The sequence below is a fragment of the Ornithorhynchus anatinus genome, chromosome 10 (assembly GCF_004115215.2).
Source record: "Ornithorhynchus anatinus isolate Pmale09 chromosome 10, mOrnAna1.pri.v4, whole genome shotgun sequence".
NCBI lineage: Eukaryota > Metazoa > Chordata > Mammalia > Monotremata > Ornithorhynchidae > Ornithorhynchus > Ornithorhynchus anatinus.
The window spans coordinates 58,140,228-58,194,005 of NC_041737.1; the positions used below are offsets into that span (position 1 = coordinate 58,140,228).

General features: G+C 52.8%; 1 protein-coding gene and 1 long non-coding RNA gene across 3 annotated transcripts; one reads left to right on the forward strand and one right to left on the reverse strand.

Moving 5' to 3' along the window:
- Positions 1-1,380: 1,380 nt before the first annotated feature.
- Positions 1,381-36,709, forward strand: PDE1B (phosphodiesterase 1B). 2 transcript variants are annotated; one of them, XM_029074002.2, is made up of 16 exons: positions 1,381-1,594; positions 1,763-1,917; positions 20,352-20,465; positions 22,725-22,907; positions 23,079-23,145; positions 23,334-23,450; positions 24,121-24,261; positions 24,968-25,068; positions 25,539-25,664; positions 26,441-26,542; positions 27,785-27,905; positions 28,270-28,351; positions 28,470-28,578; positions 28,890-29,029; positions 29,518-29,652; positions 36,370-36,709. In XM_029074002.2, exons 2-15 carry the CDS (start codon positions 1,769-1,771, stop codon positions 29,613-29,615), a joined length of 1,650 nt encoding a protein of 549 aa, XP_028929835.1. In that variant the 5' UTR covers positions 1,381-1,594; positions 1,763-1,768; the 3' UTR covers positions 29,616-29,652; positions 36,370-36,709. The 2 variants fall into 2 exon arrangements, with proteins under 2 accessions (XP_028929835.1, XP_028929834.1); XM_029074001.2 differs by lacking the exon at positions 36,370-36,709 and adding an exon at positions 30,077-31,753 and having other exon boundaries at positions 1,382-1,594.
- On the reverse strand, positions 32,907-34,529 carry LOC114814736. Its single transcript, XR_003762493.1, has 5 exons — positions 34,428-34,529; positions 34,242-34,280; positions 33,923-33,967; positions 33,593-33,622; positions 32,907-33,035 (listed from the first exon to the last, which is right to left on the reverse strand). It is a non-coding gene; the product is annotated as an uncharacterized LOC114814736 (long non-coding RNA).
- Positions 36,710-53,778: the final 17,069 nt, after the last annotated feature.

Below are 53,778 nucleotides of genomic sequence, written 5' to 3' on the forward strand. Positions count from 1 at the left end.
TTCAGACACACTCATACATATACTCATACACACAAACTCATTCATACTCACACTCACTCTTATGCACACTCACACATTAATTCACACTCAATCAATCATATTTTTTGAGCCCATAATGTTATGAGCAGAACACTGTTCTAAGCACTTGGGAGAGTACAAGAGAATAAGCAGACACGTTTCTTTCACTTAGTGAGTTTACACATACATCCATTCACACTCATTCATACGCACACACTCAGATACCCAGTCACACACATTCATGCACACTCATTCCTACTCCCCCACTCACACATCCATTTGCACTTATACATCCAGTCCCACTCATGCACACACACTCACAAACACACTCATTTGCCTATTCATGCTCGCAGTTATTCTCACTTTTTCAAACACACAAACACACTCACAAACACTCTTATTTGCCCATTCACACACACACACATGCACACACATTCACACTCATACACATACTTATTTGCCCATTCATGACCCCAGGCATGCTCACTCATACACACATACACACTCACAGACACACGCATTTACCCATTCATGTCCCCAGTCACGCTTGCTCATACATACACAGACACACGCAAACACACACACTCACAGACACATGCATTTACCCATTCATGCCCTCAGTCACGCTTGCTCAATCACACACAAACACACAGACACAGAAGCCCGCATTTGCCCATTCATGACCCCAGGCACGCTCACTAATCCACACAAACACACACATACAGCTATCCTCCCCTCCCCGACCCCATCCCCTCCAACACACACACATACACGCGCACACACACCCCTCAGGACCCCTACCAGCACCACGGCAGGGCCCGTCCCTCCTCTCCCCTACCCTCCTCTCCCCTACCCTCCTCTCCCCTTCCCTCTCCTCTTCCCTCTCCCCTTCCCTCTCCTCTTCCTTCTCCCCTTCCCTCTCCTCTTCCCCCCCCACCCCTCCCCTTCTCTTTCCCCTTCCCTCTCCTCTTCCTTCCCCCCACCCTCTCCCCTTCCCTCTCCCCTTCCCTCTTCCCTTCCCTCTCCTCTTCCCTCTCCCCTTCCCTCTCCCTTCCCCCCACCCTCTCCCCTGCTCTCTCCCCTTCCCTCTCCTCCACTCCCCCCCCCCGCCCCCGCACCCACCAACCGCATCTCCCGCCCTCCCACCCGGAGGGCATAGGGCGGACCCACAGACCGCAGCAGCGTGCGGTAGAGGGTGCGGGGGTGCGTGTGTGTGTGTGTGTGCTGCTCTCCCTCCAGCTCCTGGTGGGCCCCCTTCCCGGAGGGGGGAGGAGGAGGAGGAAAAGGGGAGGGGGCTGAGGGAGGGAGGGGATCGAGGCCGGGCAGTGGGGGGAAGAGGCGGCGGCGGCGTTGAAGCAGAGAGACAGCCGCCGGGGAGAGAGACAGAGACGACAGAGACAGAGAGAGACAGAGGGCGCAGGGAGCCGGAGAGCGGGAGAGAGTGCGGGAGACGCCACAGCCGCCGCCTGGAGCTGGGAGCTCGGGGGGGAGGCTCCCCCAGCTCGGAGACAGCACCCCACACCCACCCACCCATCCCCGGGGACCCCGCCGCCCCTCACCCCGCCCGGGGCTGCAGGTGGGAGCATGTAGAGGGGAAGCGCGGGGTGTGTGTGTGTTTGTGTGTGCGCATGGGGGGAAGGGGGGTCACCTGTTGGGGTTCACCTGCAGGGGTCGGCTGAGCCCGGGGTCTCTACCCTCTGCATCCCCCCCGCCCCCTTTCCCGGCTCCTTTCCTCCTCCCGCAGGCGCCGATGGAGCTGACGGCCCAGCCCCCCGCGGAGCCCGAGATGCTGGAGCCCGAGATGCTGGAGCCCGAGATGCTGGAGCCCGGGGGCTGCCCGTCTCCCCTGGAGCTGAAATCCGCCCCCAGCAAGAAGATGTGGATTAAACTGAGGACTCTGTGAGTACCCCGAGGGGTCGCCGGGGGGCGCTCTGGGTTGGGGGGCCACTAGGGGTATTTGGGGGGCACTGAGTATCGGGTGGAGGGGATCCTGTGAGTTCCGGAAGGCACGGTGAGTATCGGGGGGGACTGTGAGTACTGGGAATCACTTGAGTGATGGGGGGAGCTGTGAATGCTGGGGCCACTGAGAGTATCGGGGTACTGTGGATATTGGGGTACCGTGAGGGGTGGGGTACGGTGAGGGCTGAGAGACACTGTGGGTATCAGGGAGCACTGTGAGTATCGGGGGTCTCTGTGAGTGCTGGGATACTGTGAGTGTTGGGAGTCACTGTGGGTGTTGGGGTGCACTGTGAGTATCGGGGGACACTGTGACTACTGGGGTGCTGAGAATGCTGGGAGTCACTGCGAGTATCGGGGGGGTACTGTGAGTACTGGGGTATAGGGAGTGCTGGGAGTCACTGTGAATATCGGGGGGAACTGTGACAATCGGGGTACTGTGAGTGCTGGGAGTCACTGTGGGTATTGGGGGCACTGTGGGTATCATGGGGCACTGTGAGTATTGGGGCACTGTTTGTGCTAGGAGTCATTGTGGGTATCGGGGGGCACTGTGGTTATCTGGGGGCACTGTGAATATGGGGGTACTGTGAGTGGTGGGAGTCACTGTGGGTATTGGGGGGCACTGTGAGTTTGGGGGGCATTGTGAGTATTGGGGTACTGTGAGTGCTGGGAGCCACTGAGTATTGGGAACACTGAGTACTGGGGGCACTGTGAGTATTGGTGTGCTCTGTGAATGCTGGGTCATTATGAGTATCAGGGTGCACTGTGAGTGCTGCGGGATACTGTGAGCCTTGGGTACCATGGGTCACTATGAGTGCTGGGGGCACAGTGAGTTTTGGGAGGGCACTGTGAACTGGAGGGGCACTGTGAGTGCTGGGGTGCACTGTAAATATCTGGGGGCCACTATGTATTGGAGGGACACTGTGAGTGCTGGCTGCACTGTGAATACTGGGGGGCATTGTGTACTGGAGTGGCGCTCAGAGTTCTGAGGACAACTGTGTACTGTGGGCACTAGGTTCTAGGGGGTCACTGTGAGCATCATGGGGGCATTAAGTTCAAGGATGGCAGTATCGGGCACTATGTGCTAGAGGGGTAGTGGGTACAGGGAGGACTGAGTACTAGGCAGGAGTATATACTAGGGTGGCAGTGGGCATTGGGGGTCAATGTTTAATGGGGTTCACTGGGCAACAGGGGGCAGTGGGTATGAGGGTGGTTCTGTGTGCCAGGGAGCTCTGTGAACCAAGGGGCAGTAAGTTCTGGGGGGGGCGACTGTGTACCAATGGCCATTGCATCAGGGAGACGCTGTGAATATCGGGGGGCACTAAGAACGAAGGGGGAGGAGTAATGGGGGACCAGGGATTGAGGGGCTGCAAGAGGGCCAGGGGAGGGGGCAGAGAGAGGGTCCAGGAAGAGAGCCTGGGGGAGAGAGCTCAGGTTCATCTTTTCAGGGCATGAAAAGTCCCCAGTGGAACAGGGGACTTCGAGGTTTTGGGGGGGATCTCAGGTACGGGGTACTCTGGGTAGAGGGTGTTGGGGTGTGTGTGGGGAGACTGGACAGAGCATTCAGTCCTGCCTCTCAGACTCTGGTGCAATGGGAAGTTGGGGAGGGATACCCAGACTGAGCCAGTGATGAGATTGGCCAGCTTGCCCTCTGCCACCCAGCCCGTCTTGGAGTCCCAGGGGGCATAAGGGTTTGTTCCTCTCAGGACCCCCAGGGCTCCTGCCCAGAGGTGGACAGGAGTGAAGGCAACTTCCCACTCTCTGCTGGCCAAGCATGGAGTAGTGGCTAGCGCGTGGGCCTGGGAGTCAGAAGGTCATGGTTCTAAGTCCACCTCTGCCACTTAACTAATGTTTGGCCTTGGGCAAGTCACTTCACTTCTCTGGGCCTCAGTTACCTCATCTGTAAAAAGGGGATTAAGACTGTGAGCTCCATGCAGGACAGGGACTGTGTCCAACCGGATCTGCCCGTGCCCTCCCCAGGGCTTAGTACAGTGCCTGGCATGTAGTTAAGCGCTTAACAAATACCAAAAGTATTACTACCTTTGCCTTTTGCTCAGTGGTGTGGGAACTATGGGGTTACAGCCACCACCTAAGAGCCAGAGGGATCCTGATTTGCACCACTTGGGCTAGGAGGTGACTGTGGCTGGTGAGGGGTGAGGGGGACGTGGGTTAGGGGTGCTAGGAGGGGGCAGTCCCTATGTCTCAGAGAGGGAAACTGAGATAATGATTTGAAAGCAGGTCCAGTCAGTCATACTTATTGAGCACTTACTGTGTACACAGCACTGTACTACGCTTGGGAGAGTACAATATAACAATATAACAGACAGGTACCCGGCATACAGTGAGTTTACTGTCTAGAGGAGGAGACCGACATTAATATAATATGTACATAAATGTTGTGGGGCTGGGAGTGAGGGTGAATAAAGGGAAATATATGGAATGCTCTGGGCGCCCAGCCCACCCTCCGAGGTCTCCCAGGGCCACTACAGCTTGACAACAAAATGGACTGGAAACCCTGGGGCCCCCACAGGCCCCTTTGGCCCTCCGGAGCAAGGTCGGGGAGGAAAAAGGGAAATGGGATGCATTTGAATTTTTTGGGATCATGCCCGACCATCCTTAATGGAAAATTCAAATCAGCCAAGGATAAGGCGAAAGCTAGGGGGATCATGGGCCAGAGAATTCTGGGATGTACAGGCTCTCTGGAGGCCCTGCCAGCCATCCCCCTGCCTCCATTTCAGCTAGCCCCTTCCCCAACCCAGGCGCGGGATAGCAAGAGGGTAGTCTCTCCTGGCTGACAGATGACGGAGAGATCCTATCTCTTCCCTTTTCCCCCTGAACCTATGGTACTCAATACCTGGAGCTGGGACCTTCCACCTGAAGTCTAACCACCATCCCTCCTGCTACAGCTTCAGTCCCTTCTCCCTCTTGTTCTACCCTAAGTTGAGGAGGATCTGCTTGTGGCCATACTCTTTAGAATAACATAGAAGGTCCAGGGAGGGGAGAAAAGGAGGCAGTAGCCAGGAGATGACTAGACGCTAGGGCTAGAGCCTGGGCAATCGTGTTGCAAAGTAATTGGCCAATGAGATTTTACATTTCTGAGACTACAGCTTGGGCATTTCTCCAATGTGTATGTGTGTGTGTTGGCATGGGGGTGGCGGGGGAAGAGAAGAAGAGAAGAGAAACACAGAGAGACAGACACAGAGAAAAGAAAGAAAGAGAGAGAAAATGCACCCCCCTTGAGCTTCTTTTTCAGTTTTTGGATGTACGGTGGAAGGAGGAAACAAATCTCTGGGTCAGAGTGGACTCCAAGTCTAGCTTTGCTCAGTTCCATTGCCCTGTGGTTCAGGGAGCAGCTCGGTTGAGTAGAGCAAAGAGGAAACAGGAGTGGGAGGTCCTTCTTTCTACTGTAACCCAACCCTAGACCCATGGTCTAGGGAGAAGCAACATGGCCTGGGAGTCTGAGGACATGGGTTCTAATTCAGGCTCCTCCACTTGTCTGCTGTGTGACTTGGGCAGATCATTTTAAATTCTCTGTGCCTCAGTTTCCTCATCTGTAAAATGAGGATAAGAAACTGTGAGACTCAGGGACTGGATCTGACCTGATTATCTTGTTCTTTCCACCGGTGCTCAGTACAGTGCTTGGCACACTGGAAGCATTTCACCAATACCTCGCTGGTCTCAAGTCCCACAACTCAGGTGCTGGTTTCTAGTCCATAGCGCTGGCACTAGTTTTTAGTGCACAGTACCATTAAAAAAAATCACAGGTGCTGGTTTCAAATCCCCCAACTCAATCGCTTCTTTCAAACCTGTGGCTTAGGTTCGGCCCTTGAGTCCAGAAGGTACATCTCCTCCAGGAGGCCTTCTCTGACTAAGCCCCCGTTTTCCTCTTCCACCCCTTTTGCATCACTGACTTGTTCCCTTTGTTCTTTCCCGCTCCCAGCCCCACAACACTTTTGTTCAGATCTCTAATTTTTTTATATTAATGCCTGTCTCCAACCCCTCTAGATTGTAAGCTCATTGAGGGAAGGGGTTGTATCTACTTATTGTTGTATTGTACTCTCCCAAGTGCTTAGTACAGTGCTCTGCACACAGTAAGGGCTCAATAAATACGATTGAATGAATGAGTCCACAGCTCAGGTCCTGTTCACCTCAAGGCAGCCATCTGGCCTGAGGGGTCACTCTTGGCCCCTCCCCTGTGGACCCTCTCCCACCCCAGAATTCTCCAGAGAGACCAAGGCAGTTTTCTCAGCAGGGTCTTCCCCAGCCAACCATGCCCCTGCCCCCTGCAAGACCTCCCCTCTGCCCATCAGGACCTTCCCAGTGGTGGCATAGATTTCTCTGGACTGTTCCTGGTGCCTTTCCCCTACCTTACTCCCAAGGACAAAGCCCAGGGAATAGGTAGAGAAGCAAAATCCCACCTCAGTGTCATTATGGCTGAGGTAGAGCAGGGGTGGACACGAGAACAATGGGCCAATGTCCTGCTCCTCCTGTTTGTTGAGTACTTACTCTGTGCCAGGCACTGTACTAAGCACTGGGGTGATTACAAACAAATCCAGTTGGGCACAGACCCTGTCCCACATGGGGCTTACAGTCTCAATCCCCATCTTCCCGATGAGGTCACTGAGGCATGGTGAAGTGAAGTGACTTGCCCAAGGTCACACAGCAGAAAAAGGGTGGAGCTGGGATTAGAACCCATGACTTTCTGACTCCCAGGCCCGTGCTCTATCCACTATGCCATGATGCTTCTTAGGAAAGACCTCTTTGGGCATTCACTGAGGATTGGAAAGAAGGCAGGGGCTTGGGGTTCTGGGGGGCTAGGACCCTCAGGACAACGGGTCCAGGGAGGGTACCCCAAGGCCTAACCCTGGGCCTGCTGATAAGGGTAGGAGCCACAGACTCGGTGGAGGCCTAGTGGAAAGAGCCTGAGCCTGGGTCAGAAGACCTGGGTCCTATTTCTGATGGTGGACACTTGCCTGCTCTGTGACCTTGAGCAAGTCACTTAACTTCTCTGGGCCTTAGTTTCCCCACCTGCAAAATGGTGATCCCATACCTGCTCTCCCTCTCTCTGAGCTCCGTGTAAGATAGAGAATGTGTCCAATCTGATTATTGTATATCTACCACAATGCTTGGCAAGTATTAACTACTTAACAAGTATGACATTTATTATTAGGTGGGTAGATCGGGGGGCAATGAGGGTAGGATGGGCCTGGAATTGTTGAAAATCATTGGAAAGGGAAGGGAATAGAGCTGGTGGTGTGTGTGTGGAAGGGAGATTAAGTTCTTTCTTTGATCTGGAGAGGGCTGGGCAACTGGGGAGCTATGAATCTGCTTGTGTGTTTCTGGATATGTTTGTGTCTGGTAGTAACTGAGACTGTGTGCATGTGTATGTGAAAGCATAAAGGTGAGACCCTGAGTGTACGTTTCTGTGTGCATATTTAGGGAAGATATGATCCATGTGCATCTGTATGGGTAAATGGGTGCATATGTGCAAAACCATCATGTGAGGGTGCCTATGCAGTTGTGTACATGTATTTGCAAGTGTGAAATAGTGTGTATGGTCTTCAAGTTTATGTGTTTCCCAGAGGGAGTATATGTGACTTCCCTTGTGTGACTGTCTATTTGTGAGTCTGTGTATATGTGTGTTTATCTGCAGGGCCTGTCTCTGTGAATATGTGTGTACCTGTTTATCCTTCTGCTTGTGTGACGGCAGGAGGGTGTTCTTGAAAGCATGTGTGTGTATGTCTCTGGGCAGGTGTGTGACCACATGATTGCCTTTATGTTTGTGATTATGTGAGTCCTCTTGTATGGGAATCTGGGTGTGATTGATGTGGGTTTTTGTGTGTGATTGTGTGATGGTGTGCACATTTATATCTGTGTATATGTGTGATTGCGTGTTTGTCTTCTGTATGTGACTGTGTGCATCCCTATAGTTGTGCACGAGTCCTTGTGAGACATTGGCTGTCGGTGTGAGTCTATGTGCTTGCATGTGCATACATATGTATACGTTTAAGTGTGCCTGTGTTAGTGTGAATCTCTGTGTGTGATGGTACCTATTTGAGTGTGCCCGTGTGTGAGTGGGTGTGCCGACTGGCAACTCTCGAGACAAGGACAGAGCAGATGTTTTCAAGACAGTGTCTTCCACCTGCTAATTAATACACACAAAGGCTCTGAGGGTGGGATTAGGGGTGGGGCACTAGGGGCTGAGGATGGGGTTTTAGGGGTTGGGGTAGGGGCTGAGAGCTGCAAATTGGAAGCTCCTCCCCTTGGGGGGGGGTGTCCCTTGGTCTCTTCCTTTCCCTCCTCTCCTCTCCTTTCCCCTCTGCTGCTTTGTTCGAGTGACCATGCAGGATAAACTTACTGCTTCCTGGCCCCCTTCCCTGGACAAGGGGAGCGTCGGTTGTTCACTCATTCGATCATATTTATTGAGCGCTTACTGTGGGCAGAGCACTTTATTAAGCAGCTTGGCTTAGTGGTAAGAGCACAGACTTGGAAGTCAGAGGTCGTGAGTTCTAATTCCGGCTCTGCCACTTATCTGCTGTGTGTGACCTTGGGCCAATCACTTCACTTCTCTGGGCCTCAGTTCCCTCATCTGTAAAATGGGGATTGAGACTGTGAGCCCTATGTAGCACAACCTGATGACCTTGTATCTACCCCAGTGCTTAGAGCAGTGCTGAGCACATAGTAAGCGTTTAACAAGCACCATAATAATAATAATAATTAAGTGTTTGGGAGAGGGTCTATTTGGGAGGGGTGCAATGCGGGGGGGTAATAGTGCTCCTGACGTCAGACACGGCACTCCCTGGAGGACAGGGAAGGGCAGCCAGAGGGAGGCAGGTCTGGGCCATTGAGAAAGGCAAGTTGGGTGGAGAGTACCTCAATTGTCCCAAAGGGACAATACAGTGCCCCACACCTCCACTTATTGATGTCTGTCTCCCCCACTCTAGACTGTAAACTCGTAGTGGGCAGGGAATTTGATCGTTTATTGTTGTATTGTACTCTTCCAAGCGCTTAGTAGAGTGCTCTGCACACAGTAAGCACTTAATAAATACAACTGAATGAATGAAAGGCTCCCGCAGCAGGCAGACTTGGAATTCACCTGGGGCTCCCTCCTGTCCCCTCTTTCCTCCTCTCCCCTCTCCCCTCCTCTCACCCTCACACTTTTCTCCCCTCCTTCCTCCCTCCTTCTGCTCAGCATGTGGAGCTGGGCAGGGCAGGAGGAGGACATATCTGGAGGGAGCCGAACCTCCCGCAAACTGCGACCCTAGGAGTAGAATGGACGCAGCATGGCCTAGTGGAAAGAGCATCAGAAGACGTGGTTTCTGATCCCGGTTCTGCCACTTGCCTGCTTTGTGACTGGGGGGAAGATGCTTGGTATGTCTGCACCTTACTTTCCTCATCTATAAAATGGGAACTAAAAAACTATGTTCCTTCCCCCTCACAGTGGAAATCCCATTTTTTAAATGGCATTTGTTAAAAGCTTACTATGTAGCAGGCACTGTACTAAGTTCTGGGGTAGATACAAGCTAATTGGGTTGGACACAGTCCATGCCCCAAGTGGGGCTCAAAGTCTTAACCCCTTTTTTACAGATGAGATAACTGAGGCACAGAGAAATTAAGTGACTTAACCGAGGTCATATAGCAGACAGGTGGCAGAGCTGGGATTGGAACCCAGCTCCTTCTAACTCCCAGGTCCAAGATCTATCCACTAAAGCATGCTGCCTCTGGGTCCGTGTCTGACCTGACTGTACTGTATTTACTCCAAAGCTTAGCCAGGTGCTTGGCACATAGTGCCAGGCTGGCCAGCCAAGCGAATCTATGCCACCTCTTCAGAGAAGGGGAGCGAGAGAGAAAGGGAGAGGCAGGGTGATGAAGAAAATGACCTCTTCAAGTCCCTCCCACAGGACCCTGAGAGCTCGGTTTCCAGCCCCTCTTCTCGGTGCTGTGTGATCGTGAGCGTGTTGCTTGACCTCTCTGTGCCTCTTTATCTCGCCCCATCCCACCCCGCATAAACCATTGTGAACTTCCCCTGCCGTGGGGCGGACCCCAGAGGCCCTCACCCTCCTCTCTCCGACAAACGGCAATGTCCCTCCTCGCACGGTCCAGGGCCCCGGCCGCCTTCGTCCCCGGAGGGATGCTAGGCGTTGTCATGGTTTCCCGGAGTTAATATGTAGCTATTGTCTCTCTCTCTCTCTCTCTCTGGAGCCTCTCCCTTTATCCTTTCCCCTCTCCTATTTCCCTTCCCCCCCCTCCAACTCCCTCCCCCTTTCCCTACCTTTCTGTTCTGCTCCACTTCTCCCCCCTTCTCTTCCCTGCCTCCCACATTTCTCCTCCCACAATTTCTCCTCCTCCCATTGCCTCCCTCCTGTTTTACCTCTTCTCTTCCTCTTTGACTCTTCCTCCCTGTCTTTGTCTCTGTCTCGCTAGCTCTCTTTTTCTCTCTCTGCTCCCTCTCCCTAGTTCTCCCTCTCTCCCTGTCTCTGCTCCTGTCTCTCCCTCTCGATCTCCCCATCTCTGCTCTCTTTTTCTCTCTCTGCTCCTGTCTCTCCCTCGCTCTCCCTCTCTCCCTGTCTCTGCTCCTGTCTCTCCCTCTCGATCTCCCCATCTCTGCTCTCTTTTTCTCTCTCTGCTCCCTCTCCCTCGCTCTCCCTCTCTCTCCTCCTTTCTCTCTCTCTCTCCCCCCTCCCCCTCCTCGCTATCTCCGCCACAAAAAAGAGCTTATGCCGAACAACCTCCCCTCTGCTTAACCCTGTAGCTGGAGCTGGGTAGCCTTGGGTTCCATAATTTTGGGGGACGTGGAACATGATGCCAGAAGGGAAGAGGAAAAGAAGGAAGGAGAATGGTCTCCCTCCTAGAATTCCCATGGGAAACCTCTCCTGCCCCCTCCAGGCCTCCCACCCACCCATCTCTCCTGCCCTACGACCCCAATTTCTTCCAGCTCTGAGCCCACCTCCCACCGTGAGGCACCACCTTTCCTATGGATCTGGGCTCTCCGTGCCTCGCTGTGGGCCTCAGTTTCCTTTTGAGCTCTGGGTTTCGATGGGGCGATGGCCCAACGCCGGGGTCTCGGGCCACCTCCTGGAGCCATGCCAAGAGACGCCCCTCCCTCTCGCCCTGCGCTGCCCGGCGACACCGGTTGCCCCCTGGCATCGACCAGTCTTGGCGACCCTTGCCGGCCTCTGAGGCTGGGCAGCTGGGACGGACAACATCTGGGAAAGGTGGAGAGGGAGAGTACTTATCACAACACCGCCCCTTCGCCATCAAAGCCAATCAGCTCTGGCACTGGTAGACCCTGACCCTTCCCACCCCCCCCTTCAGTCTTGCTGCCCCCTGAAATCGGCGGAGACCCGGGGTGGAGGGAGGAAGGAAAGGGTGAGGGCCTGGGGGTGCCTTGGGAGGAGCCCGTGATAACAATAATAGTAATATAATAATAATAGTGGTATTTGTTAAGCGCCTACTATGTGCCAACACTCTTCTAAGTAAATACAAGGTTATCAGGTTGTTCCATGTGGGGCTCACAGCCTTAATCCCCGTTTTACAGATAAGGGAACTGAGGCGCAGAGAAGTTAAGTGACTTCCCCAAAGTCACACAGCTGACAAGTGGTGGAGTCTGGATTAGAAACCACGACCTCTGAGTCCCAAGCCCGTCCTCTTTCCACTAAACCACGCCGTTTTTCTAAGTGCTTTGTTAAGCGCTTACTACGTGCCAGGCACTGTATTAAGCGCTGGGGTAGATACAAGATAACCAGGTGGGACACAGTCCGTGTCCCCCAGCTCCAGTGTGACCGTGGCCTCGGGCGCTAAGGCCTGGGGGCCGGGGAGTTGCGGGGCGGGGGACGCGGTGTTTCCGGGGGGCCCGTAGCCTGGCATGTTGGCTCCCCTAGGGCTGCCACCAGTTGGTGAAATATTTTTAACTCTCCCCGCCTCCTCCCGCCCCCGCCGCTCTGCCCCGCCAGCTGCCGGCGGCTCGAATGGGCCGGGGCCGGAGCCAAAGGCTGGGAGGGGGTGTGGGAGGGGCCAGGGTCGCAGCCTGGGAGGGCGGTGGGAGGGGCCGGGGTAAAGGGAGTCAAATTCTGATGATCATAAGAATAATAATGGTATTTGTTAAACACTTACTATGTGCCAAGCACTGCATCAAGCGCTCGAGTGGTTACAAGCAAATCGGGTTGGGGACAGTCCCTGTCCCATGTGGGACTCACAGTCTCAACCGCTCAGATGAGGTAATTGAAGCACGGAGAAGTGATTTACCCAAGGTCACACAGCAGACAAGTGGCAGAGTCGGAATAGGTTCCCTCTCTCCCTACCCATTTCCTTTTGCCCTCCCCACCTTTTATTTCCTCTTCTCTTTTTTACCTTTTCCTCCCCTACCCCCCTTTTTAAAATGGTATTTGTTAAGCACTTACTATGTGTCAAATACTGTTCTAAGAGCTGGAGGAGATACAAATTAATTAGATTGGACACAGCCCCTGTATCGCATGGTGCTCACTAACTAAATATCCCTCCTGCCCCAACCCCAGCCATGGCTTTGAACAGGGAACGGGTCAGGTTGTAGCTAACCCCACGAGGTCCCTGATCCTGCTACCCTGCTAGCCTGCCAAGGGAAGCAGCCTGGCCTAGTGGATAGAGTATGAGCCTGGGAGTCAGAAGGTCATGCATTCTAATCCCATTCTGCCACTAGTCTGTTGTGTGGCCCTGGGCAAGTCACTTCACTTATTTGGGCCTCAGAGGCTTTAGAAGAAGACAGGAAGGTTCAGAGTAATAATTAATAATTATGATATTTGTTAAGTGCTTACTATGTGCCACACACTGTACTAAGTACTGGGGTGGATACAAGTCACACAGCAGTCAAGTGGCAGAGCCGGGCTTGGTACCCATACCTTCTGACTCCCAGGCCCATGCGCTATCCACTATGTCAAGACTGTACTAAACGCCTGAGAAAGTACAATATGGCCATAAAGAGTGACAATTCCTGCCCACAGTGAGCATACAGTCCAGGGGGTGGGGTGGGAGGGAAGATAGACAACAATACAAATAAACACATATCAATATAAATAAATAAAATGACAGATATATACATAAGTGCTGTGGGATGGGGAGAGGGAGAAGAGGAAAGGGAGCAAGTCAGGGCTACAGGAAACAGCCAGCCTGCCCCAGCCTGCCCCTACCCTGCTTTCCTCCCTGTCCCCACTTACCCCCCTCTCCTGTCCACCCCAGCATGCCCCCCTTCTTCCCTCCCTATCCCCCACCTGCCTTACTCCCTCCCCTGTCTACCCCAACCTGCCCCATCTGCCTCCCTCCCTCTCCCCGCACCTACTCTCCTTCCTCCACTGTCTGTTCTAGCCTATCCCCAACTGCTCTTAATAATAATAATATTAATAATTACTATTATGGTATATGCTGAGGTCTTACTATGTACCAAGCACTTTTCTAAATGCTGGGGTAGAAACAGGGTAATCAGGTTGTCCCACATGGGGCTCACAGTCTTAATCCTCACTTTACAGATGAGGTTACTGAGGCACAGAGAAGTTAAGTATTGTTGGTATATTAAATACCAACATTATTATTAAGTGACTTGCCCAAGGTCACACAGCTGAGAAGTGGAGGAGCTGGGATTAGAACTCATGTCCTCTGATTCCCAAGCCTGTGCTCTTTCCACTAAACCACGCTGCTTTTAAGTGCTTACTATGTGCCAGGCCCTGGGGTAGATACAAGCCAATCAGGTTGGACAGAGTCCATGTCCCACATGGGACTCACAACATAGTATGCCCTTAACAAATATTATTATTTTTATTATTTCCGCTGCACAGAGAACTGGAGGGAGGAGAGTTAGGGATGGGGAAGTTTTTTCGGGGGGGGGGGGAATCACCATGGGAGAGGGGCGGAGTAGGGGGCATTAAGGGGGGGACGTCACTTTTAAGGAGAGGTTAGGATTTGGGGGCACTTTGGAGAGGAAAGGAAGGGGCAGGGTGGAGGGCAAAGGAGGTAGGGGCGGGGTCGCCCCGGGGAGAAGGGCAGGCTCCGGAAGCGACTGAGCAGCTATTTTTGTCGCGCAGAGGGACGGTTCTTCGAACTGACTCTTTCCTTCGGGCTTGTAAAAACAAGAAACTTTCCCCCGGGTCCTCAATTCTTCAGCGGCGGCGGGTGGCGTCTCCCACCGCCCGCGCCCCTCATCCGCCCGGCCCCAGAGCCTCAGCCCCGGCTCTCCCGGTCCTGGCCTGCGTGGGCAGAGGGCAGGGGCCAGAGGACAGGGGTCCGGTCTCGTCCTGCGGGGCGGGGGACCGGCTGGCCAGCGAATCGGGACCCCATGGCCGGGCTGGTGAAAATTCAACAGCGCCACCTGCAGAACCCTGTCCTCAGGTAGGGCCTTCGTCCAGAGGGGTTGGGGAGATCGGACCCCTCGCCCCTAAGGGATTAGGGAGACCAGACCCCCCCTCCCCTGGGGTTGGGGAGACTGGACCCCCTCGGGGGACTGGGGAGACTTGAGTTGCAGAGGGAGGGTGGACTTCAAGACACATAACCCTCTGCCTCTGTACACCTGGGAATTAAATCCTTCCCACTGCTCCCCACTTTCCATCCAATCTCCTTCCCCACTTCTCCCACTCCTCTTCCCCACATTTCTCCTTCCCTTAGCCTTGCCCCATCCCTCCCAGCTCCCCATCCTCTCTCCCCTAGGTTTTTGGTGGCCCTGCTGGACCTTGGGGAAGGCCCCAGGATTCTCTGGGGGACCCAAGAGTCCCCCATCTTTCTACTCTGGGCCCCACTGGCCCCAGTTGCTCCCTAAAGGGGAGTGGAATCTCTCCTAGAATTCTCTGGACTCCCTTGGTCTTCCTGCTTCTCCCCTCTTTCCCCAGTGTGGGGTCAGGGTATCTGAGTAAGGAACCCCCATTCTGAAGCCCAGATGGGCCATGAGCCTAGAGGACCTGCAGCAAGGTGTGGTGGGGGGAATGGGGGAAAAAGGTTGGGAACCAGGGGGCATTGGGGGTAGAACCTTGAGATGCTGACTCCTGCGGATGCCGGACCAGGGAGGGGGAGGTGATGTTCCTGTGGGACCATGGCAGCAGGGTGCTGCTCATCCTCTCCTCTCCAGAGCTGGTCACGACATCGTCAGTGTGGAGAATATTCATTCCAGGAGCAGAAAGGAAGGAGGGGTGGAGAGAAGCAGCATGGCCTAGTGGAAAGAGTATGGGGCCTGGGAGACAAGGACCTGGATTCTAACTTTGGCTCCACCACTTATCTGTTCTGTGACTTTGGACAAGTCACCTCACTTCTCTGTGCCTCTGTTACCTCTTCTATAAAATGTGGATTGAGACTGTGACCCCAAAATGGGACATGAACGGTGTCCAACCTGATTATCTTGTATTTACCCCAGAACTTAGTACAGTGCCTGGAACATAGTAAGTGCTTAACAAATAACATTAAAAAAGGGGGACCCTAGAGATAAATGGCTGGGAACTTGGGGATGAACTCATGGCCCCTGGCCTGGGAGCAAGGGTGCAGCAGGGAACGTGAGGAGGGTGGAGGTTGCTCAAAGAGCCGGGGTGGGGGTGCCCAGAGGCCTGCTGGCCCGGCTCAGAGACTTTTTTTCGTCCCAGAGTGCCAGGCGTCGGAGGAGAATTCTGTGGAAAACAGGGCGGTGAGAAGCATCCAAAGACTCCGGAGCCTCCTCCCTCCTCCTCCTCCCTTCCTCTTGTCCACCCCGCCCCTCCCCCCATCCTCCCCTGCGGACAGTCTGTCCAGGAAGTGAGTTCTCAACTGGGGGATTGGTCAGTCCCTAGACTGTATTGAGCTCTGCACTAGAAACAGGGGGAAGGGCAGGAGAGGGGAGTCACAGACTTTGCCTTGTGGGGCTTCCAGTCTGGTGGGGGAGGATAGGACTGACCCACATGTGCACATGCACGCATGTGCATGCACCCACACACACACACACACTCTGTGATGGTCACTGGGGGTTAGAGGGAGGAGACATGATCCCAGCCCTTGAGGGACTTCATAGAAAGACCCCCGTGCTTGGTGGGAGAGGGAGGGTGGAGGGACCAGGCCGCACTGCACCAGAGCTGGGTGTGGAGGGGGTAGCCAATGTGGGGAGCCTTTCTGGAGGAGGTGGGTTTTTGGTTGAGTTTGAAAGGAGGAGGGAGGGTTGTGGCAGTGGGAATAGTGAAGGAGAATGGACCGCAGGCAGAAGTGTCAGGGACCCTGGGTGGGTTGCCTAGTTGGGACTGAGGCTGGGGCAGGAGCCCAGGCCGGGGAAAGGGAGGGAGGGCATTGGAGGAGGCTGGGGTGGAGGATTCAGAAGACTGAGAGAGGGAGGGGCTGGCTGGGTCCTGCCTACAGAGTCCGGCTATAAGTTCCACCGCCATGCATGTTGGGTGGGTCAGAGCAGGCAGTGGCTGGACTGGGCAGAGAACCCAGTTAATATTGACCTTGCTGCTGGCCTCAGGAGGCCCCAGCGCCCAGACCCCCCTCCCCTTCTTTCTTTTTTTTCTTTTTTTGTGGTATTTGTTAAGCACTTCCTAGGTTCCAGGCACTGTTTGAAGTGCTAGGGTAGATAAAAATTAGTCAGGTTGGACACAATCCCTGTCCCACATGGAGCTCACACTCTTAATCCCCATTTTACATGTGAGGCAACTGAGGCACAGAGAAGTGAAATGACTTGCCCAAGGTCACATAGCAGGCAAGTGGTAGAGCCAGGATTACAATCCAGGTCCTTCTGACTTCTAGGCCTGTGCTCTATCCACTAGACCATGCTGCTTCTCCCCTCTCTCCCTTTGAGACCTACTGAGCTACTCAACTCCTCCTGAGTCTCTCCAGCCTCACACCCTGTTTTCCTCCCTGGGGGCCTGGAAACCAGCATATCCTGGAGGATGGCAGGAGGCAGCAAGATGATGCACAGACTGCACTGGGTTCTTGTGATGCTTGTTTAATCCATCAGTGATATTAATTGAGTGCTGGCTGATTGTGAAGTGCTGTCCGACAGACAATTACTCTCCCCACCTACAAAACCTTACTGAAGGCACATCTCCTCCAAGAGGCCTTCCTAGACTAAACCCTATTTTCCCTCATCTCCCACTCCCTTCCCATCACCCTGACTTGCTCCCTTTGTTCTCCCATCTACCCGCTCCATAGCACTTTATACATCTGTAATTTTATTTATTTGTATTGATGTCTGTCTCCTCCCTCTAGACTCTGAGCTCACTGTGGGCAGGGATTGTCACTGTTTATTGTGGTATTGTACTTTCCCAAGTACTTAGTACAGTGCTCTGCACACAGAAAGTGCTTACTAAATACAACTGAATGAATGAATGAATACTAAGAGCCTGGAAGGGAACACAGGGAGTAAAACATTCAAGGAGCAATCTAACAGTCATTCCCTCCCCCAACTCCATCCATCCAGGGGAGGGGATGGATGAGGATGGTGGGATGGTGAGGGGGCAGGGTGGTCCCTTTCCCTGCAGAACATTCCCAGTGTAGGGCTGGGCTGGTGAGAGGCAGGGGGTTGGGTAAAGTGGGGTACTGACTCTATACTTTCTCCCTAGCTGCTCTGATCCATCCATCCTGTGGGGTGTTTCACCCTCCATCAGTAAGAGAGGAGTCACAGGCTCTTGGGTTAATTCTGTCTCTCATTCTGGCACCCCAGTCCTCAAGATCCCCCAACCTCCAGGACCCGGATGCCAGTCCCGCCCATGTGGCCTATCGAAAAGAGCTTGGGCCTGGGAGTCAGAGGCTCTGGGTTCTAATCCTGCCTCCACCACTGATCTACTCTAGACCTTGGGCACTTAACTTCTCTGTGCCTCAGTGTCCTCAATTTAGACTGTGAGCCCTCTGTGGGACAGGGACTGTTCCAATCTGATTATCTTGTATCCACCAGCGCTTAGAATGGTGCTCCGCTCCTCACCGGAGCTGGGTGTAGAGGAGGTGGTCAATGTGGGGAGACTTCCTGGAGGAGATGGGGTTTTGGTTAAGTTTGTAAGGAGGAGGAAGAGTTGTGGCAGTGGGAATGGGGTCGGGGGATGGACCATAGGCAGAAGTGTGGGTGACACTGGTTGGAGTAGGGCACATAGTAAGCACTTAAGTGTTATAATTAGTATTATTATTTCCACTCTCTCCCCTTGAAGCTTCCTGCTGCAGCCATTCCGCCCTCCCAAGGGTGATCTGAGGGACCTTTCTGGGGGAAATCCTCTGCTCCAGCCCCTGCCCCTGGCTAGCCTCTGCACCCCCCACTCTACTGGCTTCCCCTTCGGTTGTTCCCTCCCACTTCATCCCCTCCCACCCCCGGCCATGTAAAATTGGGGCCATAGAAGGAGATCGTTGGCAGCCCAGCGGGACTCTGGGCAGGGGGGTGATTCATCTTCTCCTTGTTAATCCTGGCGGTAATCAGCCTTATTAAAACTGGTGTTAATATTTATACTAATCACCAGACAGCTCTCCACCCGTCTGGCCGTTCCCCTCCCGCCCTCCAACTCCTCTTGGAGGCTTCAAGAGATAAGAAGAAATTAATTCCCCTCCCAGGATGGAAGCCCAGGGAGAGGGAGGAGGGTGCCTGGAGGAGGAGACAGGAGGTGCTAGAAGAAGGGGCTGGAATGATGCGAGGGGGCACAGAAAGGGTGGGAGCAGCTGCAGAAGAGAAGAGGTGCCCTAAAACTCTTCCATTCCCTGGTCCTGTGTCTCCTAAAGGTATGTCCCATCTGATGTCTAACCGCCACCTAACCAGCTGCTTGGTTAGATTCATTCATTCATTCAATTGTATTTATTGAGCGCTTACAGTGTGCAGAGCACTGTAGCAGTTAGATGCCTGGAGACCAAGAGGATTGTCTGAGCTGGGTAGGGGGGAGCCCACCGGATCCTAGGAGCACTGTTCCCATGTCCAGCAGCTCTCCCATTCCCGGGCAGACACAGCTGGTGCTCGTTCCAGCAGGATTTTAGAATAGACATCAGGAAGGACTTACTGGCATTCAGGGCTGAAGGGGAGCTGGAGAGTCGTGGTTGATGCTGGCGTTGTTTTCCCTGGAGACTTAGGGGAACTAGATCAGAAGAACCTCCCATACAGGGGCAAGGAACAGAGCAGAATGACCTTTGGTTGGACGCCAGACCCTGCCCTTCCCAGTCAGAGGGGGAACCCAGCTGAAATCCTGGCACTCCAGCCTCCCTGGAGCCTCTGGGAAAGTGGCATGGCTAATTTGGTCTCCAAAGTGGGGTCCTGAGTCATCCCTCTCCCCTGAGCTACCTCTGAATCACAGGGTCATCTTGAGCATCTCTCTGGGCCTGGATTCCACCTATGGGTCCTCCTGCCCCCCAGCCCCCTGTCTCTTGCTTCAGAGACCCTGCCCCTGCCCTACTGTCTTGAGCATCCTTGGCCCTCACTTCAATCACCCATGACCCTTTGCCCCTCTCCTGCCCCCCGCCATCATCAGTACCCCATCAGTCCCTGTTACTCCCTCCAGGGCCCCTGGTCTCTACCCTTGCCCTCTGATTCCTTTCCCCTTCCCTCTCTCCCCTGTCTTTGCTCTACCCCTCTCCTCACTGACAGATATCAGAATCCAAACCCCATTAACCTTCAGGAGAGGGTGAAAATTGAGTTTGAGTTCCACTACCCGCTCTCTACTCTTTTTGGAGATTTTCCGCCCTCCCTGCTTTTTCTAGGTTCCTGGAAAGCTGGGGGGAAGGGACTGGGAAAGAGCTCTACCTCACCCCCTCTCTGTTATCTCCAGGGGACATCTCTTGGGATCATCCCCTTGGGAAGGATGTCAGGGGTTGTGGCTCTTTGGTCCATGGCCTCCCCAGTGGCTGGGGAAAGAAGAGTATGGGGCCTGCAGTCAGGAAACCTGGTTCTAGTCCCAGTTGGGCCCTTGGCCTGATTTGTGGCCTTGAGCAAGTCAGTTAACCTCTCTGGACTTCAGTGTCCACCTCTGTAAAATGAGGACTTAGATTGCAAGCCCTGTGTGAGACAGGGGCTGGATCACATCTGATTTTCTGGTATCTACACCAGTGATCAGCATAGTGTTTAGAGAAGTCCTTAATAATCACTGTAACTATTAATGCTACTATTATGTACATATCTTTAATTCACATAATAGCACTGTCATATCTACAGTTTTATTTATGTATTTATATTAATGTCTATCTCCCCCTCTAGACTGTTAGATCACTGTGGGTAGGGGACATGTCTACCAACTCTATTACACTGTGCTCTCCTAAACGCGTAGTACAATGCTCTGCACACAGTAATAGCTTGATAAATATAATTGATTGATTATTAATGCAAAGCCCCAGGGAGTGCTTTCCTGGGAGTTACGGTATTCATATCATCCCCATCAGAGCTGGAGGGGTTAGGGGAGCAGGTGATGTCTCTGTGTTGTCCCTGATTCCTGACCTATGACCCCCAGGCTGCGATACATGGTGAAGCAGCTAGACAACGGTGAGGTGAACATCGAGGATCTGAAGAAGAACCTCGAGTACACAGCATCCCTGCTGGAGGCCGTCTACATCGACGAGACCAGGTAGGCCGGGCCCTGCAGGGCTGCTTTGTTGACTGGGGCAGAGCAGGAGAAGGGGACAGGGACAGGGGGTTGGTGGGGATGGTCTGGAGAGGGAGAACACGAATAGAGAAGAGACTGAATCCTAAAGAGAGACGGGGCAGAGAGATATAGAGATGCAGACTCAGAGATAGGGATGGAAAGGAGGGAGAGATGGGGATGGAGAATCAGAGATAAAGAGGAGGGAGAGATGGAGAGATTCATTCATTCAATAGTATTTATTGAGCGCTTACTATGTGCAGAGCATTGTACTAAGCGCTTGGAATGTACAAATCGGCAACAGATAGAGACAGTCCCTGCCCATTGACAGGCTTACAAGGGAGAGATGAAGAGGGAGAGATGAGGAGGGAGAGATGAAGGAGAAGAGATGGGGAGGGAGAGATAATAATAAGAAGCATAATAATGAGAAGCAGTGTGGTGTAGTGGATAGAGCATGGTCCTGCGAGTCAGAAGGTCAAGGGTTCTAATGCCAGCTCCGCCACTTATCTGCTGTGTGACTTTGGGCAAGTCACTTAACTTCTCTGGGCCTCAGTTACCTCAAATGGAAATTGGGGATTAAGACTGTAAGCCCCATGTGGGACAACCTGATTACCTTGTATCTACCCCAGCACTTAGAACGGTGCTTGACACATAGTAAGCACTTAACTAATACCACAATTATTATTATTCATAATAATAATAATAATTATGGCATTTGTTAAGTGCTTATTATGTGCCAAGCACTGTTCTGGAAAAGAGAGATGGAGGGGAAGAGATGGGGAGGGAGAGGTAGGGAGGGAGGACCACAGTTCGGATGTTCCGCCCACATCTCAAAGTTAATATATCCAAGACAGAACTCCTCATCTTTCTACTCAAAACCTGTCCTCTCCCTTTCTCATCACTCATCACAACACGTTATCCTCCCTGTCATGCCAACCAAGTAACCTTGGCATTATTTTTAACTCATCTCTCTCATTCAGCACACATATTCAATCTGTCACCGAATCCTGTCGATTCTACCTTCATAACATTGCTAAAATCTGCCCTTCCCTCTCCACCCAAACTGCTACTATTCTGCTCCAAGCACTTTTCCTATTCCACTTTGATTACTTCATCAGCCTCCTTGCTGACCGCCCTGCCTCCTGGCTCTCCCCACTCCAGGTCATATTTCACTCTGTTACCCAGATTATTTTTCTAAAAAAAGTTCAGTCCACGTCTCCCCACTCCTCAAGACTCTGCTTCCAGTGATTGCCCCACACTTCTGCATCAAACATAAACTGCTTACCATCGGTTTTAAAGCACTCAATCAGCTTTCCCCGTCCCACCTTACCTCACTGCAGCTACAATCCAACCCACACATTTGGCTCCTCTAACAACAATCTATTCACTGTACCTCAGTCTTGTCTATCTCACCACTGACCCCTTGCCCACATACTCCCTCTGGCCTGGAACTCCCTCCCACCTCATATACAACTCTGCCAAGTACTTAATACAGTGATCTGCACACAGCAAGCATTCAATAAATACCATAGATTGATATCTGAAAGTCCACCACTCTCCCCACCTTCAAAGCCTTATTAAAATCACATCTCCTCCAAGAGACATTCCCCAACTAAGACGTCATCACCCCTATGCCCTCTCCCTTTTTCACTGTCCTTGCACTTGGATGTGTACCCATTAATTATTTGATATTCACCCCATCCCCAACCACAGAGCATTTAATGTCTGTCTCCCCCTCTAGACCGTAAGCTCCTTGTGGTCAGGGAATGTGTCTCTCAACTCTGTTGTACTGTCCTCTCCCAAGGGCATAGTACAGTGCTCTGCACAAAGTAATTGCCAATAAATATGGATGATGCACATAGTAAGCACTCAATAAATAATGATTGATTGAGGGAAGGGAAGAGACAGAGGGAGGATAGAGACAGGAGAGGGAGGGGCAGAGACAGAAGAAGGAAAGAGGGGCAGAGGGAGAGGAGGGAGGAACAGAGACTGAAGAGGGAGGGATAGAGACATAGAATATAGGGCAGAGACAGAGAAAGGAGGGAAGAACTGAGGCAGAGAAGGAAGGGGTGGACAGAAACAGAGGAGAAAGGGACAGAGACAGAGGACGGAGGTCAGAGATAAAGGAAGGGGGAAGGAGCACAGATATGAGAAGCCCCAGTACCACGTCGCCTCTGGGGCAGGTTGGGAACTGTGGGGCGGGGATTAGAGGTCAACAGTCTGCGGCGGCTCCCTTGGTCCCAGGCAAATCTTGGACACAGAGGACGAGCTTCAGGAGATCCGCTCAGACGCGGTGCCCTCGGAGGTTCGGGACTGGCTGGCCTCCACCTTCACCCAGCAGACCCGGGCCAAGGGCCGCCGCTCGGAGGAGAAGCCCAAATTCCGCAGCATCGTCCACGCGGTGCAAGCCGGCATCTTTGTGGAGCGGTGAGGCCACCCCCTGTACTCGGGCCCCCATGTGCCTGAGCCCCTTCCTCGGCCCCTTGAGCTCCCCGAGCCCCCTTCTAGCCCCCTCCATTCCTCAGAGCCCTCAGAGTCCTCCCACAGGCCCCGAGGAGTGTTCTGTGTCCAATCTGCTCACGCCCCACTGGTCCCCAGCATGTTTCGAAGAACCTACACTGCCGTGGGTCCCAGCTACTCCTCAGCCGTCATCAACTGCTTGAAGGTAAGGAGAGGGGCCAGGGCCAGGCTGGACTCAGGATGGGGGTGGGGCCGGGGCAGGGCCAATTTGGATCAGGGCCAGGGCCAGGACTGAGCTCCAGGAGGGACTGGGGCCAGACTGGGGCCGGGTCCAGGCTAGACAGGGGAAGGGGTGGGCCAGGCAGTGTTAGCAGCCCATCGGGACACTTGCAGACCCTGGATCTGTGGTGCTTTGACGTCTTCGCCCTGAACCGTGTGTCCGAAGAGCACGCCCTGCGGACCGTTGTCTTTGAGCTGTTCACCCGCCACAACCTCAACAGCCGCTTCAAGGTCAGACACCGTCCCCTCCTCCGGGGTCATCTCATCCCTCTCACTGCCTCACTCTCGCCAAACCATCCAATTTGGCAAGGTTGCGGGGAAGGCTCCACATCCTCTCTAACCACCTCAGCCATCCCACCCCTGTGTCCAGGTCGACCAGCCCCTCCACAAATGCCAGGCCAAGACCGCTCCTCCCTTCCTCACTCATAAAGCTCACACTCCTGGCTGCTTCTTCCTACAGCCTAGCCTCCATCCCTCCTGCTGCAGATTCAGGTCCAGTCCTCTGGCCCTGCCCTTGGCACAGCCGGCCCCTTCCTGGCTATACCCAGGTACCCAGCTGCAGGTGCTATGACAACACCAAAATAGGCAAATGGCTGCCATGGGAACAGTTCCTTTACATTCCCCGTATTTGGGGCACTGGAGAGCCGGGCTGTGAGGGTGGGGGCGGGGACAGGCAGGGAAGGCCTCCTGGCCCACTTACCTCTGGCAAGCTGCAGGGTGGATGGGCCAGTGCTTCCCAGGGCTTTCTCCCCGAGTTTGCCACCCATATTGGGCTTGGCTTGTCCCCAGCAGGCAATGACCCAGCCCAGAAGGGACTGCTGAAAGCTATTTCCCTGCCTCTCCCCTACTCTGGCTGTACTACCTGCAGTCTGACTTCCATCCCTCCTACTGCAATTCTCAGATCCCCACTGTGTTCCTCATGACTTTTCTGGATGCCCTGGAGGCTGGCTATGGAAAGTACAAAAATCCTTACCACAATCAGATCCACGCAGCTGATGTCACACAGACCGTCCACTGCTTCCTGCTCCGGACTGGCATGGTGGTATGGCCTAGGGATCTGAAGGCACCTGAAAGACCTTGCCTATCTATGGGGCACACCTGGGGCTGGAGGAGAGGAGACTAAGGGGCCACACTTCAGGACCAGGGGAAAGGGAAGAGTGACACACCTGGGATTTGAGTGGACCCAGCCCAGAATTTAGGGGAAGGATGATGTCCTCCCACCAAAGACCCTCCACCAAATAAGAAGAAGAAGAAGAATGGTATTTGTTAAGCGCTTACTATTGCCAGGAACTTTACTAAGCACTAGGGTGGATACAAGCAAATTGGGTTGGGCACAGTCCCTGTCCCACTTGGGGCTCACAGTTTTGCTCCCCATTTTACAGCTGAGGTAACTGAGGGGCAGAGGAGTTAAGTGACTTTCCCGAAGTCACTCAGTAGATAAGTAGCAGAGCTACTTCTGACCAAAAGCCCCTAAGCATAAAAATAAAGGCACATTTGCATCTAATTTGCATGTGGACCCAGCCTTTGGATCTTCCCATCGGGTCATAGAGTGCCTGGCTGGGGAGCTGGGGCACTGGGAGGGGGCTTTAAAGGCAGAGTCTCAGCCCCACGTGGGAGGGGAAGGGAAAGTGGCTGGGCCAGCTCATCCTCACTAGGCCGGAGATGAACTAGCCTCATGGGTGGCAGCCCTGCCTGAGGTCTCTGAGATTCCCCACCCCGAACTCTGTGCCTTTCCCTCTTGGGCCCAGCACTGCCTGACAGAGATAGAGGTCCTGGCCATCCTCTTCGCGGCCGCCATCCATGACTACGAGCACACCGGCACCACCAACAGCTTCCACATCCAGACCAAGTGAGATAGGGGCAGGGGGCCTGGGGTGGAAGGTATGCAGGGTCTTGGGATCAGGGGTCAGAGGTCGGGGCCAGGGGCAGAGAGCATCTGGGGATCGGGGCCGGGGGTGGAGGGTGTCCAGGGGCAGGGTGTTGGCACCAGGGGATGTCTGGGGTCTAGGGGAGGGGGGACGTTTGGGGGTTGGGGCGGGAGCCAGGGTGGGAGTCTAAAGGCAGGGTCAGGGATGACATCAGAGAGAGGACTGGGATCCAGGAGTGAGGGGTGAGGAATCAGGGTCTGGGGACAAGGGACTGGGGGTGGAGGTGGGTGATTGGGAGTTCTGGGCCTGAGGCTGGGGGCGAGGATGGGGCTAGGGGAGTGGGCTGGTGGTGAGAGGCCAGGGCGGAGCAGGGGGGACAGGGGTCAGGAAGCCTGGGTGGGGAGCTATGAGCCCACCAGGCAGACCCCTCTGAGCCCAGACCCTGGTCCAGGTCCGAATGTGCCATCCTGTACAATGACCGCTCAGTGCTGGAGAACCATCACATCAGCTCCGTCTTCCGCCTGATGCAGGATGAGGAGATGAACATTTTTACCAACTTGGCCAAGGATGAATTCGCGTGAGCAGGCTCCATCCCACCCCTCCTACCCTTCCTATGCCAAGCCCGAGAACCACTCTCCCTCCTCTGTCCAGTCTGACACCCTTCCCACCCCACCCCCCATCTAGTTCAAGACCCCCAGCCCACTTCCTCCAACCCGAGAACCCCTGCTCCCCTCTGTCTAGCTCAAGATCCTTCTTCTCCCTGCAAGATTAGCCCTTGGTCAACTGGAACCTGGTTCTCACAACCTCTGATCTCTGACCTCTGACCTTTTGGCTTCCTATCTTCCTTGATGGGAGAGGAGGTCCCTACTAGAGGATAGGATGGAGGATCAGAGGCTTGGTCAGAGGGCTTGGCCCCCCAGGAAAGGGTAGTAGAGGGTAATCCCAGTACCCAGGAATCGATCAATCAATCATATTTATTGAGCACTTACTTTGTGCAGAGCACTGTACTATGCGCTTGGATGAGAACAGTATAACAGTGTTGGTAGGCACGTTGGTAGGCAGCCCACAATTCGCTTAGTCTACAGGGGGAGAGAGACACTAATATAAATAAATAAATAAATTATGGATATGGACATGAGTGCTCTGGGGCTGAGGGAGGAGGTGAATAAAGGGTGTAAATCCAAGTGCAAGAAAGCAGCAAGTGTATCCTGTATTGGTGCCCGTGATGAATCCTGTATTGAACCAGTTATTTGGGAGGTTGTTGCAGGGGTGGGGGAGCCGAGGGGCAGGCAGCACTCAGAGCCTGGGAGGAGACTGCAGGGCTGAGCTGGGGTCTTTCTCTGGCGGAGACAGAGAGCTGCGCTCGCTGGTCATAGAGATGGTGCTGTCCACAGACATGTCCTGCCACTTCCAGCAAGTCAAATCCATGAAGACGTCCCTGCAGCAGCTGGAGAGGTGAGGCAGGGCCAGGGAGGCAGGCCCCGGGGGCTGGGGCAGGGAGACACGCTGCCCAGGGTGAGGAGTGGGGAGTGGAGACCGGGGAAGAGAGAAAGGGGCTGAGGATGGGGGAAGCAGGGGGATGGAGAGGAGGAGAAGAGGGCTGAGGGGAGGGAGCCAGTAGCTGGGGGAAGGAGCAGGAAGATGGAAGAAGGAGGAGTCAGGGATGGGGAAGCAGGAGGCTGGGAGAGGGACAAAGGACTGGGTGGAGGGAATAGCATGGCCTAGTGCATAGAGAATGGGCCTAGGAGTCAGAAAGACCTGGGTTCTAATCCCAGATCTGCCACTTGTCCTCTGTGAGACCTTGGGCAAGTCACTTAACTTCTCTGTGCCTTAGTTACCTCATCTGTAAAATAGGGATTAGTACCGCAACCCCTTGTGTCCAACCTGATTAGCTTGTATCTACACCAGTGCTTAGTACTGTGTCTGGCACATAATAAGTGCTTAGCAAATGGCATAAAAATATACAACCACCAAAACTTGGAGCGGCTAGTAGGGGGTTAGAGTTAAGTACTCTGTAAGAGAAGCTGCTTGTGTGTCTATGGCTGTAGGTGTGACTGTCTGAGAGGTGTTTCCTGTGTCTGTGCATCTATATATATGGCTTTCTATATGTCCATGTCTGTGTGTCTATGTGTCTTTGAGAGGGCTGTCTGTGTGTCTGTGTCTCTGCCTGTCTGAATGTGTCTATGAGTTTCCGTGCGTCTGTGTCTGTGTGTCTGTGAGAGGGACTGTGTCTGTTGCTGTCAATGTGTTTGTCTATGGCTGTCTTTGTGTCTGTATCTGTGAAAGGGGATGTCTGTGTCATTGTTTCTCTGTCTCTGGCTGTTTGTGTATCTCTTTCTCTGGCTACCTGTATATCGTTGTCACTGTGTCTCTATCTCTGGCTGTGTGCCTGCCTGTCACTGTGACTGTCTGGCTGCTTGTGTATCTCTCTCTGACTGTCATTGTGTCTGTCTGGCTGCTTGTGTATCTCTGGCTGTCTGTGTGTCTATCTGTTTGTGTAGCTCTGACTCTGGCTGTCTTTGTGTCTGTCACTGTGTCTGTCTCTGTCTGCCTGCGTGTCTCCATCTGTGCCCGTGTCTGCATCCACTGAGAGTGGTATGGGGCTCCGGAGGCGGTAGGCTCCTCTCTCACCCCAGTCTGTCCCCTCCCTCGGCCACCTCCCCTTCGCCCTCCTGCCTTCTTGCCCACCGGCCACAGGATCGACAAGTCCAAGGCTCTGTCCCTGCTGCTCCACGCTGCTGACATAAGTCACCCCACCAAGCAGTGGAGTGTCCACAGCCGCTGGACCAAGGCCCTAATGGAGGAGTTCTTCCGCCAGGTAACCCCCCTGAGGGGTGTGTGGGGGTTCATCCGCACTGGCCCCCAGCCTCGACCACACCCCACCTACCTCTTCCCTCTCCTCAGAGACCCCTAGAAAGGAGCGGCACTGCCTAACTTCCCTTGCTCCCCAGCCTTGTCCTCCTGTTGCCAACGTTTGGGAACTGCTCCCTGCTGTCTAACCTGCGCCCCTCCTGCTGTAGCATCAGGATTGGTTCCAGAGTGTTGACTGGACACATGCCCTCTCCCCCTGTGCCTGGGCCTCTGCCCTTTCCCTCGAGTGCCCAGTTCCTCCCCTCCCTTACCTCCTTCCCGGCCCCCAGTCCCTGCCTAATTCTAACCCCTCATTTCTCCGTCTCTGTCAGGGAGATAAGGAGGCAGAGTTGGGTCTTCCGTTCTCGCCACTGTGTGACCGAACGTCCACCCTCGTGGCCCAGTCCCAGATCGGTGAGGGTCCGGAAGGGCGAAAGGGGGAGTGGACAGGGCCGGGGGCGAGGCGGGAAGGGGCGGGAGGTGGACAAGGACATACCCACACGCCTCGCTCCCGACATAACCCACCCCCCAGGCTTCATTGACTTCATTGTGGAGCCCACTTTCTCCGTGCTGACCGACGTGGCCGACAAGAGCGTCCAGCCGCTTGTGGATGAAAGCACCAAGCCTAAGACGCAGACCAGGTCCGAGGAGTCACTCCACACCACCTAGATTTCCCCGACCACCTCCGACCCGTCTCTAGTCTACGCAGGCAGACCCTCCCCCCATCCCCGACCCCTTCCTCACCCCGGCTATCCTAACCTGTCCATCTGCTCACCGTCCCTCTCCAGTCTCACTCGCATCTAGTTTCCTGACCTGGCTCCGTCCCCAGGTCTTGGTCCAGTGGAAACTTCCTCTGGCCAAGGAGAAGCCCGGCCCAGCGTGCAGTGGAGGGGATAGGAGGGGAGGGGGTCCACCGTCCGGGGGTCCCACCGTCCGGGGGTCCCGCCCGCAGCCCCCAGTGGCGCCAGCCGTCCCTAGACGAACGTGGAGAGGGCGAGACGGACGTGAACGCGGACATCGTCAGCTTCCGCAGCACCTGGAGCCGTTACGTCCAAGAGAATAAGCAGAAGTGGAAGGAACGGGCGGCCAGTGGTGAGGCTCCGGTCCTGTCTTCGAATCTTCGCGTCCCCTCGGTCCCCTCCGGCCCCGTGGGTGGGGGGGGAGCTCAGCACCTCAATTTGTTTGGAGCTCCGGGGGCGCTACTCTGAGCCAACCTTTGGGCCCCGGTTAGAGGACAAAACTGACAATAGACCCGGACCCTGAAGGGGGGAGCCCCGGCCTGAGGTGCGGGGAGAGGAGGGGGTCAGAAGGATGCCCACGTGGCTTGAAGAGTCTGTCCATTCGGCGGATATATTTCTGCCTTACGGGAGACGGGGGCTGCACAGGTGGTGGAGGTGAGGAGTGGACCATTCCTGACCGACAGGTGGACAGGAGGGGAGGGGGCGGTGAGGATAGCCAGGAGTAAACTGGCCTGGGAGTCACGCTCAGAGGTGAGAGGGCCCAATCAGGGAGGGCGGGGCGGTGAACCCCCGAAGAAACGACTGCCCCCTTGACCCCTGCCGCCTCCCCATCCCTAACAGGCATCACCAACCAGGCCTCCATCGATGAACTGTCTCTCTGCGATGATGAGGCCGCAGCCCCCGACGATGGGCATAACCAGAATGGCAACCTGAACTAGCCCCGAGCCCCCCCGGGCCCCGGAGGACCGACCCCAGGTGAGAGGGGAGGGGGAGGCGAGGAAGGGAGAGGGGAGAAGGTGGGAGGAGAGGAGATTCGGACTGGTCTCCGAGGCTGCGGACTTGGTGGAATGGAGAAAGAGGACTACAGCAGGAGGGATGGAGGTTAGACAGCAGAAAAGACTACAGTAGATCGGGTTTGGGGAAAGAGAGAAGCCACTTCTGGAGGAGAATCAAACCCTCCTGCCATATTTCCCCCTACCCAAAAAAACAGTGGTGACCAGGGAAAGACAGGAGCATCCGAAAAAGATTTCTGGGTCAGAGTGGACCCCAAGAAAAGGCAAGACAAATGGAGAGCAGAGAAAGTGGGAGATGATTCCCTCGTTGGAAAATTGGGGTGGGTATGTGAGGGAATGAATCCCGGAAGCCTCTACCTTTCTCACTCCTTGGTCGCTCCTCCCAGGTCCCCAGTTTTGTCGGAAATATTTGACATCATCGAACTCAGAACCACTCACATGGATCGGACCCCCATGGGTCGGAAGGAGGGAACCCCGAAGTCACAGAGCTGCTCCCCCCAACCCAAAACCAAATGTCAGAGATCAGGGGTGGGGGACAGGGAGGGCGTTGGCCCGCAGAATTTAATCGAAGGTTCCCAGGATGAACCCCTCCCTAATTCAGGGCTGACTCAATTCTCTAGGAGTCTGAGACATTTACGATTTTGGGTCTCCTAAAGTCATTGTGACCAGACCCCTGCCTCTCACTTCCCGCCCCTCCTATCTCCCCAAATCCGTCCAGGGCCGGGAGTGGGAGGGGGCGTCCGGCGGGGAATCGGCGGGATGGGGTGAGAATTAGGCCCTTCCTTCTGCGATCAGCCCCTTTCCCGCCCACCGTCCTCTGCACCTGCTGTTTCTAAGCAATACGTAACGGGGGGTCGCCCCACCCCCCAACCCGGATCCCAGCTGGCTGGTTCAAGTCCAGGGTCCTGGTCTCTCCCGGCCTCGAGGCGGCTGGAAGGGGACTGGAGTAGGGGAAGCGGGTGGTCGAGGAGATGGGGGGGGGGGGTTAGGGGGCGGGATAAGCAGAGCGCCTGGGACCACAAGCAGAAGACGGGGGTCGGAGGAGGGGGAGGTTCCCTGTTGTGGGGGTGGAGAAGGAGGGGAAGCGTCGCTCTGCCCAAGGAGAACCTGGACCCGGATCTCTGATCGCCCACCCACCAACGCCCCCCTTCCTCAGACGCCCCGGGCCCGGCCTGCTCTTGGGAGCCTAAAGGAAAGAACAACTGAAGTGGTAAAAGTTTTTGTAGTCATGACCTTCCTGACAGTCGGATGGTCGGGCAGATAAGGAGAAGTCACCTTAGGGGGTTCGTCAGCCAAGAAGGATCCCCTTCCCCAAACATCGCCCTCTCCTCCCCTCTGCCCGCTCCGCCCCCCCCCCCATCTCCCAGAGAGGTGGACCCGCCCCCATCCGACTAATGTCTGTAATGTGCTTTGAGACCCTCCAAGCAAAGCGCGCAAGTAGGACTCTTGAGGAGCACAACTCTCGCCTCCTGGGCTCCCCGGGGGCCAGGGGGGCGGACCTGGAGGGGACCCCACACGCTTTCACTCCTAGAGATGTCGCCCCCTCGCCCCTTCCTCCAATGGTGATGTCCCTTTCCCGCCCCCAACATCTCTTGAGAGGGCCCAGTACGCGCCGGACACTGAGGTCAATCCCCAGTAGCAATTTGCTCTCCGCGGGTGTACGAGAGAGCTGGGGGACGGGACTCGCGGGTTCCTGGGAAGGAAAGGTCCGGGAGAGAGGGAGGGGGACCCTTGCCCCGCTATGTCGCGGAAGCAGCTTAGCGAGGGGAGCTAGAGGATAAATCTTTGTAAATAGACGGCCCAACTCTACAGGGCAAGCCCGTGCCGTTTGGACTTTAATCCACAGTTTTCTAAACGCGCTGCTGCGGACCAGAACGACGCTATTATTTACTGTAATAAGCACTGATTCACGCACACAACAAACACACACACACATGCACCCCACCCCCACCCCCGGCCCCGAGCGGGGCAGGAAGTCATGACCCGTACACCCGGTCAGAGCTTCCATATCGTCATTGCGCTATATCCGACACTTGGTCACCAATAAAGGAGCGAGCGATAGAGCGGTCGTGACTGTGCCTCGTTACGACGCCCCCCTGCAGGAGTTCGGGGACCCGCAACAGACCCCTCCCCCACCCCGGGGGGCAGAGACTGGGAGATAACAATAATAATAATGATGGTATTTGTTAAGCGCTTACCGTGTGCACTGATCTAAGCGCTGGGGGAGATACAAGGTAAACAGGTTGTCCCACGTGGGGCTCACAGTCTTAATCCCCATTTTACAGATGAGGTGACTGAAGCACAGAGAAGTTAAGTGACTTGCTCAAAGTTACACACCTCACAAGTGGCAGGGACGGGATTAGAACCCACGACCTCTGACTCCTAAACCCGGGCTCTTTCCACTAAGCCACCCTGGGATAACGAGCCAGAAAGAGTTGACAGTGGGTCATGAGGCCCGGCAGGTCAACTCACCACCCCAAATCACTCGAGGGCACATATGTGTTAATAAACGGCGAGTGCCTGGGGAGAGGGGAAGAGAGTCCTCTGCCAAACGGCTGACTGTCCGGATCCTTTCTCCCCCTTCCTCCCGCCAGGCTTCCTGCTGCTCCCAATCAATCATATTTATTGAGCGCTTTTTCTGTGCAGAGTACTGAATAGAGCGCTTGGACCAGTACGGTACATCAGAGTTGCTAAACAAGTTTCCTGCCCACAAGGAGTTAACAGTCTAGAGGGAGAGACAGACCTTAATACAAATAAAATTACGGATATGGACATAAGTGCTGTAGTCCCGCAGCCCAGACCCCAGCTGCTCTCCCCTCTCCACGTCTTCCCCCTCTGAGACCCCTGTCCACACCTGCTCCGGGCAGAGCCACTCTCTGCTGTCTGGGAGAGCTGAGGAATCGCTCCACAGTAAGGCCGCTCACCTGGACCCTGGCTTCAGCCTTGTGTATCCTCCGGACGACACGAGACATATCTGGTCATTTCCGCTGCCTCTTACTCCCCCTGCCCGCCTCCCCCGAGATCCATGACTTCTATGGCAGAGGACGGGGGTGGGGCTTAACGAATCCAGGAACCGCAACCCCAGACCCCAAATCTGTATCCGTTCAATGCCCCCTCCTCCAACCTCCACATCCACCGGAGCCGCTGGGAGCGGGGGGCCGGGGGAAGGGAACGAACGGACAGACTACGCGCAGACCGACCGGGTTATGCTGTTACTACTTTATTCATTGACTAGCGGAGGGTGGGTGATGGGGAGGGTTAGGGAGCTCCGGGCCGGGCCGTCTCCATGCTGCATCGCTGCTCTTTAGCCACGTAATAAAAACTTGAAGAGAGCAAATAGCAGACCTGAAAGAGAAAGCACGGCGCATCACTCCGACCCCAATCCGTTCTCAGCCTCCTTCCCCCTCCACCCAGCCCACGCCGGAGGTCTCCAACCTTCTTGCAACCCTAAGGCCCAGGTGACCCAGTGACCCCGAGTGAAGGGTTTTTGGGACTGATGACTCTTAGGTCAATGGAAACACCAACTCGATCATCCCCTTGCCACAACCAGGGGACCAGAAAGTCACTGAGGTGGTGGGGGTGGGAGAGGAGGGGCTGGCCAAGGGACGAGGCCCGAATGGAGACCCCAGACCGCCTGGGGCCTTTCTCGGGGGACAGAGGGGAGAGGTCTGGGACCCGAGCCTCTGTCCATCTGTCCGTCTGTCCGTCTGCCTTCACAGGGACCCTCTCCCCGCGCCCTCTCTGAGTCTTTCTCCCAGGAGGAGCCGGGCTGCAGGGAGAACAGGCGGATCCGGTTCCTCTGGGAACTGGGGAACCGGGAGGAGAGAGCGAGCCTTCCCGACCCGAACTCCCGGGTCAAGCCGGAGGAGCCCTGCGCCCCCAGGGATGGACCGATCACCTACTATCTTTGTCCTTCGTGGTGGAGGAGCCTCCTGCAGGACAGAGAAAGCGCAGAATGAGATTGGGTGGGATGGGAGAGAGATCAGACTCCCCACCGGCCTCCACTCCAACCCGCTTCCCCGCAGCTCCCACCACCCCTTCCCGCCCCCGCCTCCTTGGTCCTCGTAGCTCCGGAACCGTGATCCCGAGGGTCCCGAAGCTTTCTCTTTCAACGAGGTCAAGGCCGCATCCCCCTCTCTCCAGATCCCTGCCTCCTCCATTCCCCCACTGGCCCGGTCCGGTCGACTGGTTGATCGTGCCCTCGGGAGGCCCCGAAGCGGCCGGGCCCGTACCGGTGGTAGTGGTGGAGGCTCCGGTGGTGGTGGTAGTGGGGGCTCCTAAAGTCCGGGGAGGAAGAGTCAACGGAAGAAAGAGAACTGAAAACCCCTTCTCTTTTCATTTAACACCCACCCGCTGTGGGCCGGGTTGGACCAGCCCAGACCCTCTTCCCTCTCTCCCCAATATCCTGCTTGCACGACTCATCCTCGGTTCCTCCCAATGTGAGTAGTCCGAACCCCGACCAGCCTCCCCGGCCCAGGCCCTGGCCTCTCCTCGCCTCCCCTCCATGGCCCCTCCTTCAGCCCCGACTCTAGCGAAGTGGACAGGTCCTACCTGTCGTGGTGGTGGCGGCTGTAGTCGTCGTGGTGTTTTCTTGTGGGGAGCCACAGAGAAAAGAAAATTAGCCAGGAAAGAGCTGGGACCACTGCTGCCTCACCTGGCCCCTCATCACCCTCCTCAGGCCACCCTATGTCTCTCCCTGCACAGATAGATGGGATGGTGGTCAGCCCCCACACTCACGGGCTGAGGCGAGGGCACACAGGAGTCCAGCCACGACAAGGATTGGGAAGACCTTCATGGTGGCGGTGGCAGGGTGGGCAGACAGCCTGATCAGAGATGCTCAACTGCTGGGGCCAAGGGCATGCCGAGGCACCTTATAAAGGCAGCACCTCAGCAGTGGACAGGAGGCATCATGGGAGGGTGAGGAGGAAGGCATTAGGTTGAGGGAAGGGGGGCGGGATGAGGGAAGGGGGGCGGGACTGGGTCCAAACCCAATTTGCTTGTATCCACAAGCTAATGTTTAGTACAGTGTCTGGAAGGTAGTAAGTGTTTAACCAATACCATTATTGTTATTAACTCAGACCCCACAGCCTCCTACCCCACATCTATCAGGGGTCTCCCTGCCTACCCCCCCATCCCCTTTTGCATTTCATCGGCACTCCCACCCCTGGAACAGTCAATCAATAAATCAATGGTCCTTGTTAAATGCTCACTGCGTATGGAGCACTAAACTAATCACTTGGGAGAGGACAATACACGGGAGTTGGTAGACATGATCCCTTCTCACAAGGAGCAAAGAAGGGTGAAGACAGAGATGAATATAAATTACTCATAGGGAAAACAACACAGTGTAACTAAGTGCTATGGGGAAATAGAGAAGCAGCATGGCCTAGTGGAAAGAGCATGGACCTGGGAGTCAGAGGACCTCAGTTCTATTCCTGGCTCTGCTGATTGTTTGCTCTGTGACCTGGGGCAAGTCACTTAACTTCTCTGTGCCTCAATTCCCTCAGCTGTAAAATGGGATTTAAATGTTGATGATGATGTTGGTATTTGTTAAGCGCTTACTATGTGCAGAGCACTGTTCTAAGCGCTGGGGTAGACACAGGGGAATCAGGTTGTCCCACGTGGGGCTCACAGTCTTAATCTCCATTTTACAGATGAGGTAACTGAGGCACAGAGAAGTGAAGTGACTTGCCCACAGTCACACAGCTGACAAGTGGCAGAGCCGGGATTCAAACTCATGACCTCTGACTCCAAAGCCCGTGCTCTTTCCATTGAGCCACGCTGCTTCTATGTTCATTTTTCCTCCTACTTAGACAGTGAGATCCATGCGGGATAGGGACTCTGTCCAACCTAATCAACTTATTCCTACACCAGCGCTTAGAACTGTGTTTGGCATATAGTAAGCGCTTAAGAAATACCACTAAAATACTCCTGGCATTTGTTAAGCTTGCATTATGTGTCAAGCATTGTGCTAAGCACTGGGGGTGGATCTTAATGTGCTAAGATCATTAAATCTGTCAGAGTGCCTGTTCCACATGGGACTCACAGTCTAAGGGGGAGGGAGAACAGGTGTATCTGTTCCCTCTGGCCTGGCTCCCAGGCTGCTTCCTGCCGTCTTCCCTCCTGCCAAGCCCCACACTACCGGTGGTTGCCGTCTCATGCCTGGACTGCAACCAGAACCAACATTCCGGGTCCCTTCAGGTCTATCTCGTTCAGTCAGAGGGGGCAGAGAGGAAATGGTGAGACACAGGTCACTTCACTTCTCTGGGCCCCAGTTCCTTCATCTGTAAAATGGGGTTTAAGACTGTGAGCCCTAGGTGGACAGTCCAATCCAATTATCTTGTATCTACTCCAGCATTCAGAACAGTGCCTGGCACACAGTAAGTGCTTAACAGACAACATTACTATTAGTATGGTGCAATAAATACCATTGATTAATGGATTGTGGGAGAAAACATGACTACCAACTCTGTTGTATTGTACTCTCCCAAGAACTTAGTCCAGTACTCTGGAAACAGTAAGCGCTCAGTAAAAACCACTGATGATGATCGTTGGAGAAACAGAAACAGATAGAAAGAGAAAGGGCTGGGCAGAAAGATAGGGACAGAGAGACCCCGCTCTGGGTCTGGGATTACCAGGAAACAGATTTGTGCTTTTCCATTTATTTGTTCCTTGTCAGAGTCAAACAAGACGTCAGACACTGTAAGGGAGGAGGGAGGAAGACCTGGAACGAAGCAGAGACACAACTTAAATACTGCCACTGGCTACGTGGCTCTGACGATTGGATCCAACCACCCTGGCTTTCCCCAGCTCCAGACTGCCTTGTCAGAAGACATTGCTTCCACCTGGATGGGGTCCCTAGAACCATCCCATCCCTCCCCCTGCCTCCACTCTGGTGATCCAGCTCCCTTGGAGAACACTCTTTCTCCTTTCCTAAGTCCCCACTCAGCAGTGGACCTTTAGGAAAGTCCTGCCTGCCATATTACTACTACTACTAATAATAAAGGATTATTATTATATCACTTGTTAAGCACTTACTTTGTACCAAACACTGTTCTAACTGCTGGGTTAGATACAAGTTAATCAGGTAGGATACAGTCCCTGTCCCATATAGGGCTCACAGTCTTAGTTCCCCTTTTAGAGATGAGGTAACTGAGGCTCAGAGAAGTTAAGTGACTTGCCCAAAGTCACACAGCAGACATCTGGCAGAGGCAAGACTAGAACCTGGCTTCCAGGCCCATGTTCTATCCACTAAGCCACTCTACCTTTCAGCCACTTGACCTCCCTCTCCATTCCACATTTCATTCTACTGCTCGGTTCATTCACTTAAAGCCTTGTCCTGCACGTGTGTCCTCAATCAATCGATTGTGTTTATTAAGCACTTGCTGTGTGCAGACCACTAAGTACTAAGTACTTGGGAAAGTACAATATAACTGTGTGTGCAGACCACTAAATACTAAGCGCTTGGGAGAGTACAATATAAGAGTTGGTAGTCATGTTTTCTCCCACAATCCATTAATCAATGGTATTTATTGCACCATACTAATAGTAATGTTGTCTGTTAAGCACTTACTGTGTGCCAGGCACTGTTCTGAGTCCTGGAGTAGATACAAGATAATTGGGTTGGACTGCCTGCCTAGGGCTCCCAGTCTTAAACCCCATTTTACAGATGAAGGATCTGAGGCCCAGAGAAGTGAAGTGACCTGCCTAAGGTCACACAGCAGACAAATGGCGGAGTCGGGATTAGAACCCATGACTTCTGACGCCAAGGCCCGTGCTCTTTCCACTAGGCCATGCTGCGTCTCATGCTGCTTCTCATTTATTGAGCATTTGGTATATGCAGGGCACTTTACATATGGGGGAGGTGGGAGGGAGGGTTGCCCAATCCCCCAAGCAGCTCGGAAACAGCAAGACCTAGTGGAAAGAAGCAAGGTCCCCTGACCCCAAGGCCTAGACTTCTAATCCCACCTCTGCCCCTTGCCTGCAGTGTGAACTTGGGCAAATCACTAAACTTCTCTGCGCTTCAGTTACCTCAACTGCAAAATGGGAATTTAGACTGTGAGCCCCACGTGGGACAGGGACCGTATTCAACCTGATTTGAGTCTATTCAACTCAACGCTTAGTACATTGCCTGGCATGTAGTAAGCACTTAAGGAATGCCACAATTATTATCTCCCCCTCTAGACAGTTCGTCGTGGGCAGGGAATGTGTCTGTTTATTATTATATTGTACTCTCCTTAGCGCTTAGTGGATAGTGCTCCTGCTCTATCTACTACTCCATGCTGCCTCTCTCAGGGGGCTCTCCCTCCAGGGAGAAGGGAGTAGGATTTAATCTCCATTTTACAGATGAGGAAATTGAAACTCAGTTCAGTGACTTCTTAGAATTGAAACAATCAGGTGTGGTCTCCCTAAAATCATCCTTGCTCCTCTTTAGTCCCTCCTTCCTCCTGCCCTTTCTTCATCTCTACCTTCTTTCCTAGGAGTATCTGAAGAGGAAATCCACTCCCTCCACCTGCGAATCTAACCTCATTCCTTCTCACCTTATCAAAGCAGTTGCCCCCACCCTTCTTCTCTCTCTGTCCACCATCTTCACCTGTTCTCTCTCCAATGGCTGCTTCCCCCGTGTTTTCAAATGTGCTTATCTCTCCCCTATCCTAAAAAAAAAAACTGCTTCCCTTGACTCCCCAGCTCCCTGCAGTTCATGTCACCTACCTCCTACCTCCTCTCCAAACTCTTTGAGTGAGTTTTCACCCGCTTCCCCAAATTCCTATCCTCCAATTCTCTCTTGACAATAATGTGATATTTTTTAAGCACTTACTCTGTGCCAGGCACTGTTCTAAACACTTGGGTAGATACAAGGTAATCAGGTTGGACACAGTCCATGTCCCACCTAAGGCTACCAATCTAAATCCCCATTTTACAGAGGGGATAATGGAGGCAAAGAGAAGTGAAGTGACTTGCCCGAGGTCACACAACAGATATGTAGTGGAGCCAGGATTGGAACCCAGTTCCTTCTGACTCCCAGACCCGGGCTCTATCCCCTGAGCTACATTGTTTCTCACTGCTTGACCTCCCCCCTCCCAATCTGGGTTCTGACCCCTTCACTCCACAGAAACTGCCCTCACAAACGTCCCAAATGATCTCCTTGCCAAATCCAACGGCTTCTACTCCATCCTAATCCTCCTTGACCTCTCAGCTCCTTCGACACTTTTGACCACCTCCTTCTCTTGGAAACATTATATAACCTCGGCTTCTGACAGTCTTCCTCTAGACGGTAAACTGGTTGTGGACAACATTTTATACCAAATTCTGTTGTATTGTACTCTCCCAAGCGCTTAGTAGGGTGCTCCTCATAGAATAAGTGCTCAATAAGTACCATCAAATGACGGATTGATGAAGTAGTGGGGGGGGAGGGCAGGAGAAGGCGTCCGGGGTGACCCAAAGACTTTGAGGAATTAATGGGAGGAGCTGCTTGGAGCTGACACTTGAGTTGTTTGTACTGGAGTTATGGCCCTAGCAGATCCATAGAAGAAGTAGATAAATAAATATAAATAAATCTATGTCAATCACTAGTGTAACTGGGGAGGTGCTGAAACATAGATGTTATGGGCTGCTGAGGAAGAGACCACCTCTTGGAAAAGTAGGGCTTAATCAAGCAAGGCCTTCTAAAAGGGGTGGGGTTTAAGGTGGGTTACGAAGATAGGGAGAGCTGTGGTCTGTCGAATGTGAAATGTAGGGGGCTTCCAGGAAGAACGGAGGGCACTAGGCAAATATTGGCTGCAGGAAGGACATGAACGAGGCGCAACGAGCAAGTTGTATAGAATGTGAGCTGGGGTGTACTGGGAGAAGAACAAGGATAAGTGGAAGGGTACTGAATGGCTGCCTTAAAGCCAACAATCAGGAGTCTCTGCTTGATGCAGAGAGGAAAGTCTGATCACTGAAATATTTTGAGTGAGGTTACATGTTCCGAACAAAACTTTAGGCGACTGAGTGAAGTGTGGACTTGAGAGGGGAGATGGGCCCCCTGACACTGTGCCATTTTCTGACACTTGGTCGCCAATAAACAAGTGTATGAGGAGGTGGGTATGACCATGCGTCTTTCCGGAGTACCCTGCGGGGGTTAGGGGACCAGTAGACATTCCGGGACAGAAAAGAGGAAAACGCAGGGAAAATGAGTCAGAGAGAGCTGAGGGAAGGTACCCGGATTTGGGGGGAGGGGGAGGGGGCGGCGAGGGACGGGTGCTTGATTGACTGATTGAATGCCGGGGGTGGGGTGGGTGACGGGTTCCCCGAAATCAGGGAGATTTAAATCTGTAAAATGGATTAGGAAACCCTTTTTCCCCCTTTCCCCCGCCAGACTTCCTGCCGATCCCCCAGCCTGGACCCCAGCTCCTCCGCCTTCTCCTCGTCCTCTCACTTAGAGCGTGTTCCCTCTGCGAGCCCCGTCAACACCTGTCCCGGGCCCCGCCTTTACTGTGTGTCCTCGGGGCAACGCTGGACCTCTCTGGTCCTTTCCGCTGCCTTTTACTCCTCCTGCCCGCCTCCCCTGAGATCCGTGACCTCTCTGGTAGAGGGCGGGGATAGGGCGGGACTAATCCAGGAGCCGCAACCCCAGATCCCAAATCTGTATCCGTTCACTACTCCCTCCTCCAATCTCCAGATTCACCGGAGCCGGTGCGAGCGGGGGATCGGGGGAAGGGAACGAACGGACAGACTAGGCGCAGACCGACCGGGTTATGCTGTTACTACTTTATTCATTGACTAGCGGAGGGTGGGTGATGGGGAGGGTTAGGGAGCTCCGGGCCGGGCCGTCTCCATGCTGCATCGCTGCTCTTTAGCCACGTAATAAAAACTTGAAGAGAGCAAATAGCAGACCTGAAAGAGAAAGCACGGCGCATCACTCCGACCCCAATCCGTTCTCAGCCTCCTTCCCCCTCCACCCAGCCCACGCCGGAGGTCTCCAACCTTCTTGCAACCCTAAGGCCCAGGTGACCCAGTGACCCCGAGTGAAGGGTTTTTGGGACTGATGACTCTTAGGTCAATGGAAACACCAACTCGATCATCCCCTTGCCACAACCAGGGGACCAGAAAGTCACTGAGGTGGTGGGGGTGGGAGAGGAGGGGCTGGCCAAGGGACGAGGCCCGAATGGAGACCCCAGACCGCCTGGGGCCTTTCTCGGGGGACAGAGGGGAGAGGTCTGGGACCCGAGCCTCTGTCCATCTGTCCGTCTGTCCGTCTGCCTTCACAGGGACCCTCTCCCCGCGCCCTCTCTGAGTCTTTCTCCCAGGAGGAGCCGGGCTGCAGGGAGAACAGGCGGATCCGGTTCCGCTGGGAACTGGGGAACCAGGAGGAGAGAGCGAGCCTTCCCGACCCGAACTCCCGGGTCAAGCCGGAGGAGCCCTGCACCCCCAGAGAGGGACCAATCACCTACCATCTTTGTCTTTCGTGGTGGAGGAGCCTCCTGCAGGACAGAGAGAGCGCAGAATGAGACCGGGTGGGACGGGAGAGAGATCGGACTTCCCACTCCCCACCGGCCTCCACTCCAACCCGCTTCCCCGCAGCTCCCAGCACCCCTTCCCGCCCCCGCCTCCTTGGTCCTCGTAGCTCCGGAACCGTGAACCCGAGGGTCCCGAAGCTTCCACCCCACCAACTCCTGTCTCCAGATCCCCGCCTCCTCCATTCCCCCACTAGTCCAGTCCGGCCGACTGGCCCATAGTGTCCTCGGGAGCCCCTGAAGCGGTCGGGCCCGTACCGGTGGTAGTGGCGGAGGCTCCGGTGGTGGTAGTGGCGGCAACTAAAGTACGGGGGGAAAGAGTCAGTGGAGAAAAGAGAACTGAGGACCTTCAAACAGGAAGCCCCTCTCTGGTGGTGGGGAGCACCCTGTCTTAATAATAATAATAATAAATAATGGTATTTCTTAAGCTCTGTGTGCCAAGCACTGTTCTGTGCCCTGGGGTAGATACAAGGTAATCAGTTTGTCCCACGTGGGGCTCCCAGCCTTAATCCCCATTTTACAGATGAGGTAACTGAGGCACAGAGAAGTTAAGTGGCTTGCCCATGGTCACACAGCAGACAAGTGGCCATTGAGGACTCTGATAGGCAACTGCCTTTCCCCAACCCGGCCCAGCCTGTCTCCCGCCCCATCCGGGCTCGGTCTTCCCAGCGGTATCAGGTCACTCGAGGGAGCTGGTCTCCCACTGGACACGGTTCCTGCGGATCCCAGACCCTCCTCCCTCTCTCCCCAGTATCCCGCATATCCAACTCATCCGTGGGTCCTCCCACTGAGAGGGGCCCGAACCCCGACCGGCCTCCCCAGTCCTGGGCCGGGCCTCTCCTCGCCTCCCCGCCCCTGACCCCATCTCCATCCCCTGGCCCTGACCCTGGCAGAGCGGAGCTGCAGGCCCAGATCCCAACCCGACCTGTAGTGGTGGTGGCCGTCGTGGTCGTGTCGTTTTCTTTTGGGTAACAAGAGAGAAAAGAGAATTAGCGGGGAAAGAGCCAGGGCCGAGGCCACCCCACCCGGTCCCTCTCTGCCCTCCCCGCCCAGGCCTCCTGGCCGCTCTTCCCGCATGGATGGACAGGACGGCGACCAGCCCCCGGACTCACGGGCCGAGGCAAGGACACACAGAAGTCCGGCCAGGACAAGGACAGGGAAGACCTTCATGGTGGCAGTGGTGGGGTGGGCAGACAATCTGATGGATCTAGGAGATGCAGTGGCTGGGGCTCAGGGCGCACCGTCGGACCTTATAAAGGCAGGGCCTCAGCGGTGAACAGGAGGCATTGTGGGAGGGCGAGGAGGAAGGCATTAGGTTGAGCGAAGGGGGGGTGGAGGCCAAGCGGGGAGAGAAGGTTGAGAGCAAACAGGACAATCCCTGCTCTGGTGCCAGCTGGGCCATGATGGGCTGGCAGGGCTTACCTGGGCCTGAGGCTGAGGCCTGTGTCCTCAGACTGGGGGGCAGAATTGAGCTGGCATCCCCTCCCCTCAATGTCCTGTCCACCCGCCCCACTTTCACTCCCGTCTCCCTTCAGTGTTCTTTTTTTTTAAATACTTGTTAATCACCTACTTTGTGCCAGGCCCTCTACTAAGTTAAGTTAGAGAAGCAGTGTGGCTCAGTGGAAAAAGCCCGGGCTTGGGAGTCGGAGGTCATGGGTTTGAATCCCAGCTCTGCCACTTGTCAGCTGTGTGACTGTGGGCAAGTCACTTCACTTCTCTGTGCCTCAGTTTCCTCATCTGTAAAATGGGGATTAACTGTGAGCCTCATGTGGGACAACCTAATTACCCTGTACCTACCCCAGCGCTTAGAACAGTGCTCTGCCAACATTGTTATTAAGTTGGGTTAGATACAGGATAATCAGGTTGGACAGTCTCTTCCCACAAGGGGCTCACAGTCTATATTGGAGGGAGGAGGAATTAATCCCCATTTTTCAGATGAGGCACAGAGCGGTGAAGTAACTTAATAATAACAATTATGGTATTTGTTAAGCGCTTACTATGTGCCAAACACTGTTCTAAGCGCTGAGCACTGTTCTAAGCTCTGAACTCTTCAAGATCGAACAGCAGTGAAACGACAGAGATAAGATTAGAATTTAGGACCTCTGACTTCCAAGCCTGGGCTCTTTTCAGTAAACCACATTGCTTTCCTGTTTGTGACATGTCCACTCTCCCCCTGTGACTGAAGGGACATTCTCAGCATGTCCAAGCCCGAGCTCTCCTGTGGCCTCTCTGGTCTCCCTGGGAACAAAGAGAAGAGAAGCAGCATGGTGAATTGGATAGGGCATGGGCCTGAGAGTCAAAAGGTCATGGGTTCTAATCCTGGTTCCTCCACTTCTCTGTACCTCAGCTACCTCATCTGTAAAATAGAGATTAAGATTACCTCATCTGTAAAATAGGGATTAAGACTGTGAGCCCTCTGCGGGACAGGGACTGTGTCCAACCCGATTTGCTTGTATCCATCGCAGCCCTTAGTACAGTGCCTGGTACACTGTAAGCGCTTAATAATAATCATAATTATTATTATCATTATTATATTTGTTAAGCGCTTACTATGTGCCAAGCACTGTTCTAAGCACTAGGGTAGATACAAGGTAATCAGATTGTCCCTCATCGGGCTCACAGTCTTAATCCCCATTTTACAGATGAGGGAATTGAGGCATAGAGAATTTAAATGGCTTGCCCAAGGTCGCACAGCAGACAAGTGGCAGAGCTGGGATTAGAACCCACGTCCTCTGACTCCCAAGCCCGTGCTTTTCCTACTAAGCCACTCTGCTTCTCTTGCTTAACAAACACTATTATTATTATTTATAACTCAGACCTATCCAGCCTCCTGCCCCACCTCTACCAGAGTCTCCCTGCTCACCCTCACCCCATGTGCCCCTTTCACACTTCATCAACACCCTCACCCTCAGGTCAATCAGTTCATAAATCAATGGTACCTGTAAAATACTTACTATGTATGGAATGTTTGGAGCACTGGACTAAACAATTGGGAGAGGACAATAGGCTAAAGTTGGTAGACACAATCCCTGCACACAAGGAGCATAGAGAGGGGAAGACAAAGGTTAAAATAAATTGCAAATAAGTGAAAACAACACAGTGTATGTAAGTGCTATGGGGAAATAATTAGAGAAGCAGAATGGCCAAGTGGAAAGAGCGTGGGTCTGGAAGTCAAAAGGGCCTGTGTGCTAATTCTGCCTCCACCACATGTTTGCTGTGTGATCTTGGGCAAGTCACTTTCTGGCCTTCAATTACCTCATCTGCAAAATGGGGACTAAGAGTGTGAGCCCCATATAGAACAGGGACTGTGTTCAACCGTGATTAACTTGCATCTACCCCAGAGGTTAGAACAGCGTTTAGCACATAGTAAGCACTTAACAAGTCCCTTAATTACTATTATTGTGGCAGGCAGGACTTCCCAAAAGGCCCACTGCTGAGCGAGGATTTAGGAGAAGGAAGGAGGAAGAGTGATCTCCAATGGTGCTTGGAGGAGGGATGGGGTGGTTTCAGGGAGCCCATCCAGTTGGAGGCAGTGTCTTCTGGTGGGGCAGTCTGCAGCTGGGGAAGGGAAGGGTGGCTGGATCCAGTGGATGGAGCCACGTAGTTTGTGGCAGTATTTAGACTGTGTCTTTGCTTTGTTCCAAGCCTTCCTCCCTCCTTCCCTACAGTCTCTGACATCCTTCTGTCTCAGACAGGAAACAAATAAATGGGAAACCACAAATCGGTTTCCTGGGAATCCCAGATCCACAGAGGACATTCTGTCTTCCCTATCTCTCTGCCCAGACTTGTCTCTTTGTACCTGTTTCTGTTTCTCTAACAGTCACCTTCAGTGGTATTTACTAAACTCTTAATGTTTGCAGGACATTGCACTGCTTTGGGCATTGTACTACTTGGGACAATACAACAGAGTTGTTGGACCTGTTCTTTGAACACAATTGCTTGATCATTGGCATTTATTGAACACATACTATGTGCAGAGCACTGTACATATGGGGCAGGGAGTGTTTGACCCATTTGATTGACCCATTCCCCAAGCAGAGTGGAAGCAGCATGACCTAATGGAAAGAGTCCAGGTTCTCTGAGCCCCAGACCTGGGCTTCTAATCCCGGCTCTGCCACTGGTCTGCTATGTGACCTTGGACAAGTCACTTAACTTCTCTGTGCCTCAGTTTCCTCAGCTATGAAATGGGGGATTCATAGCCAGTTCTCCCTCCTATTTGGACTCTAAGCCCCATGTGGGACAGGGACTTTATCTGACCTGATTATCTTCTATCTACTCTAGCGCTTAGAACAGTGCTTGATACATTCATTGTAAGTGCTTTTTAAAATGGTATTTGTTAAGCATTTACTATGTGCCAAGCGCTGTTATAAGCATTGGGGGCATCTGGGTAGATATAAGGTTATCAAGTAGGACACAGTCTTTGTCCCTCATGGGGCTGACACTCCAGGGAGAAGGAAGTAGAATTTAAACCCTATTTTACAGATAAAGAAACAGACACAGAGAAGTTGTGCCGTCTTAAATTGATACAATCAGGAATGATCTACCTAAAATCTCCCTTGCTCCTCTTCAGGCTCACCGTCCTGCTTCCCCGTCAAGTCTCCCACCTTTCCTGGGAGTAACTCAAGAGGAAATCTCCCTTTTCTCCAAATCCATCCCCTTCCACCTGCACCTTCCGACCCCATCCCTTCACACCTTATCAAAGCTCTTGCCCCCACCTTTCTTCCCTCCCTGACCACCAACTTCACCTGTCTCTCTCCAGTGACTTCTTCCCCACTGTTTTCAAACTTGCGTTCATTCATTCAATCGTATTTACTGAGCGCTTACTGTGTGCAGAGCACTGTACTGAGCACTTGGAAAGTACAATTCGGCAACAAATAGACAATTCCTACCCAACAACGGGCTCACAGCCTAGAAGGGGGAAGACAGACAACAAAACAAATCAAGTAGACCGGCATCAATAGCATTAATATAAGTAAAGTTATAGATATATATGCACTTCATTAATAAAATTAATAGAATAATAAATATGTAAATATATGCACAAGTGATGTGGGGCAGGGAGGGGGTTAGATTAGAAGAAGGGAGTCCGGGCGATGAGGAGGGGAGGAGGATCAGAGGAAAAGGGGGGCTACGCCCTTTTGCTTGCTCATGTCTTGCTCATGTCTTCCCATCTAAAAAAAATCCTTACCCTGACCCCACGGCTCTCTCCAATTATCACCTCATCCCTATCGTACCATTCCTCTCCAAACTCCTTGAGTGAGTTGTCTACACTCATTGTCTCAAGTTCCTCTCCTCCAGTTCTCTCCTTGCCAATAGCTGTGGAATTTCTAATATTCATTAACCGCTTACTAAGTGCCAGGCACTGTTCTAAGCGCCAGAGTAGATCTGAGGTAATCCAGCTGGACACAGCTCACGTCCCACATGGGACTCAAGTCTTAATCCCCATTTTTCCGAGTAAGTAACTGAGGCAGAGAGAAGTGAAGTGCCTTGCCTAAGGTCACACAACTGACAAGTGGCGGAGTCGGGATTAGAACCCAGGTCCTTCTGACTCCCAGCCCCTTGCTGTATTCATTAAGCCACATTGTTTCTCATTGCTTGACCTTCCCCTCAAATTTGGCTTCTACCCCCTTCACTCCACGGAAAACGCCCTCGCAAAGGTCACCATTGATCTCCTTCTTGCCAAATCCAACGGTTTTTATTCCATCTTAATCCTCCTCGGTCTTTCAGATGCCTTCGACATGTTGACCATCCCTTTCACCTGGAAACGTTATCCAACCTCGGCTTCACTGACCCTGTCCTCTCCTGGTTCGCCTCCTATCTCTCTGGCCGTTCATTCTCCATCTCTTTCATGGGCTCCTCCTCTGCCTCCCATTCCCTAACTGGGGGGGGGGGGGCGGGTCCCTCAAGGTTCAGTTCTGGGTCCCCTTCTATTCTCCACCTATACCCACTCCCTTGGAGAACTCATTCGCTTCCATGGTTTCAGCTACCACCCGTCTGCGGATAGTTTCCAAATCTACATTTTCAGCCCTGATCCCTCTCCCTCTCTGCAGTCTTGCAACTCCTTCTGCCTTCAAGACATCTCTATTTGGGTGTCCTGCTGACACCTCAAACATAACATGTCCAAAACAACTCCCTACCTTCTTACCCAAACCCTGTCCTACGCCTCTGATTTTCCCAACACTGTAGACGGCACCACCATCCTTCCTGTCTCACAAGCCGGCAACTTTGGCGTTATCCTTGATTCATCTCTTTCATTCAACCCACATATTCAATCTGTTGCTAAATCCTGTCGGTTCATCCTTTACAACATCGCTAAAATCCACCTTTTCCTCTCATCCAAACTACTATCATAATAATCCAAGCAGTTATCCTATCCGACTTTGATTACTGTACCAGTCTCTTTGCTGACCTCGCTGCCTCCTGTCTCTCCCCACTCATATTTCATATTTCACTCCGCTGCCCGGATCATTTTCTTACAAAAACGTTCAGTCCAGCCTTCCCCATTCCTCAAGAACCTCCAGTAGTTCCCCATCCACCTCCGCATCAAGCGGAAACTCCGTACCATTATCGGCTTTAAAACATTTATTCACCTTGCCCTCTCCTACCTCACCTCGCTGGTCACCTATTACAACATAGCCCGCACACCTCGCTTCTCTGGTGCCAACCTACCCTCTGCACCTTGATCTCTGCTATCTCGCGCATGTCCTGTCTTTGTCCTGGAAAGCTCTCCCTGTCATATCTTACATTTACTTTCCCCACCGTCAAAGTCTTATTGAAGGCACATCTCCTCCAAGACGTCTTCCCTGACTAAGCACTCATTTCCCTTTCTCCCTTTTCCCTCTGCTTTATCCCGATTTGCTCCCTTTATTCACCCCAACCCAGCCCCATAGCACTTACGTACATATCTGTAATTCATCTATTTGTACTAAATAAATTTATTTATAATAATAATAATGTTGGTATTTGTTAAGCGCTTACCATGTGCCAAGCACTGTTCTAAGCGCTGTGGTAGATACAAGGTAATCAGGTTGTCCCACGTAGGGCTCACAGTCTTCATCCCCATTTTACAGAGGAGGTAACTGAGGCACAGAGAAGTAAAGTGACTTGCCTGAGGTCACACAGCTGACAAACGGTAGATCCTGGATTAGAACTCATGATCCCTGACACCCAAGCCCTGTAAACTCGTTGAAGTCAAGGGAACATGTCTCCTAACTCCGCTAAATTGTATTCTCCCAAGTGCTTAGTGCCGTGTTCGGTACTCAGTAAGCGCTCAATAAATATGATTGATTGTACTAAGTGCTTGGGAGAACACAATACAACTGCGTTGGTAGACACGTTCCCTGCTCACCACGAGTTTAAAGTCTAGAGAGATTACAGACATAAAAGTCAATTACAGATGTGGACCTCAGTGCTGTGGGGATGAGGGTGGGTAAATGTCAAGTGTGTAAAAGGGACAGTTTTAAGCGTATTGACTTGCCCAAGGTCACACCACAGGTTAGTAGCAAAGTGGGAATTGGATCCCAGGTTCTCTGACTCCCAAATCGTGCTCAATCCACTGGACCAAGTTGCTTCAAACACCCTTCTTCCCCTCCGTCCCTTTCTAATGCACTCTCAGTTTAATGACCTGTCCCAACCACGGAATCAACCGCGTTCTTCCGTATATGAAAATCTGGGGGTGCGGCAGTGATTAAGTCTCGCGATTAGCACCTATTAGTGTTAATCACTATCCTCTAAGAATAGGTTAATTGAGAAGAAGGGGGCGGAGGCTGAGCCTGCGAGGATGTTAAAGGAGAGTTTGGGGAATGTGGGCTACTCTTTCTGGTGGTTCTAATAGCTGCAAATTCTAGGGCTGCGTCCCCTTTAAGAGCCAGACACTCCTTGTCTCGGGTGGAGCTCACATTCTAAATGGAAGGGAAAAGAGGTATTTAATCCCCATTTTACAGAGGAAATTATTTTGTATATGCCCCAGAATTCGGTACATAGTATTATTATTATTCTTAAGTGCCTTCGAGTTGTTTCCGATTCATAGAGACTTCATGGATATTCTTTCTCCAGAACGTCCTGTCTTCTGCCATAATCCACAAACTTTCTAATGGTTCTTCCGTTATCGTTGTTACAGTAATAAGCAAATACTACAATTATTATTATTAAATGAGGAAACTGAAGCACAGAGAAGCTAAGTCACTTGCCCAAGGTCACACAGCCAGAAGGTAGCATGGCTCAGTGGAAAGAGCACGGGCTTTGGAGTCAGAGGTCATGAGTTCGTATCCCAGCTCTGCCACTTGTCAGCTGTGTGACTGTGGGCAAGTCACTTCACTTCTCTGGGCCTCAGTTACCCCATCTGTAAAATGGGGATGAAGACTGTGAGCCCCATGAGGGACAGCCTGATCACCTTGTATCCCCCCCAGCGCTTAGAACAGTGCACGTAGTAAGCGCTTAACAAATACCAACATTATTAACATTATTAGAAGGTGTTTGAGAGGCGATTAGAGCTCAGGCCCTCAGGCTCCCAGGCTAATCTATCAATCAATCAGTGGACTAAAGTCTTAGGGAGTACAAAAGAGTAAGTAGAGATGATCCCTGCTCTCGAGGAATTTATGGTCTACAGGGGGAGACAGACATTAAAATAATTACAGATAAGGAATTCAGTGGAGTATAAGCCCATGTACATAAATGCTGTGGGGTTGCGGGTAGGGAAGAGTGCCTAAATATTTAGGCTGGGGCTCTTTCCACTAGACCATGCTGTTTCTGATTTCCTCCTCCAAGAAGCCTTCCCTGAAGTTTCCCACCCTATTCTCCTTCCCTTCTGTCTATGCACTTGGGCCTGTACCTCTTAAGCATTTTCTTATTCTCCCTACTCCCAGTCCACAGCCCATATGTGCAGATCCTTACACTCTGCTCCTTCCCCTATCTGAAATTTATTTTAATGTCTGCCTCCTCAACTAAATTGTGAGCTCCTTGAGGGCAGGGATCATGTCTACCAACTATTGCATTGTACTCTCCCAAGCATTTACTGCAGTGGTCTGTGGAAAGAGTACAGGCTTGGGAGTCAGAGGTCGTGGGTTCTAATCCCAGCTCCCCCACTTGTCAGCTGTGTGACTTTGGGCAAGTCCCTTCACTTCACTGTGCCTCAGTTACCTAACCCAGGGATTAAGACTGTAAGCCCCATGGCGGGGGGAGGGGGGAGAAGGGGAGCAACCCAATAACCATGTATCTATCCCAGTGCTTAAAACAGTGTTTGGCACATAATAAGTGCTTAACAAGTGCCATCATTATTATTATTATTACATAGGAAGCATTCAATAAATGCCATTGACTGATTCATGGACACCCCCGCCCCTCCCCACTAGTTAATAATCGCATTGCATTGTATTTATTAAGCACTTACTAGTAGGCAAGCACTGTGCTAAGGTTGCGAAGTGCTGGTAATGGGTGTGAATAATTTTACAAATATTTGAGGCAGTTGTTGGGTACTTTTTAAACTATTTGTTAAGCTCTATGTGCCAGGCACTGTAGTAAGGTCTGAGGTAGATACAAGATAATGAGGTTGGACACAGTCCCTGTCCCACACGAGGCTCACAGTCTTAACCCCCATTTTACAGATGAGGTAATTGAAGCACAGAGACGCAGGCACAGGTAACTGAGGCACAGGTCACTCAGTAGACAAGTGGTAGAGCCAAGATTAGGACCCAGGTCCTCTGACATCCAGACCTGTACTCTATCCACTAGACCACGTTGCTTCTCTTACGGGTTGATGTGAGTGTGTGTGTATTTGTGTGAATGTGCATGTGTGCATGGGGAGCAGGTTTAGGATGGAGGAAAGGGGGTGATAATAATAATTCTGGCATTTGTTAAGCGCTTACTATGTTCCAGACACTGTACTAAGCACTGGGTAATTGGATTGGAAATCGTCCCTGTCCCACATGGGCTCACAGTCTCAACTGTCATTTTACAGATGAGGTAACTGAGGCATATAGCAGACAAGTAGTGGATCAGGATTAGAAACCATTACCTTCTGACTCCTAGGCCCGTTTATCACCCAGGGGGTGATAAACCAACCCAGGTACTAAGATGGAGAATTTCCACTAGGAAATGAGAAAGTGAATATACCTGTCCCCGAGGCCATGACAGTAGAAACAGAGCCCCAGGAGATGTTTGGTGCCTATGGGACCAACCTCACTCTGTCCAATTAGCCATTTGGGGCAGAAGTCCATGGGTTGGACCCAGGGGAGCATCGGGAATTGTGGAAGGCAGCTGGGATTGACCTAGGGGATGTTGGAACTGGGGGGCAAGAGGATTTAGGGCTGACTCGGGATATGGCACTGGGAAACTCATGGAGTTGACAAAAGGGACGTCTGGACTGGTGCTGACGTAAAGGATGTCAGGGTCTGGCGGTGGGCCTTGGGGCTGATCCAGAGATTGTCAGGACTGGGCAGGAATGGTGCTGACAATACAAAACCATTCAATCCATGTTTCCCCACTCCTCAAGAATTCAATAGTATTTATTTTTCAAGAATCTCCAGCAGTCGTCCATCCACCACCTCATCATAAAGAAACTCCTTACCACTGGCTTTTAAGCACTCAGTCACCTTACCCCCTACTATCTTTCCTCATCCATTTCCTACTAAAACTCAGCATGTTCATTTCATTACATTGTACTCTCACCAACCTACTGACTGTACCTTGAGCTCGTCTGTTTTGCTACTGACGTCTTGCCCATGTCCTGCCTCTGGCTTGGACTCCCTCTCCCTTCATAACCGACAAACAATCACCCACTTCAAAACCTTATTAAAATCAAATCTCCAGGGGATTTTCCCCAACTAAGCCCTCATTTCCTCTATCCCCTCTCCCTTCTGCATCGCCCTCTAGTGATAATAATTATTATAATGGTATTTGTTAAGCGCTAACTATGTGCCAGACGAGCACTGGGCTAAGCACTGGGGTAGATACAAGCTAATCACATTGGACATAATCCCTGTTCCAAGCAAGTGCCCACAGTCTCAAACCCCATTTTACAGATGAGATAACTGAGGCACAGAGAAATGAAGAGACGCATAAAATCATACAGCCGACAAGTGGGAGGCTGGGATTAGAAACTATGACCTTCCTACTTAAGGCCTCTGCTCCATCCATGATTCCATCTTTCCACCAACCCTTTTCCCACAATCTCCCTCAAGCTTGGAAATCTCCCCTGCCACCCTCCATATAAACCAGACCATGATTGCCCCATCTTCAAAGCCTTATTGAGATCTCATCTCTTCCAAGAGGCTTTCCCTGTTTCCCCAGCTCCCTTTCCCTTCTGCATTATCTACACATTTAGATCTGTACTCTTTGGATACTTGGTATTCACACCACATTCAATCCCACAGCACTTATGTACTTATCCATTATTCATTTATTTATTTAATTATTTATTGATATTCAAGTCTGTCTTCCTCTACAGTGTAAACTCGCTGTGGGCAAGGAACAGGTATACCAACTCTATTGCATTGTACTCTCCCAAGCGCTTAGTAGAGTGCTCTGAATAGAGTAAGTGCTTAATAAATACCAATGCTTGATGGATTGATGAAGAGAATGTTGGGTTTGGGGTGCCCTTGGGACTGACCCAAGGGATGTCAGATCTTTTAGGGGACATAGTGCTGATAGAGGATGGGTTGGAGCAGGAGTGGGGAGATTTAAGGACGGCTGACGCAGGAGGTCATTAGAACTGGGAAGGCAGTGGGTCTGAATCAAGGTGTTTTGGAGCTGGATGTAGCGGGGTGGGGCGGCGGAGGGACCCAGAGTCTGTGAAGAATTAAGGGGAGGGGTTGCTAGGAGCTGACACTGGAGTTGTTGGTGCTGAGCCTATGGCCCAAGCAGGTCCACAGAAGAAGAAGTAGGTAGTAGGTAGTAGGTAGAGCATGGCTCAGTAGAAAGAGCCTGGGTTTGGGAGTCAGAGGTCATGGGTTCAAATCCTGGCTCCGTCGCTTGCCAGCTGTGTGACTATGGGTAAATCACTTAATTTCTCTGTGCCTTAATTACCTCATCTGTAAAACGGGGATTAAGATTGTGAGCCTCACTTGGGACAACTTGATTACCCTGTATCTACCCCAGCGCTTAGAACAATGCTTTGCACATAGTAAGCGCTTAACAAATACCAACGTTAAATAAGTGTAAATAAATCTGTATCAAACACTCGTGTAATTAGTTTGAGGAGGTGGTGAAGCATAGGTGCTATAGGCTGCTGAGGGAGAGACCTCATTTTAGGAAAGTAGGGCTTAATCAAGCAAGGCCTCCTGAAGAGGGTGGGGTTTAAAGTGGGTTATGAAGATGGGGAGAGCTATGGTCTGTCAAATGTGAAACGGGAGGGGTTTACAGGAAGAAAGGGAGGGCATTAGCCAAATGCTGGCTGCATGAAGGACAAGAACAAGGCACAACGAGTAGGTTGTGCGGAGTGTGAGCTGTAGTTTCCTGGGAGGGAGAGAGTGCTGACTGGAAGCTTTAAAAGCAGCAATCAGGAGTCTCTGCTTGATGCGGAGAGGAAAAGGTGGTCACTGAAATAATTTAAGGAGTGAGGATACATGGGAAGCAGCATTGCATAGTGGATAGAGCAT

Excerpts from the sequence above, each read along its gene's own strand:
- PDE1B (XM_029074002.2), top strand. The coding sequence starts at position 1,769 with ATGGAGCTGACGGCCCAGCCCCCCGCGGAGCCCGAGATGCTGGAGCCC. Across the intron at positions 20,466-22,724 it reads GTCTACATCGACGAGACCAG|GCAAATCTTGGACACAGAGG; the intron begins GTAGGCCGGGCC and ends CCTTGGTCCCAG. Across the intron at positions 29,030-29,517 it reads GAAGGAACGGGCGGCCAGTG|GCATCACCAACCAGGCCTCC; the intron begins GTGAGGCTCCGG and ends CATCCCTAACAG.